The sequence below is a fragment of the Hypanus sabinus genome, chromosome 1 (genome assembly GCF_030144855.1).
Source record: "Hypanus sabinus isolate sHypSab1 chromosome 1, sHypSab1.hap1, whole genome shotgun sequence".
Taxonomy (NCBI): Eukaryota; Metazoa; Chordata; class Chondrichthyes; order Myliobatiformes; family Dasyatidae; genus Hypanus; species Hypanus sabinus.
The window spans coordinates 60,928,876-61,000,964 of record NC_082706.1 but is presented as its reverse complement, the minus strand read 5'-3'; the positions used below and the strand labels follow the sequence as shown (position 1 = coordinate 61,000,964).

General features: G+C 44.2%; 1 protein-coding gene across 5 annotated transcripts; it reads left to right on the top strand.

The window, feature by feature from the left end:
* The first annotated feature begins 40,770 nt into the window (after positions 1-40,770).
* LOC132394256 (zinc finger protein 229-like) lies at positions 40,771-68,703 on the top strand. 5 transcript variants are annotated; one of them, XM_059970170.1, is made up of 4 exons: positions 45,829-46,110; positions 52,702-52,869; positions 59,283-59,366; positions 64,514-68,703. In XM_059970170.1, exon 4 carries the CDS (start codon positions 65,213-65,215, stop codon positions 66,332-66,334), a length of 1,122 nt encoding a protein of 373 aa, XP_059826153.1. In that variant the 5' UTR covers positions 45,829-46,110; positions 52,702-52,869; positions 59,283-59,366; positions 64,514-65,212; the 3' UTR covers positions 66,335-68,703. The 5 variants fall into 5 exon arrangements, with proteins under 5 accessions (XP_059826144.1, XP_059826153.1, XP_059826134.1 ...); XM_059970151.1 differs by lacking the exon at positions 59,283-59,366 and adding an exon at positions 57,750-57,849; XM_059970161.1 differs by lacking the exons at positions 45,829-46,110; positions 59,283-59,366 and adding an exon at positions 40,771-40,919.
* Positions 68,704-72,089: the final 3,386 nt, after the last annotated feature.

Here is a 72,089-nt window from a genome sequence, read left to right as displayed (position 1 = left end):
TTATGAGCGGATTGTCCCAAGATTGCCGGAGGTCAGAGAGAGGACGCAGAGGTAACTGGGTCTGGTGTATCCTTGCTGTCTCTGACAGGTTTTACGTGAAGAAGTATCTTTGCACCCTGTCCTGATTTAGCCTTCAGGAGGATCTCAATGTGAAACATAAAATGTCTATTCCTCTCCAGTGATGCTGTCTGACCATCTGAGTCCAGCCAAGACTGCGTGTGTAGTATGATCCTGTCTGCGCGTTTAGTAAGCATATTTAAACATTTCTGGCATTCAATTCCGTTAACAATATTACAACTTGGGAATATATACTTAGGTTAATATTACATTAATTATATAAATGTATCAAACACTCAATCACATCCCCATGTGGAATTCAACCATTCGATTAACGCGAATTATATTTCGATTCGAAATTAACAGCGAAGTTTTCTTTTCATCATCTAATAACGGAAAATATGCACTAGACAGCATGGACACATTGGGCAGGATACAGTTAATCTACGAATCCTTGAGAGTAATACAAAGACATTACATTGCCTGGGCATCAGGATAATCTACGTTGCCCCGAGTGTAGCAAAAGGACATTACACTACCTGGAACACCTACTGCTGCTAGCAGCGGACAGTAAATTCTGACGATGTTGTAAATTGCCGAATATCCCATTTTCTACCTGAAGCAGCGAGCTGTTATACAAATTGTCCCAACTGTCTGCATGCACCGATTCAAGGAGTTCTTATACACGAGGCGGAGCAATGGTTCAAACAGTTTGTGCTCCCATTGGACACATTAGACACAATCCACGCAGTTGCAACTATTTTTACCCACTGTGCCATTGTCTGTCATAGTCAGCTGTTCAAAGAAATCAAAAGGACTTTCATTTGATGTTGCTTCTGTTCATTTTCAGTAGAGAGGGACGGTGCAATTCTGTTTCATAATGCTTAAGATGTGAAACGTAATTTTCATCTGTACACGATTTATTTTACTTGTGGGAAACAAACCTATCTCCATCAGTTACCGATCCATTATAACATTATTAATAACAAGTGGACCAACATTGAAGCGAGCTCAATGTAGGTGAAATATTCGATGTCCCTTTCTAGGAAGGGACAGTTTAGTCTTTGTCTTTCCTGCACCTTTACTGTTTCAGTCGACAACAACAGCGACTTGAATTTTCAAAGAGAAAATTGATTGTGTGCCCATGTGTCTCATGATTCCAACAAGTCCAACAAATCTGAGCATCGGCAGAAATGTTCCACATAAGCAACTGTATGACGATGAATATCACAGATTCACCATTCGCAGCCTCACGAAATTCTACCTCATCTCTGTTCTAAAGGGTTGTCCCTCTGTCCTGTGCCGTGAAGCCCAGGTGGTGAAGGAGATGCTGAGCACGTTTGCCTTCGTCAAAGAGGAATTGGTGGTGTTGGGATACCCTGTAATGTTTGTACAATTTATGACGTTGGTCGCATTTGGATCGTTGTGTGCGGTACTGTCACCACGCCGTAGGAACGATTTAATTAAACTGGAGACAGTGCACAACAGTTTCACTTGGATATTGTCCGGACTGGATGGCTTGGTTTACAAGAAAATAATGGATGGGAGAGGACTGTTTCCCTCGGTGATTAGTGAGCTGAAGGGAGGCCTGACAGGACTTTATAAAACATGAGCGACAAAGAGGAGGAAGACAGTCATATATTTTTCCTCGGAACGTGTGACGATAATAAAATAACTTGACAATGGCGCACAGGTCCCACATTCCGAAGTATCCTGGTAAAGCACTACTACAGTCTCCAGAGCTTCCACATGTGCTACAGTGGGACGAACGGAAACGAAAAGAGTATTTCAGATGCAATCTAACCAGAAATTTATAAGGATCCAGCTTTGCTTCCTGATTTGTATTTTGATTAATAAATTCCTTCATGACTTCTAAAGCAACACATCAACCTGGTCAGCCTGTACTTTTGAGGAAGTCACCGGCTTGGACCTAAGATTCCTCTTTATGTCAAATTGTTTAGAGTGTATCATTTGCAGTGTAGCATCCTTTATCATTTGTTCTCCAAAATGCAATAACACAGTCTTTTCCGTATGAAGCACCATCTGTTGATTCGAAACCCACACGTCCGAAGGAGATATATTCTGCTGTATCTTTTCAAAACTGTCCACAATGCCAGGAAACTTTGTATCATCCATAACGGCAAGCTTATTCAGAATCTCAGAAGGCATGGAATCCAGGGATGTTTGGCCAGGTGGATTCAGAAATGGCTTGCCTGCAGAAGGCAGAGGGTCGTGGTGGAGGGCGTACATTCAGATTTGAGGGTTGTGACTCGCGGTGTCCCACAAGGATCTGTTCTGGGACCTCTACTTTTCGTGAATTTTATTAATGACCTTGACGTGAGGGCAGAACGGTGGGTTGGCAAGTTTGCAGACGACACAAAGGTTGGTGGTGTTTTAGACAGTGTAGAGGATTCTCGAAGATTGCAGAGAGACATTAATAGGATGCAGAAGTGGACTGAGAAGTGGCAGATGGAGTTCAACCTGGAGAAGTGTGAGGTGGTACCCTTTTGAAGGACAAACTCCAGGGCAGAGTACAAAGTAAATGGCAAGATACTTAGTAGTGTGGAGGAGCAGAGAGATCTGGGGGTACACGTCCACAGATCCCTGAAAGTTGCCTCACAGGTAGATATGGTAGTTAAGAAAGCTTATGGGGTGTTAGCTTTCATAAGTCGAGGGATGGAGTTTAAGAGTCGCAATGCAATGATGCAGTTCTATAAAACTCTGGTTGGACCACACCTGGAGTAATGTGTCCATTTCTGGTCACCTCTCTGTAGGAAGGATGTGGAAGCATTGGAAAGGGTACAGAAGAAATTTAGCAGGATGCTGCCTGGTTTAGAGAGTATAGATTATGATCAGAGATTAAGGGAGCTAGGGCTTTACTTTTTGTAGAGAAGAAGGATGAGAGGAGATACGATAGAGGTGTACAAGATATTAAGAGGAATAGATAGAGTGGAAAGCCAGCGCCTCTTCTCCATGGGCATGGCTTTAAGGTAAGGGGAGGGAAGTTCAAGGGGGATATTAGGAGACGGATTATCACTCAGAGAATGGTTGGTGCGTGGAATGTACTGCGTGAGTCAGTGATAGAGACAGATACACTGTTGAAGTTTAAGAGACTACTAGACAGGTATATGGATGAATTTACAGTGGGGGGTTATATGGGAGGCGGGGCTTGAGGGTCGGCATAACATTGTAGGCCGAAGGGTCTGTAATGTGCTTTACTATTCTATGTAAATAAACTTGTTACTGCACACACACAGACACACAGTCACACACACACACACACACACACACACACACACACACACACACACACACACACACACACACGCACACACGCACACACACACACACACACGCACACACCTCTTATGATCATGGTGGCGCCTGCGTACAACGCTCCTTTGGTCCAAAAAATCCATAAAATGTAAAGACAGAAGTAAGCCTTTTGGCCCAATGAGTTTGTTAGGCCATTCCATTATGACTGATCCAGAGTTCCAGTCAGTCCCATGCAACTGCTCTCCTTTGATGGCTTGAACGATCAGGAAACTATCAACTTCCGCCGTGGCCTCCAACACATTCTGTGGCAGAGCATTCCAAAGATTTACCACTCTCCATGGTAAATTTTACCAAAGAAATCATCCTTACCACTGTCTAAGCCATCGTCTCTCAGGTCTGAGTCTATGCCCCTAATTTCGGATGTTCCCTCCATAGGAAACAACCTTTCCATATGCACCATATCCAGTCATTTCAACTTTGGGTAGATTTCATTATGATCCTCCCACATTCTCCTAAGTTCCAGTGACAATAGGCCCAAAAGCTGCCAAATGCTCCTCATATGTTAACTCCTTCATTCCCGGGATCATTGTCATGAACACTGTCTGGACTCTCCAATGTCAACATATCCTCTCTGTGATATGGGGCCTAAAACTGTTGACAACATTCCAATTGCGGCCTGACAAGTGTCTTATAAACGCTCAGCGTTATCTCCTTGCTTTTATATATTACTCCGCATTAAATAAATGCCAAATTGCATTTGCCTTCTTTACTACAGACTCAACCTGTAGATTAATCATCTCGGAGGGCTTGCATGAGGACTCCTATGTCCCCCTGCACCTCTGATGTTTTAATTTTCTCCCCATTTAGATAATAGTCTGCACTGTTTTTCCTTTTACCAAAATGTACTATCATATATTTCTCAACACCAGATTCCATCTGCCCATTTTTTTTACCCATTCTTCCAATTTGTACTGCTGCAACCGCATTGCTTCCTCAGCACTACCTACCCCTCCAGCTATCTCCGTAACGTCCGCAAACTTCGCACCGAAGCCATCGATTCCAATATCTAAATGGTTGACAAACAATGTGAAAAATAACGGTTCTAAGACTGACCCCTGAGGAAAACCACTCGCCACCCGCAGCCAACAGGAAAAAGGCGCCATTTATTTTCATCCGCTGCCTCCTGCCTGTCAGCCATTCCTTTATCCATGTCAGTACATTTCCTATAATGCCATAGAATTTTGTGTCGCTAAGCAGCCTCGCGTGTGGCACCTTATCAAAGGCTATATGAAAATCTATGTAAATTGCCTCTCCTTTGTCCACTCTGCTTAGAGCATAGAACATAGAATAGTACAGAACATTACAGGCCCTTCGTCCCACAATGTTGTGCCGACCCTCAAACCCTGCCTCCCATATAACCCCCCAACTTAAATTCATCCATATACCTGTCTGTAGTCTTTTAAACATTTCTAGTGTATCTGCCTCCACCACTGACTTAGGCAGTGCTTTCCACGCACCAACCACTCTCTGAGTAAAAAACCTTCCTCTAATATCCCTCTTGGACGTCCCTCCCCTTACCTTAAAGCCATGTCCTCTTGTACTGAGCAGTGGTGCCCTGGGTAGGAGGCGTCCGCTATCCACTCTATCTGTTCCACTTAATATCTTGTACACCTCTATCATTTCTCCACTCATCCTCCTTCTCTCCAAAGAGTAAAGCCCTAGCTCTCTTAATCCCTGAACATAATTCATACTCTCTAAACCAGGCAGCATCCTGGTAAATCTCCTCTGTACCCTTCCCAATGCTTCCAAATCCTTCCTATAGTGAAGCGACCAGAACTGGACACAGTACTCCAAGTGTGGCCTACACAGAGTTTTATAGAGCTGCATCATTACATCGCGAATCTTAAACTCTATCCCTCGACTTATGAAAACTAACACCCCATAAGTTTTCTTAACTACCCTCTTTGAGGCAACTTTCAGACTTGTACCTCCAGATCCCTCTGCTCCTCCACACTATCGAGTATCCTGCCATTTACTTTGTATTTTGCCTTGGAGTTTGTCCTTCCAAAGTGTACCACCTCATACTTCTCCGGGTTAAACTCCATCTGCCACTTCTCAGTCCACTTCTGCATCCTATCATTTTTTTTCTGCAATCTTCGACAATCCTCTACACTATCTACAACACCACAAACATTTGTGTCGCCTGCAAACTTGCCAACACACCGTTCTACACCCACATCCAGGTCGTTAATAAAAATCACGAAAAGCAGAGGTCCCAGAACAGAATCTTGTGGGACACCACTGGTCACAACCCTCCAATCCGAATGTACCCCCTCCACCACGACTGCCTGCCTTCTGCAGGCAAGCCAATTCTGAATCCACCTGGCCAAACTTCCCTGGATCCCATGCCTTCTGACATTCTGAATAAGACTACCGTGTGGAACCTTGTCAAATGCCTTTCCAAAATCCATGTAGATTACATCCACTGCACTACCCTCATCTATATGCCTGGTCACCTCCACAAAGAAGTCTATCAGGCTTGTTAGACACGATCTGCCCTTCACAAAGCCATGCTGACTGTCCCTGATCAGACTATGATTCTCTAAATGCCCATAGATCCTATCCCTAAGAATCTTTTCCAACAGCCTCCCATCACAGACGTAAGGCTCACTAGTCTGTAACTACCCGGGCTATATCTACTACCTGTTTTAACCAAGGGGACAACATTCACCTCCCTCCAATCCTCCGGTACCATTCCCGTGGACAACGAGGACATAAAGATCCTAGCCAGATGCTCAGCAATCTCTTCCCTCGCCTCGTGGAGCAGCCTGGGGAATATTCCGTCAGGCCCCGGGGACTTATCCGTCCTAATGTATTTTAACAACTCCAACACATCCTTTCCCTTAATATCAACATGCTCCAGAACATCAAACTCACTCATATTGTCCTCACCGTCATCAAGTTCCCTCTCATTGGTGAATACCGAACAGAAGTAGTCATTGAGGACCTCGCTCACTTCCACTGCTTGTTACTTCCGTAGAGAATGCTTACAGATTTTTCAGGCAATGGTTCCTTTTACAGCAACCCTGTAGACTTTGATATATGTTATGATTAGTTTCCAAGTACCCCGATTCCTCATCCTTAAGAATATTCGCCAACATTTCCCAAACATTGAGGTTAGGCTAACAGGCCTATAATTTCCATTTTCCCTTCCTCCCCTCTAAAAGACTGGAGTGACATTTTCTATGTCCCCGTCCCCCGGGATCATGCCAGAATGAAGTGATGCCGGAAAGACAATAACATCGTTATCGATTCAGCGACGTATATTCGGGATGCAGTCCTTCTCAAACAGGTGAGTTATCCACATTAAGACCTTTGAGTTTGTGTAGCACTTTTCCCCTTTGAAATGACAATGACCTCGCTCCTGCTCCCTGACACGCACGGATCTCTGGTATATTGATCGTATCTTCCACGGAGAAGGCTAATGCAAGGAATTCCTTAAGCTCCTCTGTCATCTATAACTACCTCCCAGCATCATTTTTAGTGGACCAATATCAAATCACATCAGAACCCCCGTTTACACTTAATGTAACTGGATAAAAAAATTCTACAGTCCTGTTGTATATTAATGGCTAGTTTACCCTCATACTTCATTTTCACCCTACTTGTAACATCTTAGTTGCCTTTTATTGAATTGTAAATGCTTCACAAACATCCAACTTCCCACGCCTTTTGCTTCCTTATATGCTGCCTCCTTTGCTATTTTATGCATTTCCCTTATCTTTCCCTGTCAGTCACAGTTGCCTGCACGTGCCATTTGAAATCTTCTTCTGTGGAACATAGCTATCCTGTCCCTTTTGAACTATTCCCAGACACTTCAGCCATGTGACATAACGTGTCGTTACAAAAATCCACATCATCCTCAATAGACGTTCATCACATAAAATCTTAAACCTCTTTAATACCTGTTAGAGCAAATATATTCTAAAGGTGCCTTATATGTTTTATACACATGCACAACGGTATACCCTGCACCTTTTTATTTGCACAACTGACAACACCACCTCTCTACCAACTAACCAACTAACAGCTGACAACAATATAATCCTCCAGGAAAAGTAGATGTGCGAATAAACAAAAATCCCTGAATACATGCAATATTGAGAGGATTTGACGCATCAGATATCAACTTCTCAAAATTTTGACCATTAGAAATTTGGTTTCCCGCATTCCACTACAATATTTTAATCTCATCATGTATCTTCACAGGTAGACTGGGATACAGGTACCCCGTCCATCAAAGCATCATTTACACCTTTAAACAGAACACCAGCTATACCTCGATTCTTCTCTGCAGCTTTCACAATAATTTTAATTTCCTCAGTCCGACGGGATGTCTTACCAGCATAACTCAACACATCCGTTATAAACATCACAAACTTCATTTTATATAGCAGTAGAAGTATCTTTAGGAAGAGATAAGGCATGCCGACGTATATCCATTGAATTCGCAGTCCGTTTTCTGACTGGGAACGCTCTAAATTTTTGCACTGCAGCATGACTGACGTCCATGCTAACTAATCGCCGTGTCAGTTCTCATTTGACCGACAGGCACATCAGCCACTGACAGCAGCGAATGGAGGTGAGTCTGAGCGACGATTGGCCGGGTGGAAATCTAGAAGTGATCAGCCGCTCCTCTTCTGCTGTTCATCGCTGTGGGAGATTTCAACGATTTGCGACTGTCAATGGTCGCGGGCCTCGGGGTCCACAACGATGGACGTGGTTCTCCTTCGGCGTCTCGATGATTCCGTCCGGCGCATGTTTGTGGTGGCTGAGGGACAGCGTTGAAGCTGAAAGCAAGTGAGGAGGCGAGACACTTGGACTACAATTCTCATATTGCCCGGGAGCCCCGCCAACTGAGCGCGGAGACTGACAAGAGTTGTAGTTCCCAGCAAAGCGGGGTGTCATCTTGCACGCTTACCGATGGGAGTAGTAGTTCCGTGCAAAGCCTGTGTTTGTGAGTTATGTACAACAGTTTCTCTAATGATCAATTTGTGTCATTGTTACCGTTTACACTATCCTACAGTTGTATCGTGATAGTGAGGTCGAGGTCAGAATCCATGTTGGATCACCCTCTGTTTTGAGATCAGTGCACAGTAATTATCCAGTTCCCTTGTAACACGAGTTGTTCAGTCCCGGCTACAAAAGCCCAGTGTGCCAATCCAGGTTAATCACGTGCTCCCTGAGGCGGCCGACCAGAGTTGCACACAGTACTTCAGATGTGGTCTCAGCAACATGGAGCAGTACAGTAGGGGAATAGGCCTTTCTGCTCACTGTGTTGTTCTGAACCAAGTGAACAAAACACCTCCTACCTTCCTAAATCAATCCCCTCCGCCTACACATGGTTCAAACTCTCCATTCCCCACACATTAATGGTCTCCAATAACCTCTATCGCATCTGCCTCCACCATCATCCATGGCATCATTCCAGGCACCCACGACCTTGAGTGTGAAAAAAAAAATGCAACGTGAGTCTCGTTTAAACATTCTGAGACAGGTCTAACATTGCTGTCTTATGTAAGTTTGCTTTTTTTACAGCAATGTCAGGAAAAAAAATACAAACTTAAAGGAAATCACAATATATATAACAGTGTAAAAAATGGACTAATGTGGTAGTGGTTCCCCTTTCAACTTGAATACATGCCCTCTGACATGAGACATTTCATCCTCAAGCTGTGTATTCTGTCTGTGCTTTTAACCCACTGACACTCCCCATGCACGTTGGATTATCCCAGAGAAAGAATCATTTCAAGCAGTTCACAAAATAACGGTTTTACAGTTAAATAATAGTAAGAACAATTTTCAACGCACACAGTTAAATTATTATTAAAGTTTCTATAAAGGAAACTTCCTTGAAATTTGTCGCTCCCCCGCCCCTCCCGTGCACTGCTCTAACAAACTCAAATCCGTCTGCATCCATATTCGTCAACGCATCCCTAAATCTGTGCACATTCACAAATCCACATGGGTCCAAAACCCTTCTGCAATCTAAATCCGTGTGCCTCCGTACTAGCCCGTAACCACATGCACCTCAGGTAATCTCTGAGCAAAATAATTTCCAAACAGATCACAAACTATCTCCCTCCACCTTAGAAAACAGAAAAAAAAAACAAACTTCAATTTTAAAGTGCATTTATTAATAAGGTATCAAAAATGAAACAATATTGATATTTGTCACAATTCTGCATCTATCGACACCTGCAAATCCCTCCGCATCTCCACTTGCCTGCGCACCGACATATTTGGCAACACGCACTAAATCTGGGGACATTTTCAAATCCGTGTGCAACCTACTACCCGTTGACACATCCATATGCACATTTGATTATTCCAGAGAAAGTATTATTTCAAACAGTTCACAAAATAGGTGTCTCCGCCTTAAAGATAGAGCTGGAACATTTTTCAAAATTGAAAGTACGTTTATTTAAAAAGGTATGGATTAAAAAAAAACAATTTTGAGATTTCTCACGACCCATCATCCACTGACATCCCCGAATCAGTGTTCACACCCAAGTCTGAGATCATTACAATACTCGACGACACACCCTTCCCTGTGCCCACATCCCCAAATCTGTGTACACCCGCATATACACTTTTCATTACCACAGAGAAAAATAATTTCAACACCTCACGAAAAAGCTGCCCACACTTTAAAGAAATAGTAGCAACAACGTTCAGTTTAAATGCATTTATAGATGTATTAATATTGAATATATAAATGAAGCAATCTTGAGATTCTTCACTCGTCCAAATGCACGGACACTCTGCTTTTATTATCAAAGGCTCTATAAATGAAAAAAAAAGATGAGATTCATTACAACCCCAAATCCACAGGCACCCCTGAAATGGCTGTGTGTACATACTCACAAACACCTAAATCCGTGCACAACACCAAATCCCGATGCACTCCTAAATCCGCTGACAGCCCCACAGATAATTCCAGAGCAGGAATTATTTCACACCGTTCACAAATTAGCTTGGTCATGTTTAAATTAGAAGAACAAAGACCAATATTCAAGTGCATTTATTATTCAAGTTTCTATAAATGCGACAGCATTGAGATTTGTTAACCACACACAACCACCCGCCAACCCCCACCCCCAAATCCACCGACAGCCCCAAATCCGGGTGCACCTAGAAATCTGCGCACATTCCCAAAACTGCACGCTCAACAAATTCTTGCGCAACCTCAAACCCGTGTGCGCCCTCAAATCTGCGTGCACCCTGAAACCGGCGGGCAATCCCACATGCACATTAGATTATCCTTTGGCAAAAATTATTTCAAACAGTTCACAAAATAGCAGCCTCCACCCTTTGAAAAACAGTAAGAACTAAGTGCATTTATTAATAGTGTGGATAATGAAACAATCCTGAGATTTGTAACAACCCTACATCCACTGACATCTCCAAATGCATGTGCAACCCCACATGCCTGTGCACCCTGATATTTGAAGACACCCCCTGAATCTACGCACATCATCAAATCCCTGTACATCTGCAAACGAGCTGACACCCATATTCACATTGCGTTATCTCGGAGAAAATATAATTTCAAACAATACCTTAAAGAAATAGCAGGAACAAAAATTAATTTAAAATGCACTTATACTTATTTATAAAGTATCTGCAAATGAAACAAACTGCAAGATAGTGCCTCCTCCAAATGCACCGCCGCCCTGCACGGATTTGCATTCACATATTCAAAGGCACACACCTACATCTACACATATCCCCAAATAAAAGTGCACCCCAAAATCCATGTACACCTCAAAACACCTGACAATTCCACATTAGATTATTGCAGACTCAGTATCATTTCCGGGTGTTCTCAATATAACCGATTATCCTGCAAAAACACGCAAAATTCGTGTGCAATTCCAAAATCGCCGACGCAACCAGGTCTGTGTGTAAACACAAATCCGTGTGCACCGTCATATCTGACAACAGACCAATAAATCTGCGCACGCCCCACATTTAGGAACATACCCCTATATCAGCGCGCATCTTCAAAGCAGTGCGCACCACAATCCTGCTGCCATCCCAACATGCACATGAGATTATCTCTAATCAACAATCATTTCAACCAGTTCAGAAAACGGCAGCATATATATGGCAAATCCACATGCAGCGCAAGATTAGTGTGCAGAGACACGCACATGCACACAGACACCGACACAAACACATAAATCGAGATGCACACCCTGACACGCAGACAGCCACACACATGTACACAACAGACAGAAGTGTGCACTGTGCTACACATTAACACACCATAATTAACTCACCGAGACCCACTTAGAAACAGATACGGACAACAGCAGAAATATACACACAAAAAGAGCAAACACAGACAGGAACAGACACGCAATAAAAACAGATACAGACATACAGAACAAAAAGACGCACAATCACTCACAGAGACACACACTTACTCACACAAAGGCAGACCTAGGCAGTTATACACTCGCACACACGGAGCACCACAGATAGACATAGATGCACACACAGGCGCACAGACACAGATACCATCACACAAACACACACAGACACGCACGCGTACAGAGACACACAAGCAGATGAGAACACACCCCTGACGCGCGCAGACAAACAAGTGCTCAGATACTTTTACACACCGACCCAGACACACAATCACACAGTCTCAGACACCAGAAGTTATATTCAGACACATACACCATCACACACATACTCACAAACACCACTGGCACACAAGGAGAAATACAAACGCACACAGTCCTACATGCACAAAGATGCAGGCATACACACGCACATTCAGCTAGACACCCACACTGACAAATAAAGACTGACATAGGTACACAAACGACTCATGAAACACAAAAACACACAGATACAGTCACACAAACAGACACACATACAGACAGATAGAAACATATAAAATGCTAAATAGACACACTATCACACGTATAAACATCAGACACGCACACACAAGCACCCACATCTATTATCTATTATAGTATCTAGACATACACATACAATCAAAGGTATAAACACGTAGACACACTTCCACGGACGTACACACGTCGACAACTAATCTTTCATTTCCTACTCTGCCGCACTCCACCGTGTTCCTTGGCACTTACGGGGTGTTATGATTACTACAACTAACCCCAGCTCATACAGTTGAGTTCGCATGCTATGGAGCAAAGTTAGAGGGGATTCTGGTGAGGTGGATGGGGAGTGTTTATTCATCACCGCAACAGACATTTTCACAATGACCCTCTCGGTCGAGTCCTCCAGACACAAACGACATCCAGAGTTTAAAACTGGAAGGATTTTGGTAACAGTAGGTAATTCAATACAATTTCACAAGCTAAAATGACAAAATTGACTTCAGTATTTTCTAACAAATGGTTGTTTTGAAGTATATATATATATATATATATATATATATATATATAGAGAGAGAGAGAGAGAGAGAGAGAGAGAGAGAGAGAGAGAGAGAGAGAGAGAGAGAGAGAGAGACTGGACATATATAATAGATACGACAGCTCAGCTGGTTCAGACACTTATTTTGGGGAAACTAATTAAAGCAAATTAAAAAAAAAATACATCTGAGAGGAGAGAAGCTCAAATGCCTACGGTTTCTGCAGTGATCGCTTAAAGATGGACAGACAAGGAATGTAGGGAAATGGATCATGTATGGGTGGTTAGGATCTTTTAATGTGGAGTCATTGTTAGCACAGACACTGTGGGCCGAAGTGTCTGTTTCTCTTTTCCATATAGAAGTAACTCCATTGCTGTGTAAATTGTGTAAACTGTCTACATTTGTCAGTTTATTTCACCGTCGGTGGGTTCGGGAATCGAAGGCAGTAACGTTTCTATTTCCCAGAACAAGCGTGTTTTTGAGCCAGGACAAATGTTGGTATACCTTTGTTAAGCGTGGGCGTGGTTAGAAAAGAGCGACGATGTTACATTCAGCACAACACGAACAAAACAGTGGAGGAACTCAACAGGCCAGGCACCTACTATGAAAGAGTATTGCCGAGGTTTCGAGTCAAAACCCTTGATCAAGACCTGAAAAAAGAAAATTCAGAGCAAGAAGGCGTGGGTGGCGGTGGCAGTGAATAAGGCGTACAATGTGGTAGTAGAGACGTGAAATCGGGAGTGTGGCGGTGGTTAAGAGTCGGGAATTCGTGAAAGAGATAAATGGCTGGAGAAAGAAAAATCTGATAGGACAGAGTAGAAGATCATGTTAGAAAGTTTTGGTCGAATTGTTGACACTTAGCAAGATAAGGCGAGAAAGGGACGCGGGAATGCGGGAATGTTGAAGGGGGCGGGGTGCGCATTAACAGAAGCTCGAGTAATCAATGCTTGTGCCAAGCCAGACAGAACATGTGTTGCCCCTCTAGCCTGACTGTGACCTCAACGCGGAGTAGAATAGGCCATGGACTGACGTTTCGGAATGGGAATAGGAAGTAGAAGTGAAAAATGCGCGTTTTGATTGATTCACAGCATCTGCAGATTTTCTCTTTTTTAAAGTTTCAGTCAGATGAGGTTCCATCGGAATTGGTGCAGAATTAGCGAGGAGCGTTCGTTTTAATCTCAGTGGATCTGCTTTACCAATTCCTCAACTGATGGACGGAAGTCACACTGACACAAACAAGAGATGATAAACTGGGTCTGATGATGTTTGAAACAATGCTCTCTGCTGAATGAATGCCGCACCCAATTTACAGCCCTTAGTACTATCACATTATCTATGCAGTTTCACAATTAATCCACTAAATTAATCGCAATCTGTCACCGTGGGGGTTGCATGTGTCTGATGTAATCGATTTCGAAATAATTGCAAAATCTTTATTTCGAAATCTGTTCAAGTCTGTCCCGGTGGAGTCACGAAATGGTATTAAAAACCCAAGGCTCACGCTGCCTTAACATTTCATTCCGACAGACAGCCTGTAGCACAGGGGGTCGAGTCAGTGAACAGAAAAAATGTCTTCAATGTTGGATAGATACGAGAGTGTGGAGAAACTATTGTACGTGTTCATTGCGGTCATTGGAATTCCTGGTGAGTGAGCAGAGAGATTCATGTTTGGTATTTCTGTGTGTTAACCAATGTGAACCTTTTTAAGACAATTTGACGACCTTCCAACGTGATGTTCATTGTACAAGTATCCATCACAGATATCGATTCTGTCAAGTCAACATGTTGATTTTTCATATTTAATGACAAACGAAACAAAACGTCTGTCTCTCTCCTGCCACGAGGGCTCGACCCAAACTTACTTCATGCATTGAATTACACTTTTTCCAGACCAGTGTCAGTGCAGCTCTCCGGGAAGGTGTGACTGGAAGGGCTTTACTGGGAATTCATCCAGATTTATGCCCGTGCTGGAGAAAGCACTTTCACCCGAATATCGACAGGGACGGTTTTCTATTGTGAAGTTCACTATTTCTGAGGTATTGATCAGTCTGAACGCCTGGTCCTGTGTTTTCCGTCACCCTCTGGATTCTGTCACAGTCGGATCCCACTGCCTGATGGGCAATAATTTGGTCAGATCACACGAACCAGTGTCCTCGAACATGCTGAAGTGTGTTATCACATTGCACTCTTGTAGAATTAATCCATTAATGGAGACATCCAGCTTCTGTTTACGTTGACCGGACTTTGCCTCTGAGACCCTAGGTGAAATGCAACGTTTGTCTATCTGGAAGAAGGGTGTCACTCCGCAGCTTTCAGGGTATGAATTGTGTAACTGCTTCTTGAGCTGCTGAGTCTGGCTAGTGCTTTGTGAGCGTTGCTTCCCTCCTCAGCCCCATTAGATACCGAGGTCCTAGTGGCCAGCTCAGTCGTGGCTAAATCAGTGAAAACGGACCCATCCGAGATGCAATCAAGATTAGTACGGATCTCTGTCGTTCATGCAGTTCCTTCTTAGCACCGACGCTTACCCACACTTCGCCTTATTCCTTATCCCCACACTGAAGAGAGTAGGTCAGATACAGTGTGACCAGTGTCTCATGTTAGATTACTTGTCGTTCACCGACTCTACCACTCCTGATCTTTAGCCAGAACCCGATCACCCGATCCTGTGTTAATTCCCGCAGAATATGTTTAGTAATCTCTCTCTCTCTCTCTCTCTCTCTCTCTCTCTCTCTCTCTCTCTATCTATATATTATATGTGTGTGTGTAGTGAATCTGTTGACGATTGTGATCCTGCCCAGGAGAAAGTGCGGCCTCTCTACCTGCACCACTCGCTACCTGGTGGCCATGGCAGCGGCGGATCTACTGATCATTTTCTTCGAGGTCATTTTGTTTCGAATGAAAAGACATTACACTCTGTTGAATTTTCTGAACATTACTCCCGTGTGCAGTGTCATCGAGGTATTGAGGTTCACTGTCACATACTGGTCTGTCTGGTTTACCGTCACGTTCACTTTTGATCGTTTTGTCGCCATTTGCTGCCAGAAGCTGAAAAGAAAATACTGCACCGGGAAGACTGCGACCGTGGTTTTAACAACAATCGGTGTACTGTCCTGTATGATAAACGTTCCCCGCTACTTCCTCTGGGAACCTAAAGTGATCATCGACGATATACCGTGGTTCTGTAAACTCATGGAGAAAAGTACCACTGACCCCGGGTGGGTAGGACGTGCTTGTCTAGATACTGCTTTAAATCCATTCCTCGCTTTCGCTGGGATCCTGCTGTTCAACGCTCTGACAGTCAGGCACATTGTAGTGGCCAGTCGGGTTCGTAAGGGGCTGAAGAGTCAGAGCAAGGGGGAGAACTGCAGTGACCCGGAGATGGAGAGCAGGAGGAGGTCTGTGGTTTTACTCTTCACTCTCTCCGGCAGCTTCATCCTTCTCTGGATTACAAACGCTGTAAATTTCATATATTTTCAGGTCTCTGGAAAGGGTTTCAATTTCAATGATTCGGAATGGATATTTCACCTCGTCGGGGTTTTGCTAAAGAATTTCAACTGCTGCACGAACACATTTATTTACGCGGTTACTCAGTCGAAATTCAGGGAGCAGGTAATCAGCGCGGTGAAATACCCGATCATTTCGGTGCTCCAGTTCATTAATAAAGACGCACCTTGAGCACAACGCAGATGCAGCTTCATTCTATCCAGTCGAAGCACCAGGTCTTCTCATTCACCCATCTAGTTCCCAAGCTATTATTCCGGAGAGGTTGCCCTACTGACCGGGATAGTGTGTGTGTGTCTGTGTGTGTGTGAGAGAGAGAGAGAGAGAGAGAGAGAGAGAGAGAGAGAGAGAGAGAGAGAGAGAGAGAGAGAGAGAGAGAGAGAGAGAGAGAGAGAGAGAGAGAGAGAGAGAGAGAGAGAGAGAGAGAGAGAGAGAGAGAGAGAGAGAGAGAGAGAGAGAGAGAGAGAGAGAGAGAGAGAGAGAGAGAGAGAGAGATTGAGAGAGAGAGAAGAGATAGAGAGTCCAGAAAATGCATACGAGGATGTCGCCAGGACAAGATGACCTGTGTTACACGGAAAGGTTGGACATGCATCGAGATTAGGAGAATTCGTCGAAAACAAACGTTAACAATTAAATTTACCATTGGTTCGCATAGGCAGCGTGCAAAATGCCGGAGCAACTCAGCATTTCACGCTTCATCTGTGGAAAATCTTAAAACGTCGATAATTCGGGCCAAGACACATTTTCAGTCCCCAGTCTCTAATCTGATATCTAACTCTTCATATTTCTGTCCCGAAATCCTAATCTGACCTCTAACCCGTAAATCACTGTGAATCATAACCTCAATTTTAGGTCCCCAAACCCAATTCTCCAACATAGCTGTCACTAAACCACTTTCTGACTTCTCACTCCATACAACCCTATCCCATTACCCTAATCCAATGTCTAACTCACCCATATGCTTACTTCTAAACCCAAACTGATCTCTAATTTACCCACGTGCATGTCCTTAAACCCAAACTGTTATCTAATACCTAGAGCCCTGTCCAAACCCTAAATATCTCTTTTCACAACATCGTATCCCAGCCACTGAATCCTATCTGCACTGTAACTGCCCACTGTAACATCACTGTAACTGAACCTATTCTATTTTCGAGTACCTCACAGCACAGTCCCTAAGACCTAATGTAATCTGATAACTCATACCCACATGCCTGTCCCCAAACCTACTCTAATCTGATCACTAACACCCCACCTCCGTGGCTCCAAAGCACATTTAACCTGCCTTCTTCACACGCATGTCCCTAAACCCTAATTTGACTTGACAAAATCGCATCCCTGCTCCATACCTTCATATGTCCCTAAAGGTCAACTTGACCGCAGACATCCGACATACCTAAATCTAAATTCTCATCTAATCTGAAGTCTAATACCCCACATACCTCAACCTAAATCCTGCCCTGTACTCAATACCACCACAACCACGTCCCAAAACGCTAGTCTGAACTCCAATTTCCTACATATTGACCATAAATGCAATGTAGACTCTAGATCTACACATTCTTGTCCCTAAATCCAAATGTGAGCCAACTGTAATGCATGGGCCAGACCAAAGCGACAGGACTGCTCGATACTATAACCATATAACCATATATAACCATATCACAATTCAAGCACGCAAACAGGCCATCTCAGTCCTTCTAGTCTGTGCCAAACGCTTACTCTCAGCTAGTCCCACCGACCTGCACTCATCCAATAACCCTCCATTCCTTTCCTGTCCATATACCTATCCAATTTTACTTTAAATGGCAATACCGAACCTGCCTCTACCACTTCTACTGGAAGCTCGTTCCACACAGCTACCACTCCCTGAGTTAAGAAATTTGCCCTCCTGTTAACCCTAAAGTTTTGTCCCCTAACTGTCAACTTATGTCCTCTTGTTTGAATCTTCCCTTCTCTCAATGGGAAAAGCCTCTCCACGTCAACTCTATCTATCCCCCTCATTATTTTAAATAGCTCTATCACGTCCCCCGTAAACCTTCTACGCTCCAAAGAATAAAGACCTAACTTGTTCGGCCTTTCCCTGCAACGTAGGTGCTTAAGCCCAGGTAACATTCTAGTAAATCTTCTCTGCACTCTCTCTATTTTGTTAACATCTTTCCTCTAACTCGTTGACCAGAACTGGACACAATACTCCAAATTCGGCCTTGTACAATTTCTACATTATATCCAAACTCTTATATTCAATGCTCTGATTTATAAAGCCCAGTATACCAAAAGCTTTCTTCACCAACCTATCCACATGAGATTCCACTTTCAGGAAACTATGCACCATTATTCCTAGATCACTCTGTTCTACTACATACTTCAATGCCCCAACGTTTACCATGAATGTCCTATTTTGATTATTCCTACCAAAATGTAGCACCTCACATTTATCAGCAGTAATCTCCATCTGCCATCTTTCAGCCCACTCTTCTAACTGCCCTAAATCTCTCTGCAAAATTTGAAAGCCTACTTCATTATTCACAAAGCCTCCTATCTTAGTATCATCTGCACACTTACGACTCCAATTTACCACCCCATCATACAGATCATTAATATTTATGGCAAACAACATTGTACCCAGTACAAATCACTCAGGCACACCACTAGTCACCGGTCTCTAACATGACAAACAGTTATCAACCACTACTCCCTGGCATCTTCCATCCAGCCACTGTTGAATCCATTTTACTACTTCAATATTAATACCTAACGATTGAACCTTCCTAACTAACCATCCGTGCGGAACCTTGTCAAAGGCCTTACTGAAGTCCATATAGACAACATCCACTGCTTTACCCTCGCCAACTTTCCAAGTAACTTCTTCAAAAAATTCAATAAGATTTGTCAAACATGACCTACGACGCACAAATCCATGTTGACTGTTCCTATTCAGACTCTCACTAATCAGATAATTGTATATAACATCTCTAAGAATATTTTCCATTAATTTACCCACCACTGACACCAAACTTACAGGCCTATAATTGCTAGGTTTACTCATAGAATCTTTTTTAAGTAATGGAATAACATGAGCAATACGCCAATCCTCCGGCACCATCCCCTTTTCTAATGACATTTGAACTATTTCTGTCAGAGCCGCTGTTATTTCTACACTAACTTCCCGGAAGCTCCTAGTGAATATCCTTGCAGGACCTGGAGACTTATCCACTTTTATATTCCTTAAGCGCGCCAGAACTTCCTCTTCTTTAATCGTCAGAGTTTCCATAACTTCCCTACTTGTTTCCCCGACCTTACACAGTTCAACATTCTTCTCCTTAGTGAATACCGAAGAAAAGAAATTGTTCAAAATCTCCCCATCTCTTTTGGCTCCACACATAGCTGTCCACTCTGATTCTCTAAGAGACCAATTTTATCCCTCACTATCCTTTTGCTATTAATATAACTGCAGAAACCCTCTGGATTTATTTTCACCTTACTTGCCAATGCAACCTCGTATCTTCTTTTAGCTTTTTTAATTTGTTTTGTTACGTACCCATTGGTATCGTGTACCTGTCACGTGACCATGATGTAATTGAAGCAATGCTTGAGAGCAGGTAACGGTCTTCTGATGGTGGAGGACGTAATTTTCCCGCCAGTGAGAGGTCATGTGATAGTTTTTCAACTGGGTATAAAATGAGAACCCCACACTTTGACATGGGCAGTTCGTGGCTGAATTCGCCACTGGCTCCATGCTGCTGCGTATTCGGATATTATGAAGCAGTTTTGTTTCAAAGTGGAATTTTACTTTCTGTTTTAAGTCTCAAACGTTATTGCCGGCAGTTTCGCTATAATACTGCCAATTTAGTTTGTGAAGAGTGAAGATTTTAAAGGAGTTCGGAAATCCCGAAGGATTGGGAAAGTTAATGTCGACGGTGAAACAGATTCGAACTTTGTTTAATCTTCGCACGAGGAATTAGTAACGAGTATCCATGATAACACCTGTTCTGCCAGAAGAGTAGAGGGTTGGATACAAAGTTTCGTCAAAGAAAGGTCAGTGCCCTTAAGCCGTTTTACTTCCTTCGATCGTAAATCCTCTGGGGAATAACGTACTTCGGCTGGGGTCAGCAGTAACTCCATGAAAGAGAATTTAAACCTTTTCAAGTCTCTCCTTTAACGGATTGTGTAAGCATTTGGACTTTCACATTACTACTTCTAGGAACTGTTTTCTCATTATCGCTTTAAGAGCTGTTTTCAAATTCTCGCTTTAAGAACTGTTCGAGCTGCCGTATTGCAACTGACTTCCGGTTAAGTTAATCGTTTGTTTACTTTTGGTTTTTTTTACAGTATTTAATAAATGTTTTATTTGTTATAAAAAAAACCCTGTCTCGTCATATATTCATTGTTGCTGATTTGTAACAAATGGGTGTGCATGGGATGAACCATTTTTTTTGCGTTTAAATACTTGTTTGATATTTAATCGGTGCTTTGGAAAAAGGGTCTACTCGATTCTTTTGTTTGATTGGCTTGTGAGTGGTGTTCAGCAACAATGAGTATTGAAGAATTCCTGGCTTCGTCAGACGTGGAATTATCAGCGAAGGCGAAAAAACTGATGTACTGGAGATTGCTAGCAGGTTGCAACTTAAAGGTATTTTGAAGGATACAACAAAGCCTGTAATTCAGAGGAAAATCTCGGAACACTATATAGATTCGGGTGTGTTAGATGTATCGGTTTTAGATCGGTTTCCTGTGAGTAAAGCAGCGATTCAGTTACAGTCGGAACAATTAGCGTTAGAAAAGTTAGAAACAGAAGCTGAATTAAAACAGAAGGAATTGCAAGCTAAGTTGGAACTAAGTCGGTTAGAAGCTGAAAATAAAAAGAAGCAGTTGAAAGCTAACTTGGAATTACGTATGTTAGAAGCTAATGATAAACAGAGGGAATTTGATCTTAAGATAGCGGAGTTAAAGTCTGAGAATCTGTCTCCTGGTTCTAGGAAAACATTTGTTGTTAGTCAGGAAATCAAATTAGTCCCACGATTTAGCGAAACAGAAGTAGAGAAATATTTTTCAACATTTTGAAACGATTGCTCTGATTTCAGAGTGGCTGAAAGAGAAATGGTCAGTGTTGTTGCAGAGTGTAATTAAAGGCAAAGCACAACAGGTTTATACAGCTTTAACAACTGAGCAAGCACTTGATCATGATGTTGTGATGCAGCAGATATTGAAGGCGTATGAGTTGCCCCAGAAACTTATACAGAAAGATTCAGGAATTTGAAGAAATTTGTGGAGAGAATGTATGTGGAATTTTCCTATGATAAAGCTGCATGTTTTGAGAGATGTTTCCTCTTAAAATGTAAATGGGGACTGTAATAAATTGAAAGAGCTGATTTTAATGGAGGAGTTTAAAAGGAGCATTACTGATGAGATAAGGACATACTTAAATGAGAGAGACACTGCTACATTGCAGGACTATGCTAAATGAGATGATAAGTATGCTTTAATATATAAGAATAAATTTTCCCAGGGTAGAACTTTTAAAAGGAAAAATAACATAGTGAATCAAGATAAATCAGAAATTAAATCAGAAGTTAGTGAGAAAGGTAAAGGGGAAGGAAAACCTGTGAAGGAAAGACATCTTGGTCCCATTTGTATTTATTGTAAGAAACCTGGTCATGTAATTGCTAACTCTTTCTGATTGAAAAGGAAAGAGAAGGAAGTAGTCACAGATGCTTGTGTGCAACATACTGAAACACCTGTAAAATCACAGGGTTTGATAAACACAAATGAGGTTTTGTTAGAGTCTGACCAAGTTAAAAGGGGATATGATCATTTTATAACTGAAGGATTTGTATCCTTGAAAGAAGGGTCTACTCTGGTGCCAATAAAAATCCTTAGGGATATTGGAGCTATTCAATCACTGATGATAGACTGTGTGTTAAAGTTTAATGAAGAGACTGATACTGGTGATGTAAATTATATCCAAGGTTTAGGGAGTGCCCTTATGCCTGTACATCTGCATAAAGTGAAATTAAAGTCAGGGTTAGTTACAGAACTTGTTAAATAGGATTACAGCCCAGCTGCACTGTGAAGGATATTTCTTTATTGTTAAGTAATGACTTGGCAGGTGGACAAGTTTTTCCTGAAGAGCATTTGACAATAAATTTAGAGGAACCAGGGATGGATGATAATACAGATTCTTCCTGTGTGATAGGTCGAGCTATGGCTAAAACGATTGATGTGCAGAAAGATGTTGTTACTCATGACTGTTCAACTCAGGATTCGAGTCAGAATCTTTCTTACCCTCATTGTTTGAACAAGATTCTGGGAGTAAGACTGACCATTTAGATTTGACTCTGTCTCGGAAGGAAATGGCAGCAGAGCAGAGTAGAGACCCTGAAACCTAAAATTAAAAGAACAAGCTCTACCAGATAATGAAATTTCAGAGAGTGCCAGTAGGATATTATTTTGAAAAAGGGGTGTTAATGAGGAAGTGGAGATCGTCTACTATTCCTGCAAGTGATAAATGGAATATTGTTTACCAGGTAGTTATTCCTAAAGTTTATCGAAATGAGATTTTAACCTTTGCCCATAGTGTGCGCTTGAGTGTACATCAAGGGGTAAGGAAAACTCTGGATAAGATTTTAAAACATTTTTAATGGCCTGGTTTAAGAAAAGATGTGGCGAAGTTTTTTTAGAACGTGCCATACTTGTCAAATTGTGGGTAAACCAAATCAAATTACACCAGTGGCTCCATTACAACCTATTCCAGCAATCGGTGAACAGTTTTCTAAAATTATTATAGATTGTGTAGGTCCATTGCCAAAAGCAAAAACTGGTTATCTGCACTTGTTGACCATCATGTACACTGCGTCTAGGTGTCCAGAGGCTGTATCACTTGGGAATATAACGACTAAAACTGTAACAAAGGCCCTTATAAAATCCTTCACTTATTTTGGGTTGCCTAAGGAAATACAATTTGATCAAGGCAGTAACTTTATGTCTGGATTGCTTCAACAGATAGTTTATAAGTTGGGTGCTAAGCAAATCACTTCATCTGCATACCATCCAGAATCTCAAGGTGCCTTAGAGAGGTCTCATTCTACCCTCAAGGCCATGATTAGGACATATTGTGTGGAAAATGGAAAAGATTGGGATGAGGGGATGTATATTTTTCTATTTGCAGTGAGGGAATCGGTACAGGTTTCATTGGATTTCAGTCCATTTGAACTTGTACTTGGGCATAGTGTTAGAGGACCTTTGGCTTAATTAAAAGAACAATAGATTAATAAAGAGGTACACACTATTTTTTTGGACTATGTTTTAAAATTTTAGGACTGATTACTTAAAGCTTGTAGCTTAGCCAAGGAAAATTTAAAATTGGCTCAGGAGAAAATGAAAACCTGGTACGATAAAGTAGCTTGGATGAGGAGGTTTAAACCTGAAGATAAGGTACTGGTTCTTTTACCAGTGCAAACGAATCCTTTACAAGCCAGATTTCATGGTCCTCATGAAATTGTGTCTAAAATCAATGATGTGGATTACGTGATGAAAACTCCAGATCGTAGAAGGACAACACAGATTTGCTATATAAATATGATAAACCAATATTATGAGAAACAGTCTGCTGCTGCGACTGTTGTGGTTAATGATAACGAGTCTGATCTAACTAAGAACACAACAGGTGATTCATCTGAAACTCATTCTAAACCTAACGTTGTTTCTGTCAGATTACCAAATTCAACGATTCTGGAAAATAGTGATGAAAAATTAGCACATTTACAGCCAGAGCAGAAGCAGCAAATGAAACAATGAATTTTTAAATATAAGGATTTGTTTCCAGACGTTCCTAGAAGACCGAGAGTAGCTTCACATGATGTAGATGTTTGAGATGCCAAACCCATTAAACAACATCCATATAGGATGAACATGGAGAAATGTGAACTTGCTGAGAAATAAATTAAATATATGCTATAGAATAATATTATTCGACCTTCTAACTCGAATTGGAGTTCACCTTGTGTTATGGTGCCAAAACCTGACGGTAGTATTAGGTTTTGTACGGACTATGGGAAAGTGAATGCTGTAACGAAAACAGATGCATATCCAATTCCTAGCGTATATGATTGTGTAGATAAAGTTGGAAAAGCAAATTTCCTTACAAAGATTGATTTATTTAAAGGGTATTGGTGTGTTCCATTAACGGATAATGGTAGAGAGATTTCTGCAATTTGTAACTCCATCTGAGTTATATGAATATGATGTTCTTCCATTTGGGATGAAGAATGCCCAAGTTACTTTCCAGAGGATAATTAACTCTGTGATTCAAGGATTGAAAGATACTGATGCTTGTATTGATGATTTAGTGACAGGAAATGATACTTGGGAAGCACATATTATTGCGGTGGAGAAATTGTTTGAAGGGTTTTCAAAAGCTAACTTAACTATTAATTTAGCAAAGAATGAGTTCGGACATGCCACTGTGACTTTCCTTGGTTATGTTGTGGGTCAAGGTAAGGTAGCTCCTGTTCAGGCAAAATTTCGGGCAATTTTAGAGGTTCCCACTCCAACGGGGGAAAAAAAACTCTCAGAAGATTCTTGGGAATGGTAGGATATTATCGAAAATTTTGTAAGAATTTTCCTAATGTTGCCCTTCCATTAACTAACTTTTTGCAGAAGAATGTGAAGAGTGTGCGGACAGTGCCGTCTTAAGAAGCATTTGAAAAATTGAAAACTATATTATGTCAACAGCCTGTGCTTAAGGCACCGGACTTTGAAAAACCTTTTTCATTAGCTGTAGATGCTAGCGATGAGACTGCAGAAGCAGTATTAATGCAAAGGATGAAGATAATGAGGTTGATCATCCAGTAGCTCACTTTTATAAGAAATTTAATGAGCATCAAGGAAACTATTCGACAATTGAAAAGGAATTGTTATCTCTTGTTTTAGCCTTAGAACATTTCGACGTATATGTTGATACAACTGAAAAACCACTTATCGTCTACATTGACCATATTGCGTTACTGTTTCTGCGTGAGGTGAAAAACAAAAACAGAAGGCTATTAAATTGGAATTTAATGTTACAAGAGTACAATATTTTGAGAACTCATATTAAAGGTAAAAATAATGTGATTGCTGATTGTCTATCTCGATGTTGAATGTACAATGTAATTTTTTATTGAGTGATAGTTTACCATTTGTAAAACTCCTGTGTAATAATTTGTAAGTTGATGTATGATAATACTTTGTATACTGTGTATGTGGTAAATTTTATACATTTGTATTTTGTTTGTAAATAGATAATTGTTAAAATTTTGTTCTTGACAGATCAAATTTTTATTTTGGAGGGAAGTGTTACGTACCCGTGGGTATCTTGTACCTGTCAAATGACCATGATGAAATTGAAACTATGCTGGAGGTGGTGGTGGAGTGACGTCATTTTCCCGCCAGTGAGAGATCATGTGATAGTTTTTTTCAACAGGGTATAAAAGGAGAACCCTACCCTGTGACGGGTGCATTTTATGGCTAAATTCGCCACTGACTCCATGCTGCAGTGTATTCCGATATTATGACACAGTTTCGTGTAAAAATGGAGTTTTACTTTCTGTTTTAAGTCTCAAACGTTATTGCCGGCAGTTTCGCTATAATACTGCCAGTTTAATCCGTGGAGAATGAAGATTTTAAAGGAGTTCGGAAATCCCGAACGATTGGGAAAGTTAATGTCGATAGTGAAACAGATTCGACCTTTGTTAAATCTTTGCACGAGGAAGTAGTAACGAGTATCCATGATAACACCTGTTCTGCTAGAAGAGTAGAGGGTTGGATACAATGTTTCGTCAAAGAAAGGTCAGTGCCTTTAATCCATTTTATTTCCTTCGATCGTAAATCCTCCGGGGAATAACATACTTCGGCTGGGATCATCAGTGACTACAGAAAGAGAATTTAATCTTTTTCAAGTCTCTCCTTTAACGGACTGTGTAAGCATTTGGACTTTCCCATTACTACTTCTAGGAACTGTTTTTGCATTATCACTTTAAGAACTGTTCGAGCTACCATATCGCAGTTGACTTCCAGTTAAGTTAATCATTTGTTTCCTTTTGTTTTTTTTAATATTTAATATATGTTTTATTTGTTATAAAAGAAAAACATCTCTCAAATCATATATTGATTGTTGCTGGTTTGGACCACTTTCCTAAGATTATTTTTACATTCTTTATTTAACTCGAGCACCTCATTTATTCCATGCTACCCAGATTTACTGTAGATCTCTCCCTTTTTTTTCGAACCAAGTTTCGAATATCCCTTGAAAACCATGGCTTTCTCAAACTTTTAACCAGTCCTTTCAAACGAACAAGAACATAAAGATTCTGTACCCTCAAAATTTCACCATTAAGTAATCTTCATTTCTCTATTACATCCTTCCCATGAAACAAATTGTACCAATCCATTCCTTCTAAATCCTTTTGCATCTCCTCAAGTTTAGCCTTTCTCCAATCAAAAATCTGAACCCTGGGTCCAGTCCTATCATCCTCCATATTTATATTGAAACTAATGCCATTGTGATCACTGGACCCGAACAGCTCCCCAGCACATACCTCTACTAGACGACCTCTCTCATTTCCTAACAGGAGATCCAACACTGCTCTTTTCTCTAGTAGGTGCCTGTATATATTGCTGCAAAAAACTATCCTCATGTTTCAAACTCGAAATCACCCAGCTCTTTTACAGTATAAGCTTCCCAGTCTATGTGTGGACAATAAAAAATTCCCACAATCGCAACCCTGTGCTTACGACAATTATCTGCTATTTCATTACAAAATTGCTTCTCCAATTCTCGCTCCCCATTAGGAGGTCTATAGTACTCCCTTAGAAGTGTTACTGCACTTAGTAACATTACTAAGTTACTCATTACTCAGTTCCACCCAAATAGTCTGCCTCCTAGACGATCCCTCCAATCTATCCTTCCAGTGTACCGATGTAATATTTTCTCTGACGAGCAAGGCAACACATCCCCCTCTTGTCCCTACAATTCTATCACACCTGAAGCAACTAAATCCAGGAATATTTAGTTTCCAATTACAACCCTCCAGTAATTATCTTTCACTAATAGCTACAATATCATATTTCCGTCCTCTAAGTTCTTCCACTTTTCTTACAATGCTTCTAGCATTCAAATAAATGGATTTAATAAATTCTCCACCTCTTCCTCTCTGTTAATCTTAAGCAGTGCAAACAACTTTACTATCTTCTTTTTCATCCTTCTCCCATACATCATACATCTGCTCCTACACTCTGGTACCCCCCACCCCACCTCGTATCTAGTTTAAATCCGCTGGAGCCTCTCTAGCAATACTTCCTGCAAGAATATTTGATCCCCTCCAGTTCAGATGTAAACCGTCCCGCCGAAACAGTTCCCACCTTCCCTGGAAGCTACCGAATTATCTATAAATCTGAAGCCCTGCTTCCTGCACCATGACTTCAGCCACGTGTTGATCTGCACTATCTTGCTATTTCTAAAACCACCTCCACGTGACACTGGTAGCAATCCTGAGATTGCTATCCTTGAGGTTCTGTCTTGGTGCCTAACTCCCTAACTCCCTAACCTCACCTTTCAGGACCTCCTCACTCTTCCTACCCACGTCATTGGTCCCGACATGGACCATGACATCCGGCTGCTCACCCTCCCTCCTGAGAATACCGAGAACTCGATCCGAGATATCGTGGAACCTGGCACCATCCGGGATTCTCGATCTCTTCCACTGAACCTCCTATCTGTCCCCCTAACTATCGAATCCCCTATCACTATTGCTCTTCTCTTTTCCCTCCTTCCCTTCTGAGCTGAGGGTTCAGTCTCGGTGCCAGAGACGTGACCACTGCAACTCGTCCCGTAGGCCATCCCCACCAACAGTATCCAAAACGGTATTCTTATTGTTGATGGGAACAGCCACAGGGATGCTCTGCTCTTCCTGTCTATTTCCCTTCCCTCTCCTGACAGTCACTCAGCTACTTGTCTCCTGACACTTAGGGGTGACTACCTCCCTGTAACTCCTGTTTATTTCTGCCTCTGCCTCCCGAATGATCCGAAGTTCATCCAGCTCCAGCTCCAGTTCCCTAACACGGTTTGTCAGGAGCTGCAGCTGGATGCACCTTTTGCAGGTGTAGTCATCAGGGACAATTGTGCTCGCCCTGACTTCCCACCTACCTCAAACGGAGCACTCAACTGGCCTAACTGTTCCCTCCATTATCTACACCTAAACTAATTAGATTATTTAAAGGAACTTACCTGGCCTTACCTCAGTTGGAGTGAAGCTAGTCCTCAGCCTCTGCTCACTTTTTAAAATTCTCTCGCTGATCTCAGACGCCAGCTTTCATGCGCTTGTGCAGTCGTGCCCCGTTCAAACCTCGCCTCTGCCTGTTCCCGCCGAACACTGACTGAGACAAAGCCGTCCCACTCTGCCTCAGTCCACTCCGACGATGGCCACTAGGATGATGACGCTACTGAATCTCGAGTGAAGAGATCAAGAAGCACAAGACGGATGATTTACCCACTGCCAGCATAATCGCAACCTGACCTATCAGTAACACACCTTTCATTTTCCCAGTTTACGAAATGTCAATGAAAAAGATGTGACATCAAGAAAGACAGGAAACCAGTTAGTTAAACGCAAGCTGGGAGCACAGAAAACAGGTCACCACAAAACCCAAAGTGATAAGGTGGAGTGACACTGAATCTCCAGTAAACTCTGTTAACTTAACCCATGCAATTCTCTGCACCCAGATGTAGAATAAAGATCAGTATAAATCAAAAGCAGGGAAGTTGCATCTCACTTACTTTGAGAAGAAGCCTCATAACTTCTACTCTTTGTCACAACAAAGCTAAATAAAGAGATCTAAACCACCTGAACCCTCGGAATGACATGGCGTTTATGATCTTGGTACATGGGTGTGTAGGCAGGCTGAGTCTGATTAACCTTGGCTGAGTTATCTGGGAAAGGGTGTCTGGTAATTAAAGACACGAAAACACAAATATTTCCATTTACATTATTAATAATAGGCCCCAGTACACAGACGATTAATTAAGCCAAGTTGTGTTATACCAGGTTCATGAAAGGCATGGGCTAGATCCAAGTAGCAGGGTTGTGTTCCACTAAATTGTGTGATGAGGTCAAGATGCACAAGAGAGATGTTTTTACCAGAGCCTGCATAAGCTCAACCATACCAACACTGACCCACACCACACCACCAGAAACACTTAGCTGAACACCTCACAGAGCAACACTCATTCCCTACAATGCAACATCACTCGACTTCAATCATAAGCAGTAATCCCATCATAAAGGCATTTTCATAATAGTAAATTTTAAGATTTGTGTCAGAAGGAGGAAGGTCCCAATAAAGGCAATTGTGGGGGCTGTTTAATGAAGGCGTGTGCCAGAGTAAAGCAGCAGGGCTGCGTGATACTGTATCTCCAGCGACCAGTTCAACTAGCACAAGAGTGATGATTTTCCCACTCTGCATAATGTTAACCTAACCAAACAATAACACTAAAGACAAAGTGATATGGTGGAGTGGCATTGAATCTCCAGTAAATCCTATTAATATAACCCAATCTATTCCAGGTTCCCAGATGCAAAATAATAACCAGTCTAAATTTAAAGTAGGGAAATTATATCTTATTTTGAGATGAAGCTTCATAAATAGGCCTCAAAAATTCTATTCCCCATGTAGCTAACTAAAACCAAATAAAGAGGTCTAAGATACCAAAGCTGTCAAACTAACATGGATTTCACTGGCGTGGTTCATTGCAATAACACAAGCCGGAACTGATCAACACTGCCTTTGTCACCTGGCTGAAGGTATCTAATGATTAAATGCCTGAAAAACCAAATGACCACAAGTTGCATTACTGATGAGGTGTAATAGAGTATACCTGGCTCATTAAGCCAAGTAGTGTTGGACAGCCTTAATCAAAGGCATGGGCCTGGTTAAAGTGGCTCCACAACATTATCTGCCGCAGCCTAACATACCTTACCACACTGAATCGCACAACCGTGTCTCCCAGCCCCACATATACATCCACCAACCCTACACTCATACCTAATCCTATGGTCCTATGGTCTAAGGGGGCACACTTCACCACTAAACGTTGACACACGTCGATTAGCCATGTAAGGAGGAGGAAGAACCAATAAAGACAAATAAAGACAAATGAAGGCCTGGACCATATCAAAGTGGCATGGCTCAACATAACCTGGGCCACAGCCCCTTGAATAAGCTGATTGATCGCGAGGACACTTTTACTCCCCTCTCTCTCGGCTGAATGGCTGCATCTCCATATCCATCCCTACCCCTAAACTAACACTTATGCTAACTCCTACACACTTCCTTAAACTTTATCTCACACCTCAGCACTCATTCCCTATAATCCAGCATGACGCCCACATCAATCACAAGCAGTAGCCCCATAAATGTGCATATTCATAATCATTAATGTTAACATTTGTGTGAGGAGGCGGAAGATCCCAATAATGGCAAATGCTGAACTAATTTAATAAAGGCATCGACCAGTCAAATTGGCAGGGTTGATTGACACTGAATCTCTTGTGGCGAAATCAAAGAAGCACAAGAGGGATTATTTTCCAGTTGCCTGCATAATTAAAACATAACTATTACTTTGTGGTGAGTAGGCGGGAATAGACAAAAGCTTTATGCTTTACTGGCCTTATGGAACATGGAGGAGCAGACTGTTTGGGCTATAAATTCCTTCCGAATCTCCTAAAAAGCAAATTACACCCCCCCCCATATTAATCCTACCCGCACCGTGTCCCTCCAACTTCCTGACAGCCCTGCGCCTATTCAAAACGTGTCTGCAAATACTCTAATGTATTTGACTCCACGACTATACCTGGCAGGACATTGCAGTCACCCACAAGTCTCTGAGTAAAATAACCTACCCTCACATGCTTCTTGAATCTATCCCCTCTCGCTTTCAATGCATAACCACTGTCATTAGACATTTCAACCCTGGAAAACAGATACACACTGTCCATGCTGTCTCTCTTATAAATCCCTAACATTTCTGTAAGCAAAGGGGTGGGAAGTTCAAGGGAGATATAAGAGGAAGGTTTTTTACTCAGAGAATGGTTGGTGCGTGGAATGCACTGCCTGAGTCAGTGGCGGAGGTAGATACACTGGCGAAATTTAATAGACTACTAGACAGGTATATGGAGGAATTTTAAGGTGGGGGTTTATCTGGGAGGCAAGGTTTAAGGGTGGGCACAACTTTGTGGCTGAAGGGCCTGTACTGTGCTGTACTATTCTATGTTCTATATTCTAGTTCTCTCAATGCGTATCCTGTTAATTAAGCCAGGTGATGCTGGACTGGGTTATTGAAAGGCATGGGCCAGATCAACGTAGCAGGGCTGTGTCACAGTGAAACTCCCCTCAGCCACCAACACTCCAGAAGAAGCAATCAGAATGTCATGGTAGCAAATGCCCTTGAAACGAGGCAACATCCCGGTAAATCTTTTCGGCACCCTCCCCAGGACCTCTGCATTTTTCCTATACTGTCGTGAGCAGAACTGTATGCAATATTGGAGATGTGACCTAACCAGTGTTTAATAAATATACAGCATAATTTCCTGGCTTTTGAACGCAATATCTCGACTACATCAGCATTCCATAAGCCTTCTTAACCACCTTATCGACCTGTGTGGCACTTTCAAAGAGATTTGAGTTTAATAATAGATGCTGCCTTTCTGAGACACCGCTTCTTGAAGATGTTGTTGGTACTTTGTAGGCTGGCACCCTAGATGGATCCAGATATAGAAGTATTAAGAAAGCCAGGGACTGATTAGTGATAGTCAGCGTGGTTTTCTGCGTGGTACGAGTTGTCCAAATTATCTTATGTAGTTTTTCGAGGGAGCTACCCTCTGAAGTCAGAAAGGCAGTGGACGTGTTCTACGTGCTATTTAGCAAGGCCATTAACAAGGTTCCGCATGGGAGGTTGGTTCAGCAGGTTCAGTCGCTTGGCATTCAGAAAGAGGTAGAAAATTGGGGAATCCAGAGAGTGGGAATAGATTGTTGCCGCTCCGACTGAAGGCCGGTGACTAATAGTATACCACATGGATCAGTGCTGGGTTGTTTGTCATCAATATCAACGATCGGGATGATAATGTGATAAACCGGATCAGCAATCTTGTGGATAACACATGATTGGGTGTTTAGTAGACAGAAAGTAATGCTATCAACTTTATCCAGAGGTTCTGGATCTGAGTTTGATTGCATTGAATAAAAGTTTAGATAAGTGCATGGATGAGAGGGTGACTGAGGGCTAACATGAAGGTGCGGACTCGGCGGAATAATATTTCGGAATGGACTGAATGGGGAAAATGATCTGTTTCTCTGTTTTAGTGCTTCATGTCTCTAAGAAAAGTGTAGTGGGAAGGGCACTGGTTTGGTCTGTTGCCGGGAAGGAAGCAAAAAGATTTAAGGCCTTCTTCATTGTGGATTGAAATCTATTGGTGCGGGACATCTATGGTCAAAATAAGGCAATCATGGTCATGGATTTTAAAGTTGCTGAAGAGATCAAGAGCATGTGGATGTAGATGTAATGTACGAAACCAAGGTGGTAAAATGTATCTGTGCTTAATGGATACGAATTAAGTTGGGCTGGAGCAGCCAGAGACGATGCGTGTACCCACACAGAAACAAACACGCATTCACGCATGTTAACACACATAGAGAGGCACAAGACAGAGGCAGACAAAAACCAACGGACATAGAGATACAAGCAAACACAACAACACACACACACAAACATTCCTAACAACATACAGACAGAACCCACATGCGTATTGATGGAAACACACATGCACACAAATGCAACGACACTTTCACATCTGGCTGTCTGTTTCACACATAAAACCAAACACATACAGACGCACAACAAGCATATACAAACACACATACACACGCGCGTGTGCGCTCACACACACGCACACACACACTTTTTCACACACACGCACATACACACACAAGCGCACACAGATACTAGTCTACAGAGAAACATGCAAACGCTCAAACACAGATACACGCACTAAGTAGGACACGCACGAAATATTACACACATAAACACACACACAATCTCACATACACAAAATTTCACTCGCTTTGAAAAGCTCACAGAATCGCGCAAACATATACACAAAAACATATAAATAGTCAGACATACCCACACAAGTGTAAAAACAAAGAAAATGGAAACGCGCTGACACAAACGCTTAAGCACACAACCCCTCATACTCACAAACAATCAAGCGCACAGAATCACAAACAGACACACACAAACACACCACACAAAAACGCGCATGTTCACTCGCAAAAAGAAACAGATATATGCACACAAAACAAACAAATGTTCGAATATTGACACACATAAATACACAGAAACAGTGACACCAGCAGCGCGCGCGCACGCACGCGCAGACACTGAAGCACCATCAATAAACTCGGAGACGTGAGGCGAGATATTGGCTTTTATTGGCTGGAAGAAAGAACAAGCAGCAAATGACCACCATACTACATCCTGGAGACTGAGGCCGGGGCTGTGTCTCCAATAGCCTTTATACCCGGGTCCGTGGGAGGGGCCACAGGAGCAGTCAGCGGGGGGGGGGGGGCGGGCGGTATGTCCAGACAGGTATATGTAGTTCATCACACACACACAGTAAAGTATTTTCAGTAATAGAAATATGATGCCGGCGTATCTCCACTGACGTTAGCGCTTGTTACCTGATTGTGACCCTTTAATTTTTTGCAAGTTCACTCTCCATGACTGACGTTCATATTAACTAATCATCGTATGATCTCTCATTTGACCAACCAGCACCTCAGCCAGTCACAGCAAGGAAAAGATGTGAATCTCAGCTACGATAGTCCGGTTGGAAATATACGTTCATGATCAAACCCCCCTCTTTTGCCTTCAGCTTCCATCCCCATGGTGGAGTTCAGCGAGTTGCTGCAGTCAATCGTCGCCGACCAATGCGTCCACAAGTACGGCCGAGTTTCTCCTTCGGCGATTGTCCTCTGGCTGTGCGTCGTCTAAGGAAGAATGCTGAAGCTGGGAGTGAGGAAGCGAGATTTAGACTACAAATCCCATGTGACCCCTCGGCCCCGATTGAGCGGCAGGTTCCGCTGACTGAGCGCAGTACGGACAGGAGCTGAAGTTCAAAATAAAGCGGCGGGCCATCTTGCCCGGTGAGCGACGGGATTTGTAGTTCCGAGACAAAGCACGAGCTTGTGAGTTATGCACAACAGTTTCTGTTGCGATCAACTTGTGTCCTTTGTCACCCTTTGAATTACTTTACAATTGCATCATGTCAGTGAGGCCTATGGAGGAGGAGGGTAATAGGTGAAGACAGGTTAGCGAAGAGTGCAGGTGCGTTGGGGATTTGGATCTAGTTAAAAGCTGGGAGGTAATAGGTGTAAAAGGAAAGGGCTGAAGAAAAAGAAATCCGATAGGAGAGAGCAGTGGACAATGGGAGGAAGGGAAGGTGGAGAAGACTAAAGAGTCGATAGGCAGTGGACGAGAAGGAGTGGGGCGGGGCAAGAGTAAAATGAACAAAGAGATTGAAGAAGGAGGAAAGGGAGATTCCAAGACCAAAGCACATAGCCTCAGAATAGAGGGGGTTCTTTTAGAACAAAAATGAGGAAGGATGTCCTAAGGCGCAGAGTGGTGAATTCGTGGAATTCATTGCCACAGGTGGCTGGGAAAGCCAAGACTTCCTGTATATTTCAGGCAGAGGTTATGAGTTTCTTGGTTGATCAGGGCATGAAGGGATACAGGAAGTAGGCTGTAAATTGGGATTGAGAGGAAAATTGAATCAGCCATGATGAAATAGCAGAGCAGACTCGGTGGACCAAATTGTGTAATTTTGACCCCAAAATCTTATGGTCCTCTGGATAATTTCGCAAAATAACATAGTTCTAGCTTTTATTATAAAAATATAACAGAGGAGAGTAGCTTGTGTTAATTAACATCAAAGCCGTTAGCAGCACCTAAGTGGAATGAGAAAGGCCCAGCTAATCACCTCACATTCGTGAATGGTAATGATAATGGAACCTTTGTAACTCCGTTACTGACGGCCATTCAGGCACTGGGGGAAAGGACAAGCAAGTAACTCGGAGATAATAAAATAAAATAACAAATTTGTAATGAGGCAAGTAATTTGATAACTTAATAATTTTCACATTAAACAGGGATTTATATTTTTATATATTAGGTATGTGTTTAAAATCATGTTGAGATTTTCAACGGTGTGTTTACTGAACCAATCATATTAATTCCTTTTCATAATTTAGATATCTTGTAATCAACAACAGTACACTGAAACTTCATGATATCTTAGTCAACAATGCTTCCGTAAAGATAATAAATTAATCCTTGTTGATTAATCTGATAAATAACTTCCCCCGATTAAAACTAATCAGTTGAGCAGTGAGATCCCAAAAGAGTGGTCGCTTGAAGCTCAAATCAAATACATTTCCAAATAATTGCTCTGAAGTTGCAAGAAAGAATAATTGTATTCACGTTTTATTGCAATTTCCCCCCGTAGCAACAGACAGGTACTTTTCTGCATTCTTCAGATCCTCCCTGAATTTCCTCTGTGTCAGTCCATAGATAGACGTGTTGTTGCAGGTACTGAGGAAAGACACATAAACCCGCATTGCTGCAGGATATAGGTCGGGTTGCTGAAATATCTGTCTGTGTAGAAATAGATCTGAAGTTGGCATTTCATAGAATGTAAGACATAGGACATCCAAAGTAATATAAAAAGGGCCGAAATAGCGAACTACAGAACCGGTGACTTTCTCCGGTTTGCCACTTCGGTATCATTCCGATTTTCACTGCCTTTCCGAATTACCCGACAAACTGTAATTGTCGCTATAATCTGTTTGACGGTTGAAACATTAAAGGTTAGGATTAAACAAATTGGCAATAACTGTATTGTGATGCTGTCTCGTAGGCTTTCCAAAGGGGTGACGTGAAGTATTCAGCTACGACGTTACATTGCCGTCGATCCACTTCAAAGTATAATGAAATGGCCTTGGCACAACACGCTGCACTCTTGGCAGCGTGGAAGATCAGAGGGATCTTGGGGTCCGTGTCAACAGGAAACTCAAAGCTTCTGCGCAGGTTGACTCTGTGGTTCCGAATGCATACGGTGCAATGACCTTCATCAACCGTGGGACTGAGTTTCGGAGCCGATAGGATTTGTTGCAGCTATATAGGATTTTGTCAGACCCCTCTTAGAGTATGGTGCTCAGTTCTGATCGCCACACTACAGGAAAGACGTGGAATCTATATAAAAATAAGGTGCAGAGTAGATTTACGAGTATTTGCCTAGATTGAGGGGCATGCCTTATGAGAATAGGTTGAGTGAAAAAAAACATTTCTCCTTGCAATGACGTAGGATGAAAGGTGGGCTAATAGTGGCAAATAAGATAATGAAAGGCACTGATTGTGTGGATAATCAGAAGCTTTTCTCCTAGGGTTGAACGAGAGGCAGAGTTTTAAGGTGCTGAGAAGTAGTTACAGAGGAGATGTCAGGAGTAAGTTTGTTACACAGAGAGTGGTGAATGCATGGAATAGCCTGCCAGCGACGGTTTTGGAGCTGATACTAAAAGGGTATTTTAAAGAGACACCTGGATAGGTGTATGGATCATAAAGGATTAGAGGTTTATGGGCAACCCTAGGTAGTTTCTCAAGTAAGTACATATTCTGCACAGCATTGTGGTCCGAAGGGATTGTTTTGTGTTGTAGGTTTTCTATGTTTCCAGGTCTTGAACGACCTGGAAACGGTCAAATTCCGCCGTAAATATACACAAGCTCGTGGTCTCCCCTGCAGTCTGTGCCAATGTATTCCAGAGATTTACTACGCTTTATCTGAATAATCTCATTTTTACCTCTGTTCTAATGCGTCACCACTCAAATTTGAGTCTATGTCCTCTAATTATGGATAATTCTACCACAGGAAACACCTTCTCCACATCTACAGTATCCAGTCAATTCAACTTTCGGTAGGTTTCATTCTTCTAAATCCCACTGAGGATAGGCCCAACGCTGTCAAACGTTCCCCGTACGTTAACCCTTTCAATCGCGGAATCAGCTTCATGAACCTCCTCTGTTCTCTCTCAACTGACAACACATCCTTTCTGAAATATGGTGCCAAAATCTATTGACAACACTCCAAGGGATGCCTGACTAGTCTCTGATAGAGGCTCAGCGTTACCTCCTTGTTTTCATATACTACTTCATGGTTTCACGAACGAAGATTTAGGAAGGGGGCTACCCACGTCTGCTGCAGGCTTGCTGATGGCTGACGAGGCCAATAAGGGACAGGCAGGTCCGGCTACAACGGCTTCAAGGGAAAATCTGTTCTGGGTTTGGTGCTGCTACGCCACGGTTCTTCCTCCTTCTCTTTTTGTCCTCAATGCCAGCCCTGTGTGCGTTCTCGAAGGAGGAGACAGACTGTTGAAAGGTGTGTCACTAGGCCTCGCGATCAGAAGCTACATTAGACCACTGGCGATGGTCAATGTGACAGGCAGAAAGGGATTTTTTCAGAGAGTCCTTGTACCTCTTCTTCGGTGTCACAGTGGCCAGTGGAGAGTTCACCCCACAGCACAATCTTTTGCAGGCGATGATCCTCTATCCTGGAGACGTGCCCGGCCCAACGCAGCTGCGTCTTCATCAGCCTGGCCTCGATGCTGGTGACCTCCGCCTGTTCGAGGACTTTTACGTTGGTGACCAAGTTACTACAGTGGATGTTGAGGATGGTGCGGAGGCAGCACTGGTGAAAACACTCAAGGAATCGTATGTGGTACCGGTAGGTGACCCACGACTGGAGCCGTACAGGAGGGTGGTCAGTACAACGGCTCAGCACTCGCTGATCTTTGTGCCTTTCTTCAGATGCTTGTTGTTCCAGACTCTCTTGTCCAGCCTGCCGAATGCGCGGTTTGCCTTTGCCAGTCCGTTTTCAATCTCTTTTTCGATCTTGACATCTGACGAGATGGTGCACCCCAGGTAGCTGAACTGGTGGACTGTCTTCAGCTCTGACTTGATGATGTTCATGCGGGGAGGGTGGTAACCTTCCTGATGTGCAGGCTGATGGAGAACTTTTGTCTTCTTCAAGCTGACTTCCAGTCCAAAGAGCTCGGCAGCCTCTGCAAAGCAGGATGTTATACGCTGCAGGGCAACAAGGGCAGCACCGTCGTCGGAGAGTAGTTCTCGGATGAGTTGCTCGAATGACTTGGTGTGGGACTGAACAGGTTGAACAGGCTGCCATCGGCGCGGTATCCGGTGTACATACCGTAGTCGTCCTCAAGGTCTTCTGTGGCCCTTTCGAGCATCATGTTGAAAAAGATGGTGAAGAGAGTCGGCACGAGGACGCAGCCTTGCTTTACACCGTTGCCTATTGGGAAGAGCCCTGAGAAGTCCTTCTTGTTTCTGACTTGGCCACGCTGATCTTCATGCTGAGGGACTTTGGGGGGCTTTGGTAAGGTCGACAAACGTCAGGTAAAATCCCTTGTTCTGATTCCTCCATTTCTCTTGGAGCTGCCTGATAACCAATACCATGTCAGTAGTGCTCTTGTTGACTCTGAAGCCACACTGGCTCTCTGAGAGGTGTTCCTCTGCGATGATGGGCACCAATATGTTCAGGAGTACTCTTGCGAGGAATTTCCTGCGATGGAGAGCAGGGTTATCCCCCGGTAGTTGGAGCAGTCAGACTTTCCTCCCTTGTTCTTATACAGGGTGATGATGACTGCATCGTGGAGGTCTTGTGGTAGTTCGCCATGTTCCCAACAGCAAAAAACTCGTGGAGTTCGGTGTGTAACGCTGGGCCCTCATGCTTCCAAATCTCTAGTGGGTTTCCATCAGCTCCTGCTGCCTTGCTACATTTCAGCTGCTCTATGGGCTTGACTGTCTCTTCCAGGGTTGGAATCTTGTCCAACCCTGTTTTCTCTGTCTGTTGTGGGATGCGATGAATTGCTGAGTCCTGGATCATGCGGTTGGTGCTGAAGAGAGTCCGGAAATGTTCCAACCTCTAGTTCAGGATTGACGCCTTGTCTGTAAAGAGCGCCTGGCCGTCTGACCTGCTCAAGGTAATCTGGAGCTGGTGCGAAGGGCCGTACACTGCTTTCAGGGCTTCATGAAACCCGCCCTAGCCACCGGTGTCTGTTCAAAGCTGAGTTCTCTTTGCTATGTTGGTCCACCTCATGTTCTGTATCTCTCGAAACTTGCGCTGGAGGTTGCTGCATACAAGGCGGAAGGCTGCCTATTTATCAGGACAAGAGGGCTGAGCAAGTTGCGCCTTGTGGGCGGATATCTACTTCGCCTGCAATTCTTGAATCTCCTTGTTGTTTTTATCGAACTAGTACTTGTTCTTCTTTGTGGAAAACCTAGGACTTCTTCAAGGGGGCGGGTGAGTTCTGGGCCTGATGTCCCGCTCACCCAGGGGAAGTGTATGCGCAATACATTGCCTCTCCTTTCCCGGTGTGGTGATCGCCGCGTGGTCACTGTCTGTCCTGCTAGGCAGGAGACCATTGCAGATGGCCTCTCCTACATTACTGCGTCCGCAGCAACACCTTCTCGTTGGTGTCCCCCGTTTCCACCGAGGTTTGCTACGTCATAGCGCGACCAAGTGTCCAGCGGAATAATTAGATGGGTAGGCTGGGCACGTTAGCCTTGCTTAGCACCCAGCCTATGAGAAGGACTGATCTGACTCCAAACCCGGGCTGGTAAGGCTCGTTAGCCTTGCTATTAGAAGGCGGGAGGGAAAACGGAGAGGTGTAACAGAAACATGAGAAAGTCTGCAGATGCTGGAAGTCCAGAGCAACACACACAAAATTCTGGCGGAAATCCACGGGTCATGTAGCATATCTTGATAAGTGTCAACAGTTGACCTCTCCAGTTGAGGCCCTTCTTCAGGCTGAGAAGGAAGGGGCAACGCATCTGAATAAAAGCGGACGGGTGAGGAAGGGGTAACTATTGTCCACACTGTTAGGGTGTTGCGTTTAACAGGAGGCAAAGACTGCAGGGTCGAGAGGGTTTCTGTTGACTAATACACTGTGTGTGGACCCCGCTTGCAATTCTGGTGTTGCGACCCAAGTCGAGACAAACATCACGCTTCCCACACCACCAACAACACGGCACAGCCGGATTCATAACAGGGGACTTTACATCTCACAATACTGGATTCAGTGATGAAACCCGTGATTAATGGTGTTGTCCCACTGAAATCATAAGAAGCGTCCATTAAGGTGCTTTTAACCACCAGCACTCCCTCAAAGGTGACGTCACACAGGCGCACAGCGCGCCTGACTTCACACATTGGCTCCCCACACCGGAATTACCATTGGTGCGCAGTGATGTCAAACACTGGTTACAACCAATAGTGAAGCCGGAAAAGCCGAGAGGACGTTACCCCCGCGAGGTCAACTCCCTCATCGGGACTGAATTGCTCGTGAACAAGTCACAAAGTAAATGTCCCATCTTTTGATTTATTTCCATTTCTCTCCGATGGAAGTTGAGGGTAATTGGTGAAGCGTCTCCTTGGGCCGGAGTCTGATGTATCGCTGAGAGGTAGGAGGAGGCCGCTGGGCACGTCGGTTTGATGTCGTCTCCCCAAGGAGGGAGAGGGGGATTTTATAGAAAGGATGACGATGGTATGGGGGGGGGGGGGCAGGATGTTTGTCCTGGTTGGGACTGAAGGGGCTCATCTGTGGAAATGTCTGAGCCCACGGTGGTGGCGAACGGAGGGATTCAACACACAGGCGGGAGGGGCAAACACCGGCAGACTATTGAGCTGCAAGCGAGGCCAATGGTCCGGGCCAAATGACAATTATTTGGGCTTTGTTGAGATTGTACCTGGAATATGGTGTGAAATCCCGCACCCCATACTAACATGGGTTATATAGACAAAGAACAAACTGCCATAGGAACTCAGTGCGTCGGGCAGCATCTATAGAGGGAAAGGGACTGTCAACATTTCGGGCCGTGACCCTCCCTCTGAGAGTGGACGGGAAGTAGTCAGAGAAAAGAAGTGCGGGGTGGGGATGGGGCATGAGCTGGGTAGTGAGAGGTGGATCCAGATGAGGGGGGAGGTGGGAAGTTGGAAATAGAGAGGGGTGGGAAGTGAGTAGTTGGGGAAACAGGGGGCTGCAGAAGATGGAAATTAATTCCACAGAGGATTAACAAAGTGGTTAGAGAGTATTTGTTATCGAGAGTGCCATGAAGAATCGCCAGACTGATCAACTGGAGTGGTGGGGTCATCATATGAAGAAAGACCAAATGCGATTACCCTTTCATTTAGAGAATCGAGGACTGAGAGGTGAACACATTGAATTGCATAGCATCATTACCGGTTGAACCAGGGATCCCAGTCTCTAAAAAAGCGGGGTGGACTGTCCAGGACTGAGATGAGGGGAAATGTCTCCACTCCGAGGGTGATGATTATCTGTAAATCCCCACCACAGAGGGTGGTGAAGACTCGGTGATCGTCCTTACATAACAGTGTGAAAGCTGCCAAGGAGTGAATGGGCCAGTGAAGGAGTAGAGCTTTGAGGCTTTAACTTGAGGGATTCTGGCAGTTTTGGCAGTTGGACTCTGGAATCTAATTAATTAAGATTTGAATAGCTCAGTAGAAAGCAGTTAATTAGACAATTCAAGATTTGAGTAGCTCAGATGCAGCAGAAAGCAGCGGATTGGGCAATCGAGATCAGGTGGCCAAACAGATTGAAAAACTCAGAAAAATAAATAGAGGGGTAGCTCAAGAAGAGCGGCCAGAGAGTGATTGGGCCAGTAAAAGAGTGGAGCTTTGAGGCTTTGACAAGTGGAGCGGCCTTGTCGAGGGAAGTGCCTTGTGAGGAAAGTGTGAGTCTTTGGCTCGAGAGTCTTCGGCGAGGAGGCTGAGGGAAGCGACTACGCCACAGTTGGAGAGGGTGAGAGTTGGTGAAGAGATGACATGTAAACTGATTTCGTGTGATGCTTGCATGATGTGGGAGGTCAGGGACACTGATGGTACCTCCGGCTGCTACACCTGTGAAAAGTGTGTCCAGGTTCAGCTCCTGAAGGACTGTGTTGGAGCACTGAAGAAGCAACTGGATGACCTCAGCTTCATCTGGGTAAATGAGAGTTTTCTGGTCAGGACCTACAGCGAGATCATTACACCAAAGATACCAGAAGAAAGAAGGGAGGGTCGACGATCAGGAAGGGATGGATGCTTGAAGTACGGGAGACCCCGGGGGGGATGTGCCTCTTGAAAACAGGTTCACCCTCCTGGAAGCAGTCGTGACAGAAAACACTGCAGGTCTGAGAGGTGGACAGGTCTGCAAGTCAACAATAGGCGCTGAGGCAAAGCCAAGGAGACAAAAGTCTGGCACAGCCATGATAGTAGGAGGCTCTAAACTGAGAGGTAAAGAAAAGGGTTTCTGTGGCAACAGGCGGGATTCAGAGATGGTGTTTTTCCTCCCTGGTGACAGGATCCAGGATGTCACGGACCGATTGCAGGGCATCCTCAAGGGTGAGGGTGAACAGCCGGAAGTGGTAGTGCATGTCGACACAAATGACTTCAGGAAGAAGAAGAAAAAAATTCTGGTGGTAGACTGGGAAAATCAGCTTGGTATTGGACCCCAAGAAAGGGAGTTTGTGGAGTGCCTCAGAGATGGATACTTAGAGCAGCTTGTACTGGAGCCCACCAGGGAGAAGGCAATTCTGGACTTAGTGCTGTATAATGAACCAGATTTGATAATGGATTTCGTGCTAAAGGAGCCATTAGGAGGTAGAGACCATAATATGATAAGTTTTAATCTACAATTTCAGAGGGAGAAGTGAAAATCAGCAGTGTCAGTTTTACGGTTGAACAAAGGGGACCATGGAGCCATGAGGGATGAGCTGGCCAAAGTTGACTGGAAAGATACTCTAGCAGGGATGGCAGTGGAACAAAAATGGCAGATATTTTTGGGAATAACACAGAAGGTGCAGGATCAGTTCCTTCCAAAGAGGAAGAAAGATTCTAAGGGAAGTAAGGGGCGACCGTGGCTGACAAGGGAATTCAAGGACAGTATAAAAGTAAAGAGAAGTATAACATAGCAAAGATGAACGGGAAGCCAAAGGATTGGGAAACTTTTAAAGAGCAACAGAAGGTAACTAAAAAAGCAATACAAGGAGAAAAGATGAAGTACAAAGGTAAGCTAGCTAAGAATATTAAGGAGGATAGTAAGATCTTCTTTAGGTATGCAAAGAGGAAAAAAATGATTAAGACCAAAGTTGGGTCCTTGAGGACAGAAACAAGTGAAATTATTATAGGGAACAATGAAATGGGAGATGAGTTGAACAGATACTTTGGATCTGTCTTCACTAAGGAACACACAAACAACCTTCCAGATGTAATAGTGGCCAAAGGAACTAGGGTAATGGAAGAACTGAAGGAAATTCTCATTAGGCAGAAAGTGGTGTTGGGTAGACTAATGGGTCAGAAAGCTGATAAATCCCCAGGGCCTGATGGTTCGTATCCCAGGGTACTTAAGCAGGTGGCTCTAGAAATCGTGGGAGCATTGGCAATCATTTTCCAATGTTCTACAGATTCAGGATCAGTTCCTGTGGATTGGAGGGTAGCTAATGTTATCCTACTTTCTAAGAAAGGAGGGAGAGAGAAAACAGCGATTATAGACCAGTAAGCCTGACATCAGTGGTGGGGAAGATGTTGGAGTCAATTATAAAAGTTGAAATAACGGCACATTTGGACAGCAGTAACAGGATCAGTCTGAGTCGGCATGGATTTATGAAGGAGAAATAATGCTTGACTAATCTTCTGGAGTTTTTTGAGGATGTAACTATGAAAATGGACAAGGGAGAGCCAATGACTGTAGTGTACCTGGACTTTCAGAAAGCCTTTGATAAGGTTCTACATAGGAGATTAGTGGGCAAAGTTAGAACACATGGTATTGGGGGCAGGGTACTGACATGGATAAAAAAATTGGTTGGCAGATAGAAACAAAGTGCAGGGATTAACGAGTCCCTTTCAGAATGGCAGGCAGTAACTAGTCGGTTACCCTAAGGCTCGGTGCTGGGACCGCAGCTATTTACAATATACATCAATGATTTAGATGAAGGGATTAAAAGTAACATTAGCAAATTGCAGATGACACAAAGCTGGGTGGCAATGTGAAATGTGAGGAGATGCTATGAGAATGCAGAGTGACTTGGACAGGTTGGGTGAGTGGGTAGATACATAGCAGATGTGTTTTAATGTGCTGAATGTGAGGTTATCCACTTTGGTGGCAAGAACAGGAAGACAGATTACTATCTGAATGAAGTCCAGTTAGTAAAAAGATCTAACATGATCAACATGATCTAAGTGTCCTTGTTCATCAGTTACTGAAAGTAAGCATGCAGGTACAGCAGAGAGTGAAGAAAGCTAATGGCATGTTGGCCTTCATAACAAGGAGAGTTGAGTATAGGTACAAAGTGGTCCTTCTTCAGTTGTACAGAGCCCTAGTGAGACCACACCTAGAGTATTGTGTGCAGTTTTGGTCTCCAAATTTGAGGAAGGACATTCTTGCTATTGAGGGAGTGCAGCGTAGGTTCACGAGGTTATTTCCCGGGATGGCGGGACTGTCATATGTTGAAAGATTGGAGCAAGTGGGCTTGTATACACTGAAATTTAGAAGGATGAGAGAGGATCTGATTGGAAAATATAAGTTTATTAAGGGATTGGACTCGCTAGAGGCATGAAACATGTTTTTGATGTTGGGGGTGTTCAGAACCAGAGGCCACAGTTTAAGAATAAAGGGTAGGCCATTTAGAATGGAGTTGGGGAAAAAAAAATTCACCCAGGGAGTTGTGGATCTGTGGAATGCTCTGCCTCAGAGGCCATTGGAGGCCAATGCTCTGGTTGCTTTCAAGAAAGAGTTAGATAGAGCTCTTAAAGATGGCGGAGTCAAGAAATATGGGGAGGTCAGAAACAGGGTACTGATTGTGGATGATCAGCCATGATCACAGTGAAAGGCGGTGCTGGTTTGAAGGGACGAATGACCCACTGCTGCACCTATTATCTACTGTCTATAAAACAGGGATTGGCAATGTGTGGAGACCGAAGTGATCGAAGAAATGGGGATCAGGCAGAAACTTACAGCTGAAATGGGACAATAGCCGCCATCTTGTTGATGTTTAGAGGTGCTGAATGGGCTCCTCCTGCTGTTTCTCACTTGATGTTACAGTGCTCCTGTCCAGTGAGGCCAGAGGAATGTGAATAGAAATGAGTGTCTAAAAACATAGACTGATTTAAACGAAACCTGTGCATTTCCTTTTTGGGTCTGAATTGTGTGTTGGACCGGGATGGGAATCGAACTATGACTCTGAGAACTCTGTGACCTGGGGTTGGACGGAAAGGGACAGGGAAGATATGGAGGGGAAAATTTAAGATGTTGCTGAAATAATACGGGAAATAATGAAATAAAGTGGGGAAACTCAGCGGTGGGTCGGGCAGAGTGTGAGGGGCGAGGAACAGTCATTGAGGTACGTGGGAGACCCGCCACTCGTCACGTGATCCAGTTTCTCCGCGGATCGGCAGGTCTGTTTACGACGCCCCGCCCATTGCACTGATGACGCGTGACGACTTTGCGCATGCTTAGTATGGGAATGGCGGATGTGTTTTTCGTATTTTGTGGAAGCCGGACATCGGTGATCAGTGGGATCGGGATCGGAAGGGAGGGAGGTCTCACCCCATGGGACGGGTAATTCTCTGCGGGGTGACACCAACAATTTCCCTTCGGTGAGTATTGAAGCCGGTCCCGAGCGGGAGGTCTGATGTTAGGCAGTGAGTCCCATTAACTTTCGAGAGTTCAAACAAGAGAAAATCTGCAGATGCTGGAAATCCCAGCAACACGTCCAAAATGCTGAAGGAACTCAGCAGGCCGGGCAGCATGTAGGAAAACAGTACAGTCGACTTTACGGGCCGGAATCCTTCGCCAGGCCTGGAGTATAAATGGTGGGGGTTGGGGAAGGGAGAGAGAAACACAGGTTGATCGGTGAAACCTCAAGGGGGAGGGGATGAACTTTTTCGAACTGGCGGCCTCACCTCGCTTTCAGTTCTTTCAGGTGAGGCGACACTTCACCTGTGAGTGGGCTTGTGTGCTACACTGCGTCCGCTGCTCCAGGTGTGGCCTTTTATATATTGGTGAGCACCAGAGGGAGATGGAGAAGAGACAGAGTGATGGGCAGAGAGAGAGAGAAATAAAAGGGAGGGGGAAAAATTAAATATAGCAGGGATGGGGTAAGAAAGGGAGGAGGTGCATTAATGGAAGTTAGAGAAGTCAATGTTCAAGCCATCAGGTTGGAGGCTACCCAGAGGGTATATAAGGTGTAGTTCCTCCAACCTGAGTGTGGCTTCATCTTGACAGTAGTGGAGGCCATGGATAGACATATCAGAATGGAATGGAATTAAAATGTGTGGCCACTGGGAGATCCTGCTTTCTCTGGCGGACCGAGCGTAGGTGTTCAGCGAAACGGTCTCCCAGTCTGCGTCGTGTCTCACTAATATATAAAAGGCCACACTGGGAGCACCGGACACAGTATACCACACCAGCCGACTCACAGGTGAAGTGTCGCCTCACCTGGAAGAACTGAAAGCGAGGTGAGGCCACCAGTTCGAGAGAGTTCATCCCCTCACTCTTCAGGTTTCACCGATCACCTTGCGTTTCTCTCTCTCTTCCCCAACCCCCATCATTTATACTCCAGTCCCGGTGAAGGATTCCGGCCCATAAAGTCGACTGTACTGTTTTCCTACATGCTGCCCGGCCTGCTGAGTTCCTTCAGCATTTTGGTGTTCCCTTCCCCCTTTCTTTCTCCCTAGGCCTCCCGACCCATGATCGTTTCCCTTCAGCAGCTCTGTATCCCTTTTGCCAATCACTTTTCCAGCTCTCAGCTTCACCCCTCCCCCTTCAGTCTTCTATCATTTCACATTTCCCCCTCCCCCTCCTACTTTCAAATCTCTTACTATCTTTTCTTTCAGTTAGTCCTGACGACGGTTCTCGGCCCGAAACGTCGTCAGTGCTTCTTCCTATAGATGCTGCCTGGCCTGCTGTGTTCAACCAGCATTTTGTGTGTGTTGATTGAATTTCCAGCATCTGCAGATTTCCTCGTGTTTGCTTTTCCTTCACACCGAATCGTCTGAGATCAGCTGCCGCGCAGACCCTGTTGTTCTGGTCCTATTAGCAGGATGAAGTAAAACATATTTCTGTATTGTTACTGACAGAGAATTGTACAATTTGTGTTCCGTGTGTTATCTGAATGTACTTGCCTGTGATGCTGCTACAAGTCAGTGTTTCTCTGTACCTGTACCTTCCCGTAATTATGCACTTGGCAATAAGTTCAAAGGGATCTGCGAAAACTGCAAAAACAGTGAGATTTGATTTGTGATGATCATCTTGGCAGCTCAATAGGTCAAATGTAAAGATACAGTACACTGTTAAATGCAAGACCCTGAATAATGTTGATGATCAGAGGGATCTTAGAGTCCAAGTTCATCGTTCACTGAAAGAGACTGTACAGATTGATAGAGCAAACATTAGGAAATCTGCAGAACCTGGAAATTCAAACAACACCACACACAAAAGGCAAATGGTGTGGTTGCCTTTATCAGCTGATGCATCTGTTGCAGCAATATAAAGCTAGTTAGACCACATCTGGAGTGTTTCATACAGTTCTTGTTGTCCGCATTCTCGGAAGGACGTACGGGAGTTGGGAAGGGTGCAGAACAGGTTGACCAGCCTGGATTAGAGGGCGTGAGGTATAACAAGAGGTTGGACAAACCTGTTCTGTTTTCTCTGGAGCAGTGCCGGTTGGGGTGAGACTGGATAGACGTTTATAAGATATCCAGAGGATTAGAAGCATTGTCTCAGAAAGGCAGTGTCCATTATTAAGGACCTCCAGCACCCAGGGCATGCCCTTTTCTCAATGTTACCATCAGATAGGGAGGTACAGAAGCCTCAAGGCACACACTCCGTGATTCAGGAACTGCTTCTTCCTCTCTGCCATCTGATTGCTAAATGGACATTGAACGCTTGAACACAACCTCACTTTTTAAGTATATAGTACAGTATTCCTGTTCTTTGCACGATTTTTAATCTATTCATAGAAACATAGAAAACCTACAGCACAATACAGGCCCCTTGGCCCACAAAGTTGTGCCAAACATGTTTCTACCTTAGAAATTACTAAGGTTACACATGGGCCTCTATTTTTCTAAGCTAGTTTTTCTCTAGTTTTCTCTAGTGTCTCCAGGTACCTATCCAAAAGTCTCTAAAAAGACTCTATCGTATCCGCCTCCATCACCGTTGCTGGCAGCCCATTCCATGCACTCACCACTCGCTGATAGAAAAAACTTACCCGTGACATCTCCTCTGTACCTAGTCCCCAGCACCTTAAACCTGTGCCCTCTTGTGGGAACAATTTCAGCCCTGGGAAAAAGCATCTGACTATACACATGATCAATACCACTCATTATCTTGTGCACCTCTGTCTGGTCACCTCTCTTCCTCTGTCATTCCAAGGAGAAATGGCTGAGTTCACTCAACCTATTCTCATAAGTTATGCTCCCAAATCCAGGCAGCATCCTTGTAATTCTCCTCTGCACCCGTTCTATGGTTTCCACATCCTTCCTGGAGTGAGGTGAAAAGAATTGGACACAGTGAGGTGTGGCCGGCATCCTATATAGCTGCAACATTACCTCTCGGATTCTGAACTCAATCCCACAATTGATGAAGGTCAATCCACCGTACACCGCCTTAACCACAGAGTCAACCTGTATAGCAGCTTTGAGTGTCCTATGGACTCGGACCCCAAGATCCCTCTGATCCGCCACACTGCCAAGCGTCTTACCATTAATGCTATATTTTGACATCATGTTTGACTTAACAAAATGAATACCTTCACACTTATCTGGGTTGAACTCCATTTGCCGTTTCTCAGCCCAATTTTGCATCCTATCAATGACACGTTGTAACCTCTGACAGCCCCCCACACTATCCACAACAACTCCAACCTTTGTGTTATCAGAAAATTTACTAACTCATCCCTTCACTCCCACAACCAGGTCATTTGTTAAAGTCACCATGAGCAAGTGTCCCAGATATATGTATGCTGTAATTGATTTAGTTATTTATTTTTATTATTTTACTTTGTGTTTTATTTTCTTCTATATTATGCATTGCATTGAACTGCTGCAGCAAAGTTAACAAATTTCATGACAGATGCCAGTGATAATAAACCTGATTCTGAATGTACAGATGATATATTTTTCCTGGGGGTTGAAATGTCTAATACATTGAACGAGAGAGGAGATGGGAGGGGCAAGTTCATCCCTCCCATTTAACTGTAAATGGGCAGCATTTGTGCGTCTGTTTCCGATGCCCCACCCTCCAGATGATGCAACAAACTCTTCGTGCATGCTCACAGTCTCCGGATGGGCGATGTTTTTCTTTCTGCTCGGATTGTCTATGGGATCGGGTAAACGTCCTCGTCTCCTGGGTCGGGGAGCTGGGGGTGGGGATCACTGTCTGCGGGATGAAGATATCCCTTTCCCATCAGTGATTATTGAGACCATTCCCAAGCGGGGAGGTCCGATGTTGGCCGTGAGCCCCGAACTGAGGGCCAATTACTCATTTATTTTCCAATTATCTGAGCTCATCGTTAAAAATGTGTAGACTTCACTTAATATGAATTGGGTGATTCAAACCAGGAGCCCATTCTGTCTATTTCCGCAGAGTTGAAGTGGGAGGTCTGCCAACTTGTCACGTGAGGCTGTTTACCGCAGATCTGCCCCTGCCCTCCGCTTTGTGACGCAAGATCACGTGGCGTGTGCGTACAGTCCCAGATGGGTGGTGATGCTTCCTCCATGTTGTGTTGGGGAATCTGATGTTGGCCCCTGAGTCCTGTTAACTTCTCCCAACTTGCCTCGCTTTCTATGACTCCTTGCATTTGTCCTTGAGCTTTATGGCTGTTGTCTTCTGGATTGGTGTGGGTGAGAAAGGAGAATGTCCCAGGTTGTGGAGATCTTTGATTTCACTGCCTGCCTTACCAAGGGGCTGGGAAGTCTGGGGAGTGGTGGGGAGAATGGTTTCTGTGATGTGCTGATCTGTATCCAAAGGTCTCTGCAGTTCCTCACAGTCTCAGGCAGAGAGTTACCATGCAAAGCGTGAAGTGTCCGGATGGGAAACTTTCTATGGTGTGTTGATAAGAATGTGGTAAGATTCAAAGTATACATGGCAAAGTTCTTATTGTTTGTTCTGACTTTGTGATTTTAAGTTTTTTTATACAGTAGCATGTATTGTTAATTCAGTATCTGTGTATTGCAGGAGAATCATCAGTGATTGTCCTTGATCTCTTCTCCAGCTGGTTCCATCTGCTGATCCCTGCCCATCTTGTTCAACCTCTGTCCAGTCTCCTAACCTTCCCCACCCCCACCCCCCCGCACCGCTTCAGTGATATACATAACCATCTGGGTCAACCTCAGTCCACCCTGCATCTCACCACCTCAGTGTTATCTATCAGCAATCTTTCTTCTAACCTTTGTCTTCATTGTGAAGTGTTCTTTTGCACCTGTGGCCTTGCTGAGTTATATCCAGAATTGGATTTTGTTAGCTGGAATGCCGGAGGATCATCAGGTACCAGTTCTGTTTTGCATTGGTTTGGAGGTGCTAGTTTTTGAACAGTGACTGGCTGACAGCATATCACTGTCCACAAAGAGTACTGGGAGAATTGCTGCTTGGGCTATAATCCTGTGATCTACATTCCAGGCATATGGAACTGTTGGTGTCTTGGCTTTGACTTTAGTTAGTGCTTCTACAGATGGGGCTGGATGGTTGTCGTTCTGAAATGAAGCAGAGATTTTGAGCAGCTGGACATTGGTTGTGGGGAAATCCCAGATTGCACTACCCAGTGTGAGGTGCAGGGACGATGTGTGAGACTCTCAGGGTTGGTGAGTGGCAGATTCTGCTGTGTGACTCTGTGAGGTTGGGTCCTGGGGTATCTCAGTATTTGATCCAGGTAAAATGGACCCGGGGATCAAGCTGCTTGGGCTTATGAGGTGTTGAGCGAGTATTGCCGGTCTGCAATCAGATGTTTGTTTCTGGAGTTCCTTTGGAAGCAATGACTGATAATCTGTGGAGAGGATGAGTTCCCATTCCATCCTCACAGGGACAGGCTATGAGTAAATGGGCTGTATCGCATTTACAACAGTAGAAGTAGACCCTTGAGTTTGGTGTTTGAACTGTGTCTGGAAATTCCCCCCCCCCCCCCCCCCCCCCCACCACTGTCACCAGTCTGTCACTCGGTGGAAATCAAGCAGAATCTCAAGTTGCTGGAGATCTGCACTAAAAACTGAAAATGTTTGAAGTCATTCTGATGAAACATTATTAATCTGAATTGTAAAGTTTGTTCCTCTCCTCGTAGCTGTTCCTTACCTGCAGAGCGTTTCTGGTAATTCCAGTTTGTTTTTATTACATTTACCATGGACTGGTTTATATTTCCTGAAATGGAGCTGTTTTAACCTGGAAATGGAAATGGCTCGTTCCGTGGTTGTAGAACAGTAAAGAAACCACAACCATCCCTTGTAAATTGTCCTGGCACCAATTTGTCTGTTATTCCTGGAAATGTGTTCAGTACAGTTGTTGTTAATGAGGTTTACAAGAATAATCTCAGGAATGATTGGCTTTATGTACAAGGAGCATCTGATGGTTCTGGACCTGTGCTCAATGGAGTTCAGAGGGACGATGGGGTTGTGGGGAGATGTATGGTTAAGTAAACCTACCAAATGCTGAAAAGCCTGGATACAGTGGACATGGAGAGGATGTTTCCATTAGACAGGGAGTCTGTGATCTGACAGCACTGACTCAGAATAAAGATGCTTCCCTTTAAAACTGAGATGAGAAAACTTTTTTGGCCAAAAGATGTCGGATCTGTGGAATTCGTTGCTGCAGAGGTTGGTTGAGGCTGCCATTTGGGTATGTTTATGACAGAGATTAATATATTCATTATTGCTAAGTAGTTTCAGAGTTACAGGAGGAAGGCAGGAATATGGTGTTGGAATAAAAATCAGCCATGGTTGAGTGGTGGGGCAGACCAGATGAATCGAATCACCTAATTCTGTTCCTGTGTCTTATGTCATATTATGACTGAATGATGGCTTCTTCTTTTCCCATATCGTTTTGTGATATGTGAGGGACAATAAAAGATTGTTCACTGAGATCATTATATTTGCCTTCAATGTTTACATTTCAGTGAGTTTTGTTTTTAGTAACATTAAGCAGAAATGTTTGGTTCTCCTTTTTATTGTTAATGTGCTTCACTATCTTTCCTGCTAAAGTCAGACCTGCTGTGAGAGATTTACTGGAAGAAAAATCCCAACTGGAAGCAAACCACGACTGAAGACGAGGGAACAGCAACAGGTGAACCAGCCTGAGGATTGAGAACATCAACTGGAGAGAACCCTTCTAACTCGGAGGTTTCAGTGATTCAGTCGGGAGAAAGTTTGGTGAGTCTTATTTACTCAAACACTGGTCCTTTAGACATTTCAAACCTCTATAAGGGAAGGTAGGAAATAGTTGGAGTGAGACTGAATGTGCCCAGAAGAACCAGTTATGCCTCTGTCAGACTCAGATGCAATCACTCCATGTCTGGTAATGTGCTTCCAGCAGCCCAGCCCTTTAAAACAATTCCCATTCCCTCACAGTGTTTACTCATTTCAAGATCTTGCATCTTCTGAAGTAGCTTTTGGTCAGTTCTGAGTGGGGAGAGGGCAAGGGAGGGGAGTGTTTATACTGACTATCTTTCAAAAAAAAGTAATTGTTTGAACTTGCTGCAAACTCTCTACCCATACCCTGTACTTTCTCAACCAAATTATTGATGTAGATGACAGGTACCAATGGGTGTAACCCCAGGGAATGTCACTGAGCACAGGACTAGAGTCCAAGAAATGGGCTCTTTCCATAACCCTCTGCTTCCTACCAATCATCTGTTTGCAGACTCTGGGGCTCTGTAACAAACTTGATGTTAACAGGAAGATTAGGCAGTAATTAAGATGAAGAGAGAACTGTGACCTCCTGAAAAGACACAGGAGCTGATCTGTCTGATCCAGTGAGCCAGATCCTTCCTCTTTGAGAACTTGATTTGCCCCATGCCCATCTACCCAGGTCATGTTACGTCCGATAACCCACTGTACCCCAAACACCCTCCATCCTGCCAGTAGTCCCACACACTTCTTACCATTCACCCCACACTGACACATGGACAGGTCCCCTTCACCCACATCCACCCTCCCAGCTTGGGGAATCACAACAAACTGATCCTGCAATCCCAACTCAGGCCCAAAACTAAAACCAGGGATGCAAGACTGGAGAGCCCGGAGCCTCCAGCTGTCCGGCTTGGTCCCGGCCCTTTCCCACTGCAACCTGCCCCCAATTTACACAAACCTGAAATCAGCCCCTTCCTCACCACTAGCTGAACAGGACAAACACCAGCATCAGCTGGGGTTGACATTGTAGGGTGATTTGCTGTAGGTCCCTGTTTGCGTTAAAACTCCCCACTGTCAGATATGGAGACCGGGACCGTATGCAGTAAAACTCCCGGCATGGAACCGTAATCCCACGGTGGATTTTTTCGTGACTTGTGAACATATGTGACTAATGAACCTGCAACTGGGGGACTGAATAAAATAGTTAGTCTAACAATTCTAATCAGACGCACCATCTCCCTGCCTTTCTCCCTCACCCCTGGCTACTTACCCCATCTCCCTCACAGTCCCTCTTTATCAAAGGGCCCTGTACTTCAGGCTTCCCTTCTTGCGCTCTCTCTCTCTTTCCCTCACTGTCTCGCCTCTCCCTCATCCCTTCCTTATGATCGCCCCTCTCAATCATTCTTGCTTCCTCACCGTCTCGCTCCCTCCCCTTCCCTCTACTCTATCCCTCTCAGTTCCACCCCTACGCGACCAGTGTCGTTCTCTCTTTCACCCCTTTCCTCGCTCTCTCCTTCTCTTTCACCCTCTATAAACAAATCGTACTCTTTTTCATCTCCTCACTCTCTTATGCCTCTCTTAATTTCTCTCACACTCTCCACTTCAGTCCCCTCTGTTCCTCTTACTCTTCCATTCTCTCTCCCATCCCACAATCCCTGTCCCTACCCCCATCACCCGCTATCTCACTGTCAATCCGAGTCACCCTCTGCCTTCCTCTCTGCATCTCCCCCTATCTTGTGCTCTCTCTCTCCTCCCTCTAACTTTTCTCTCTCACCGACTTACCTCGGCCTCTCTGTAACCTCCTCCATTCTCTATCTCCAAATCTCTCCCTATGTCCCACCCTCTCCCCCTCACTCCCCCTTCTGGCTCCTGTATCCCTCACTGTCTTGCCCTCCCTCCCACCCTCTAAATGCACCACTGACCTCACGCCTTTTCTTCCTTCACTCTTTCTCCCTATCTCTCAATCCACCACTCCCCTTCCCATCCTCTATCACATCCTGCGCTCTCCACCTCATCCCATACAGTGGCATGCAAAAATTTGGGCACCCTGCTCAAACTGACTGTTACAGTGAATAGTTCAGTGAGTAGAAGATCAACTGATCTCCATTTTCTGTGGTGGGGGAGGGAAGGTGAAGTGAGAAGCTAGGAGGTGATAGGTGGAAAGGCAAAGTGAGGAAGAAGAAGGGTTCTGATAGGTGAGGATTAGAGAGTCACCATGGGAGAAAGAGAAGAAAGAGGGCCTTCAGCTAGGCAGGTGAGCAGAAATGAAAGGGTAAGGGGGATCCCAAGGGGAAACAGAAAAAGGAGACAAGTGGGAGTGAGCAGAAATTCCTAGACGCTGGAGAAATCGATGCAATTGCTGTCAGGTTAGAAGCACCCACAAAGAATGTGAGGGGTTGCTTCTCCAACCTGATGTTGGTAGGACAGATGACCGTGGACCAGCATGTCTGATTGGAAATAGGAAATTGAATTAAAAAGGTTGGCCACGGAGAGAGTCTCCCTGTTGTGGATGGAGCCAACATCCTCGACAAAGCGACTCGCGATATATGTCTGGCCTCAGCAGTGTTAAAGAGTTGTCACCACATTTTGGGGGGGGGGGTCTGTGTGTGTGTGTGTGTTTGTTGGGAGAGGGTAGGGACTGAGACAATTGCACAACACTTTATATACTGTATGAGTCTCTGCTTGAACCCCACCCTCACATCCACAATCGGGGTTCTGTTGTTTTAAAGGTGACAAAGCCGCAGGGTTTAAAGGAAAATGGGTGGTGTTAGTATTCAGGGAAATTGCCTCTACAGTGCTCAGTGAGGACAGACTGGAGAAATTGTCAAGGGAGACATTATGGGTTGAACGGAGACATACAGAAGGTATGGCCACACTAATTGGGCTACATTACAGACACCGAATAATCAGAGGGACTTAGAGGAACAGATTTACAGAGAAGTCGCAGACTGTTGCAAGAAACATGAGGCAGTTATTATAGTAGGATATAAGTCCACTTCCAGTTCAGGTGCAAATGGTCTCTCCTGTATAGATCCCACAATGTTACCTGCCACACACCTGTCACCCATTACCTGTCAGAAAAGGTGGGAATAAAGGGAGCCCTCTGTGGTTGACTCCCAGTGATTCATGCTGTTCCTCAGGAGTCTGTGTTGGCAACGTTTCTTTTCATGTTCTATGTGAAATGTATCGGATGACAGTATTGATGGTCATGTGGGCAAATTTACGAGTGATGTCAAATACTGAAAGTTCTGGATCGAGTGGCCGTGGAGGGCTACAGTATCTAGTTATCATGATGCAATAACTGCAACGTAAATATTCAAACAATAGGCTTGCTTCACAGCCTGAGTTGCTAAATTGGAAGGTGGCGCTTTATTCACAAAATCCAAATAGCCCACAGTGACTTTGCCCGGATGCCAGTACTGGGACCCCACCAGTGCAGCCCCACAGTGCACTATGAAGTGATTACAAAGCTAGGAAATTGTATGAGAATTGCTTCCCCTCCCCCCAAATCCACTGATACTGCATTATCAGCAGACTTGGACATGTCATGTTTGGCTGCCTGTGCCAGGACATTAAACTGTGAACTGCTGTGGTCAAGTCCAGCCACACTACCGACAGTCTATCAATCTCCAGTGAGAAAGCCTTTTCACCTACTCCTGAGATTCAGTAACATTGCGGAATCTGAGTTTAATGCCAGGATGGACATAATAATCAGAAAGTCTCCAGAAGCAGCCGCATAAATGAAAAGTGGGCGTGTGGCGCATGCTCAGAACGTGAAGGAGACAGACAAACTGAGCCAGGTCACAGACAGATGAAATGCTCCATCCTGATACAAAGAGGAAGGCAGAGAGTTCGATGTTTTGACTGAATGCCTGAACTGGAGGCGGAGATGCTGGAGAAGACAACACCCCACTCAATACAAGGAGAGCCCAATCACGTGTCCATGTCCGTGATCTGATTGGATACATTTCCATGACATTGATAGCAATGAGATGTCATTCACTGGCTCTCACTTTGGAAGGGATTCAGTTGGCCATCGCAGATACACCAACAGCTTCGCACTGGGACGTGGCCGTTCACCGGCTCCATGTGTGCGAAGAGTCTCATTCAGTCAACCCACCTTGTGATGCTCCAGTGAGTTCACAATAAATAGACGCCACATTTCTATCCGGAGTGAACAAAAAGTTTTACTCAATCGTCCCAGCTGCAGCAACACCAGCAACTTCACATCAGGGAGGACGTTCAAATCAGCTCTGTGTTAAATGTTTAACCATCATGGTGGCTGAAGGCAGCTTCAGGTTCATGAGGGACTGTTACTGTCAGAATCTGTGCAGTTCTCGTGGCTGCTTATCGAACCCCGGACTGAACCCTGGTCACTGAGCATTGGAGGAGTCTGTCTGCTGATGTTAGCCTTAAACTAGACTGATGTTTAATATTGTGGATCTATGAAAGATGAATCAGTTCTGTATGAAATCCCATGTCGCAGGTACTTAGTGTCTCTACTACACTTAATATGTACACTAGAGAGGCCACTCGGCCCATCTGGTTCCTGCCCATGTTTCTGTTCCATATCAGTATATCAAAGTCTATCCCTGCCATTCCCCTCTCACTTTCCTAGTGACGACAGATTGTAACATGTCACCAGTCCGTGGGAGAAGAGATCTCCTTGAATTTCTTAGAGTCTTTTAGGAAGCTCTTGGATAGATACATGGCATGTAGAAAAATAGAGGACTATGGGGATCTCTAGGTAGTTTCTAAAGTAAGTAATGTTCGGCATAGCAAAGTCGGCTGTATTGCTTTGTAGGGTTTTCAATGTTTTTTCTGTGTTTTTTTTCTATGTTGGAAATCCAAGAAACACACAAAATGCTGGAAGAACTCAATATTAATATTCTTTTCCATAGATGCTGCCTGGCCTGCTGAGTTCCTCCAGCATTTTGTGTGTGCTGCTTGTTCTACTTCCTCTTGTTTGGGACCAAAAAGGTTTAGACCCATTCTCTCTGGGTAGGTAATGATATCAAACACCTTTGTCCTGGGCAACAAGTGGCTTTTGCATCACAAATGAGACAGACTACTGCACTTCCCTTCATATTCATTGGCATTGCCATCACTGAGTTCACCACTGATTGTCACCTGTGGGAGGGTTCAGAGGAAATATTTATGTTCAATACAGAAACTGGTGTTACCTGTGTGTATTGTTGCAATGCAAAAGTTGCTGGAGAATTTGCAAGTGGGAAGAAGTGGAGTGATATTTGGAAATCTGACTTTTTTTAAAGTGCCATTTAGCAAGCAAATCAGATATGGATGGTGTGCAAAAGCTGGAGTGAGAAAATCCTTCATAACCCTCTGCAGGCCTGCGACATAGGCTGTGAGAGTGCAGATGAACTCGATCAAACCCAGAGGAGATAAAAGTTCTGTTTGACAGTGATTTGCTAGCTGTTGAAATGAATACCTCTCTATATAAAATTCACTGTGCACATTTTGTCACTGGGTAAAAAATGCACATTACAGGCTTTATGTGCACACTGGTCAATACAAATTAGAGTGGACATTGGTGGGAAGGTGGGGAAACATCCAGTGTCCCTGATGCCCTCACCTACAAGATGTGCATCCAGCTGCGGAGCTGGAAATGGATAAATTCTGGATCATCCGGGAGTTGGATGGGGTGCTGGATATGAAGAGACGTGAGTTGCACCCAAGATGCAGGACACAGGAAACTGGGTGAGAGTCAGGAAGGGAAATGAGGGTAAATAGCCATCACAGAGTGCTCTTGTGGCCATCCCACACAACAGGCAGACCACTTTAGAAACTGTTGTGGGGGGGGAAAATTACCTAGCAGAGGAATGTCAAAGGACTGTTAGCAGATTTGTTAGTTATGGAATTAAAACTAGCAGAGGTCTACTATCCTAGTGGTAAGGCTTGCTAGTGCTAGAGTGTGGTGGGGAGTGTGGTGGGGGCGGGGTGTGGTTAAACTAAAGTTGCAGGAGGGATTGGAGTCAGAATGCCAGAACAGATAGTGGAGAGGGTCTAAATATGCAATGTGTAATTTCTAGTGATTTATAATAAAATGTTAGTACAAAGGACAGTCATTATAACATGGAAATACAATTGTATCAGCATGAATTAATTTAGTCTGATGGCCTGGTGGAAGGAGCTGTCCTGGAGCCTGTAGGTCCTGGCTTTTATGCTGTGGTACCGTTACCCGGATGGTAGCACCTGGAACAGTTTGTGGTTGGCATGAGTCGGGACCCCAATGATCCTTCGGGCCTTTTAACGCACCTGTCTTTGTAAGTGACCTGAATAGTGGAAAGTTCACATCTGCAGAGCGTTGGGCTGTTCACACCACTCTCTGCAGAATCCTGCAATCGAGGGAAGTGCAGTTCCCATACCAGGCAGTGATGCAGCCAGTCAGGATGCTCTCAATTGTGCCCCTGTAGAAAGATCTCAGGATTTGGGACCCATGCCAAACTTCTTCAAGCATCTGAGGTGAAAGAGTCGCACGGCCACACACCACACAGCCGGTATGTACAGACCACGTGAGATCCATGGTGATGTTTATGCTGAGGAACGTAAATCTGTTCACCCTCTCAACCCCAGATCCATTGATGTCAATAGAGGTTGGCCTGTCTCCATTCCTTCTGTAGTACACAACCAGTTCCCTTGTTTTTGTGACATTGAGGGAGAGGTTGCTTTCTTGACACCCGGACAGATGTTGTTCAGACCTCAGACAAAGGTTGAACATGGTGCCATGACTGTCCTGCGCTGTGTATATCACAAAACAAGGTCACCGTAGGAAAGCCCAATGAGCCCAGGACATGGAATTATGAGACTGTGGCCATTACTGGGACTTGGTTGCATCCAAGACAACAACTTTCTCAGAGAACAACTTTGTAGAGATCGCAGAGTATGCTAAGAAGCAAAGGTTTCTTGTAAGTGATTTTAACTTTTCATATACTTGCTGGGACTCCCATACTGTAAAAGGACTAGGTGGGGTAGAGTTAGTCAAATGTGCCCTTAATCAGGACGTGGAATTCCCGATGTTGAAGTGTGCAATAAGCTATTGGGAAATGAACCAGCGTTAGTGACAGAAATTTGTGTATGGAAACACCGTGTATCTAGTGATCATACTGACAACAGATTCCAAGTAAGTATGGAAAAAGAGAGGGCTGGACCATGGATTGACATTCTAAACCCATGGAGAGCACGGAGCAACCACTGTCCGCTGAACATTGATAGCCCCTCTATAGTGATTGTTAAGAACACCAAATTTCTTGGTGTTTACCTGGCGGAGAATCTCACCTGGTCCCTCAGCACCAGCTCTGTAGCCAATAAAGCCCAGCAGCATCTCTGCTTTCTGCGAAGGCTGAGAAAGGTCCATCTCCCCACATCCCCCCATACTCACCACATTCCACAGAGGATGTATCGAGACCATCCTGAGCAGCTGCATCACTGCCTGGTTCAGAAATTGCACCGTCTTGGATTGCAGGATCCTGCAGCAGATATTGAGATCAGTTGAGGAGATGATCAGGGTCTCTCTTCCCACCATTACAGACATTTACACCTCACTCTGCATCTGCAAGCAGCATTGTGGAGGACCCCATCCACCCCTCATACAAACTCTTCTCCCTCCTGCCATCTGACAAAAGGTACCGAAGCATTCGGGCTCTCAAGAACAGACTGTGCAACAGATTCTTCCCCCAAGCCATCAGACTCAATACCCAGAGTCTAGTCTCCCTCTCCCTCTCCCACTCCCTTGCTTTTTGTTCCTCATTTTTTTCCTCAATTCCTGCTAAAACTTTGTTTATATTTACATCATTTATTATTATCTTGTAATTTCTCTACTGTGCATACTGTCTTGCACTGTTTTGTGTGCTTTATGAAGTCCTGCGTAGGTCGCAGTCTAGTGTAGTTTTGTGTTGTTTCGTGCAGCACCATGGTACTGGAGGAGTGTTTCATTTTTACTGTGTACTGTACCAGAAGTTTATGGTTCAAATGATAATAAAAGGGACTTGACTAAATTGGAGAAAGGTCAATTTTGATGGTATCAGAAAGGATCTGACAAGTGTGATTTGGGACAGGCTGTGTTCTGGCAAAGGAGGACTTGGTGAGTGGCAGGCCTTCAGAAGTGAAGTTTTGAAGGTGCAGAGTTTGTATGTGCCCGACAAAATAAAAGTTGAAATGTAACTAGTGCTGGGTACCTTGGTTTTCAAGAGATATTGAGGCCCCGGATATTTTTTTCCTCCAAATGCCTCAGACTTTAGGTTGCCACCAAGTTTACTCTATTATAATTCCATGCCCTGAGCTCAGCTGACTTTTCTTTTAGTTGTCTTCTTTTGGTCACTAAAAACTTCCCAATAGTTTTTGCTCTTTTGTTTGCCCTCTCTTTGGCTTTTATGTTGGCTTTGGCTTCTGATTTCGTCCACTGTTGTGTTCTCCTGCCTTTACAATGCTTCCACTTCTTTGGGATGTATCGATCACTCAGCTCCTGAATTGCTCCCAGAAACTCCAGCCATTGCTGGTCCGATTTCACTCCTACCTTTTCCCTTCCAAACAAGTTTGGCCAGCTTCTTTGTCACAGAAGAATTTGGCCCATCCAGTCAATGCCAAGAAACCATTTAAGCTGTCTAATGCAACTACCTGCACGGACCATCACCCTCCAAACCCCTACCATCCAGGCTCCCATCCAAACTTCATTTAAATGGTGAAACTGAGCTCATATTCACTACTTGTGCTGGCATCTCATTCCACATTCTCACGACCATTTCAGTAAAGAGCTTTTCCAAATGCTCCTGTGTTGGATAATTCGGGACGGATAATAATGAGATGGATAATTCCTGCAGCCAAGGCCTCCTGGATATACTTGTCCATCGCCTCCCTTTCAGGTAGAGACAGGGAATAGAGACGAGGTGGCGAGGTCCCCGGAAGGAGATCTGTAGCGGAAACATAGGGGCGATGTGGGGGTAAGGTAGTGGCCCGACTCTTGCTGAATACCAGCTTTAGGTCCCGATATTCTGGGGGTACAGAGGACAGGTCGGGAAACTCTTCTGTAGGCAGAGAAGCTGGACTTAGAGTAGCTTGAGCAACACGCAGACAATGATTTAGGCAGCAGGGACTCCAGCTTAACACTCTGTTATTAGACCAATCAATGTGTGGACCGTGCTGAGCTAGCCATGGGTGGCCTAACACAACTTCAGCTTTGGGGGAATCGATTACATGAAAAGCAGTGCTCTCCTGGTGATTGCCAGAAATGAGGAGACTCACCGGAGCTGTAGAGGGTTAATCATGGCAATTTTCACATCGGTTAAGCTGCTGGCTTCCATGGGTTGCTTCAGATGGGAGAGTAGAACCCGAGATTGACCACAAAACTGGAACTGATAACGTTTCCCTCAGCCCCGGAGTCGATGAAAATTGAAATGGTGTGTCTCCAGCCAATATAAAAGCAGGTAGCAGGGTTCGAGAGATGGGGGACCGGGAGAAGGAAGTACTGCTCGCCCAAAGTCCCCTCTTTACGAGTGAGCATTGGCTTTTACGGGACAGGTAGATACGTAGTGACCAGCCTGACCACATTACAGACAGGCGTTGGTACTGACTGTGCTCCTTCTTTCCGAAGGAGACAGATGGGCACGATCTATCTGCATGAGCTCCGTTGGGCTGGATGGGGGTGACTGAGGACTCGGTGAAGGAGATCTGGGTGTGGGCTGGGAAAATGTCAGACGTCCCCTGGTGGTTCTTTGTGAACCCCGGATATCACGCTCCTGCTGACAACTGTTCTATGCGGCTGTCAATGTTGATGGCCAAATCGACCGGCTCTTGAAAGCCAGCAGGCAGGTTGCGGGTGGCTAGTTCATCCTTAACCTCCTCGCTAAGCCCATAGAGGAACACGTCAGATTGGGCTGCTGAATGCCAGTGGGTAGTGGTGGCTTGTGTGCGGAACTCAATGGCGTAGTCCGAAACAGAGCGGTTACCCTGACGAATTCGCAACATTTCCCTTGCTACCTCTTGCCCCTGCTGGGAACGGTCAAAGACTCTTCTCATCTCCTCACAAAAGTCCTTAAACGTGGCAAAAAGGGGCTCTGCTGTCCCACACAGCCGTGTCCCACTCTCTTGCTCTTCCTGACAGCAGCATGATCACATAAGCAATACGGGATCGATCAGTGGGGAAGGTAGCGGGCTGCAGCCTAAAAACCAGCGAGCATTGAAACAGGAAGGATCTGCAGGTGCCTTGTTCACCATTGTAAAGTTCAGGTGGAGGTAAATGGGCTCTCGGTCTGGTTGGTGTCTGTGGGGCTGATGGCGTTGCAACAGAGGCGGGTTAGAGCTCAGCGCCAGCTGAATCTGCTGTAGCCGGGAGGCTATGCTGGTCAGAGAGGCGGAGAAGGCGAACTGCGCTTCATGTCTCCCTAACAACACGCCATGTCGGGTGAGGGCCTCACACACCTGGTTGAGGTCTGCTGAGTCCATAATGGCCAGTTTGTTCTGTCAGGTTGGGTTGGGTTACGGTGGGACTCAAGTGCAGACCAATGAATGCTCTTTTACCTGGATTTATTAGGGATCACAAGGGCAACAGTCTTTCAAAAACAGGAGGTATCCAGAGGTCTACCCAGTAAAGGCAGTCCGACAAGGGCAGACGATCCAGAGCGCACAAGCAAAAATCAGGTCCCAGAACAGGCAAAATCCGGAAACACAGAATCAGGCAAATTCAGTTGGCAGCAGTCGCAATGACAGGCCACGACGACACAGGTCAGAGCTGGGACGAACTGGCAGAGAATGCGAGTCAAGGCAGGGTTTAAATGGACCGAGTAATGAGTGAAAATAGAAACAGGTAGGTGCAAGTGAGGAGACAGGCAGGTAATTGGAGAAAGTCCAAAAAGGAAAGGGGCTGGTCCAATACCCACATGGCCAGGTGAAAGAAAGTAGAAATTAAAGGCTGTCGTGGTCCAGAGCTACTAGCAGAGGCCCTTTGACCCAGTGTTCGGGCCGGATCCTTAACATCCTGTTAAATTTTCTTCTTCCACACTTACCCATGACCTCTGGTTGTCATCCCACCCAACCTCAGTGGGTGCATTTACCCCATCTCTACCCTCATAATTGTGTATACTTCTAACAAATCCTCAAAGCAATGTTTGATTTCCTTGTTTATGTTTCGAGCCTTTTTTTTAGCTGTAAAGATGAGGAGGGGCATTGGTTATGTGGATAGCCAGAGGTTTTTTTCTCCCCAGGGTTGAAATGGCTAACACCAGGGGGCATAGTTTTAAGGTGCTTGGAAATAGATACCGAGGGGATGTCAGGGGTAAGTTTTTTTACGGAGAGTGGTGGGTGTGTGGAATGCACTGCGGGCTATTTGTCTGAGGGTGTTTCAGATACTGTGGGGCCAGGAACCCATGTAGCTCAGTGGGAACAGGGAATAATACTGGAGACAAACTGAGCCAGGTCACAGATTGAAGACAGCAGAAATGCCCCATTCTTATAGAGACAGGAAGAGCATCAGAGAGTTTAATGGTCATTCCAGATAGCAGCACTGTGCCCAGTTACAAGATGATTTCTCTCTCCAACTTAGTTTGAATTTCAATGTAACGGTATGATACCAGACCACACCTTGACAACTGAAATGATCTCATCTGAAATGTTGTCCTACACCTATGATGGATTTTGTTAATCTATTTTACAGGTTGAAAATGACAAGGACTTTGTCTACGGGAATCTCGAATACAACACGCCAGTTTTGCTGTCTCTGTCCAGATATTTCAGAAGTGGAGCAAGGGATTCACTCGATCATCCTTCCTGCTCAGACTGTGGGGAGGGATTCACTCGATCATCCTTCCTGCTCAGACTATGGGGCGGGATTCACTCGATCATCTGACCGACTGGCACACTCGTAATTTTTCACAGGCGGGAACACATTCATCTGCTCAGACAGAGGGAGTGGATTCACTCAGTCATTTCAACTGAAGGTGCATCTGCAAGTTCATACTGGGCAAGGCCTTTCACCTGTTCTGTGTATGAGAAGGGATTCAGGTGATCTTCCCACCTGTGGACACACCAGTCAGTTCACACTGGGCAGAGGTTGGTCATTTGCTGAAATTGTGGGGAAGGATTCACTCGGTCATCTGACCTAATGGCTCACCAGTGAGTTCAAACCGGGGAGTGGCCGTTCACCTGCTCAGACTGTGGGAAGGGATTCACTTGCTCATTATCACTGAAGGTTCATCAGTCAGTTTACACTGGGAAAAAGCCGTTCACCTACTCAGTCTGTGGCAACGGATTCAATCGGTCATCTCACCTACTGAGACACCAGTTAGTGCATACCAGGGAGTGGCCATTCACCTGCTTGGACTGTGGGAAGGTATTAACTCAGTCATCTGTCCTAATGGCACACCAGCAAGTTCACACCAGGGAGAGGCCGTTCACCTGCTCGGACTGTGGGAAGGGATTCACTCGGTCATCTAAACTGAAGGTACATCAGAGAGTTCACACTGGAGAGAGGCCGTTCACCTGCTCAGACTGTGGGAAGGGATTCATTTCATCATCTAAACTGAAGGAACATCAGAGAGTTCACACTGGAGAGAGGCCGTTCACCTGCTCAGTCTGTGGGAAGGGATTCACTAACTCATCCCAACTAAAGGTACATCAGCGAGTTCACACCGGGGAGAGGCCGTTCACCTGCTCAGAGTGTGGGAAAGGATTCACTCAGTCATCCCACCTACTGAGACACCAGTCAGTTCACACCGGGGAGTGGCCATTCACCTGCTCAGTCTGTGGAATGGGATTCAATTTATCATCTTCTCTATTGAGACACCAGTCAGTTCACACCGGGGAGTGGCCATTCACCTGCTCAGTCTGTGGAAAGGGATTCACTTTGTCACCTCATCTACTGAGACATCAATCAATTCACACTGGGAAGTGGCCATTCACCTGCTCTCTCTGTGGGAAGGGTTTCACTTTATCATCCTCCCTACTGAGACACCAGTCAGTTCACACTGGGGAGTGGCCATTCACCTGCTCAGTCTGTGGGAAGGGATTCACTTTATCATCCTCCCTACTGAGACATGGGTCAGTTCACACTGGGAAAAATCCGTTCACCTGCCCAGTCTGTGGCAAGGGATTCAATCGGTCATCTCAGCTACTGACACACCAGTCAGTTCACACTGGGGAGCGGCCATTCAGCTGCTTGGACTGTGGGAAGGGATTCACCTCATCATCTCAACTGAAGGTACATCAGCGTGTTCACACTGGGGAGAGGCCGTTCACCTGCTCAGACTGTGGGAAGGGATTCACTCAGTCATCGCAACTGAAGGTACATCAGCGAGTTCACACTGGGGAGAGGCCATTCACCTGCTCAGTCTGTGGGAAGGGATGCATTTCATCGTCTCAACTAAAGATACATCAGAGAATTCACACTGGGGAGAGGCCATTCACCTGCTCAGTGTGTGGAAAGGGATTCACCCAGACTTCCAACCTACAGAGACACCAGCAAGTTCACACTGGCTAGAGGCCAATCACCTGTTCAAACTTTGGGAAGAGATTCTCTTAGCCAAATCAACCAGATGTGCATCTTTGAGTTCACACTGGGGAGAGGCTTTTCACCTGCTGTTAATGTACCAAGCCAATGTGGAAACCAATGTTACTCAGCCAACTAGCCTTATGCAACTCCCTTCAGCTAGCAGCTTAATATAGGGGGTGATAGACCCTCCAGCCCGGCCAAACTTAAGAAATCTCATTTGGGTCAATGCTGTGCAATTTGTCCCCTGTTACAAATCAGTACCCCGAAATAACAAACAATGCACAGTATGTGATTAAACAATTGAGCTTTATAATTCTTACTTTGACTATAGGGGTAGTGAAGTAAAGAAAAGAGAAAGGGCCCATTCTCTCTATTCACGTCTTCTCATCTCTCCCCGGCAAAAGACCACAAAACTCTCTCTTCCAAACTCATATGAAAGAACATTTCTGTCATTGGATAGCCCCACATGCCAAAACCCTGTTATCTCTAGTTGCAACCTAAACATTGCTGCTACGGACAAACCATTACCTCAGCATTACAGAGAGGCCTTTACATGAGCAGTGAAACCTTACAGCATGTTACACTTGTGACACACGACTGGGTTAGAGTTTCAGTAAGCTGCATGCTGGATGTTTGTCCACCACCGTTGCTGAATGCAATTTTGAGAGTGACTGTCAGTGCTGAACTCTGCAATTATTGCTGCTGCTCACCACACCCAGTTCTGCAGCCTGGTCACTGGGCATGGGAGGAGTTTCCTCTGCTGCATATTCACCTTTAATGGGACTGGAGTTTAATGTTATTGGTCTGAGACAAATAAATCAGTTCCATTTTAAAAGCTTTTGGTACCTAGTGAATTTATAACACAGCTCGTGTGCAGTAGAAAGTCAACTGAGGCCGGCTGAACCCTGCCAGTGATTCTGTTCCATGATAGTCCTTTTAAATCCTCCTCTGTTGTTCACCTCTCGCTCTCCATGTGGTGATGGGTTCCAAATAGTCACCACTCTGTGGGTGAAGAGGTTTCCTTTGCATTTTCTGCAGACTGAAGAAGTTGAGCTGATTACAGTTCTGTCTGAGATGTTCTTTGCTTCTCTAATCTCTGGGCTGAGGAAGAATGACATTGGGAGTTAACCTCCTTAATCATGACTCATTTTCACATTATGGGTCTTTTTCCCTGCTTCTAAAGGTTTGTTAGTAAAAACCACTGTACTCTAAAGACTGGGAGCAGAATTGGAAACCATCAATTCAATGTTCAATGAAGCAGGGTCTGAAACTGGAGGCAGGTCTGCACAGGGCAGAGTTTGGGGCTCTGGGTGATGGTCGGGGTAAGAACGTATGATGAGAAGGGAATAAGCAGCGGGGTGTGGCAACGAATGACAGAGTAGCAACATTTGGAAGCTGATTGACAGAGAAAATCTTTCTGTTGTCTGACTGATGACACAGACAATACCAGTGGTGAGGTGCTTCACTGGTCGAGGAACATCTATGTGTTGAGAATGGTTTACCTATTGAAGGAGTTGTTCCTGCTTGTTTATCCTGTAATATTATATCTGGATGGTTATGATGGATTGTCCTATCTGAAATGATGGATTGAGTATCATATTATTTGTAAGATTTTGACTCTGAAACTGCATCAGGCTTGAATTTTTGGTGCCTTTATGAAGTAGTGGAGGGCATTCATGAGTTTAATTTTAAAACAAGATTTTGGTGAAGAATATTTGCCACTTGATTGTACCTTTGTAAGTAATCAGGTTGAGTTAAACTGGAATGTGTTGGATTGTGTCTAGTTTCCCTTGGAAACTTCTGCACTTACTGGCCTGTTTGTTTGTATTTCATGCAAATTGGATCTTTTTTCCCTCTTAACCACTTTGTCCTGTATTTTCTGCAAGGAACACCTCTGTTTCTGGGAAGAGGTCTCCAACTCTGTCTGGTGCTTGATGCTTCCTTGTCACCATCTCGTCTGCTCAGATCGATGGGATGTCTCCCATGGAGGGTCATACTCATTCCACTGGTTGACATTTTCTTCCATATTGATGACTCATTTTTCTGAGTTGGCTTCTCATTTAAGTTTTCTGCTGTGTATCTCTTATCACAATTGCATATACACACATGGAGTGTTGAATCCTGTTCAGTTTTGATGAAAATATATACTTCGTTTTTTCTGACTGTTGAGTGATTATTTTTTTCAGGTGTGTTATTCTGCTTCCTCTTTCTGTCCAAGGTAGCATTAATCTAGGTGGGTTTGTGTGTAAATAGTCTTTTCTAAAGTTGTAATTTCAGTTCTTATTTATCTTTGTAAATTTTACTGATTGAAATGGGACTAAAATATTTTCATAAAATAAAGTCAATGTCGGTATTGATGGAAGAGTTTATTGCCTTTGTTATATTTATTTACTATTGAGCTCTGTTTGGCAGGTTTCTTTTTTAAAGCAAACTAAATTTTGTCAAATGGTTTTCCTGATTTTGCACTACTTTCTATTGTCATTGCTTGATATTCCAGATACGTGGGTATCAAGAGTCCCGATGAAGGGTCTTGGCCTGAAATGTTGATTTCCATTCATAGATGCTGCCTGACATGCTGAGCTCCTCCTGCACTTTGTGTGTAGTTCTCTAGATTTGTAGCACCTGTCGGTCCTCTTGTTTCCCAGATAGCAAGCCGGTAGTGGGGTTGTGTGGCTCTATTGGTAAAATATTATATAAAATCATTAGAAAGGTGGCATAGGGTTAGAAGGGGTAGAAGCTCGATGGGTAGAATTAAGGAACAGCAAATGTAAAAAAAAAATCTTGGTGGGAATTCTATAGAGTCCTCCGAACAGTGGTAAGTAAGTGGTCCACAAATTACAACGTGAGATAGAAAATGCGTGCCAAAAGGCCAATGTTACAATGGTCATGGAGGATTGTTATACAGGTGATTAGGAATATTAGGATGGTGTTGGTCTCAAGAGGAGGAATTCCTAGAATGCCTACAAGATGCTTTTTTAGAGCAGCTCGTGGTTGAGTCCATGTGGAGATCAGCTATTCTGTATTGGGTGTTGTAATGAACTGGAATTAATTAGGTCACTTAAGTTCCAAGAACCCTTAGGGGCAAGTGATCTTAATATGACTATTAGAGAAGGAGAAGCTAAAGTCAGATGTGGAATAAAGTGAATTAGAGAGGCATGAGAGAAAAATTGGTCAAAATTGATTTGAAAAGAACATGGGCAGGGATGGAAACAGAGCAGCCCTGGCTGGAATTTCTGGAAGCAATTTGGAAGGCAAAGGATACACATAGATCACAAAGAGGAAGTAGTATTCTAAAGGTAAGGTGACAAAACTGTGGCCGATAAGAGAAACCAAAGACAACTTTAAAACCAAGGATAGGACACAGAGCAAAAATTACTAGGAAGTCAGAGGGTTGAGAAGCTTTTAAAAACCAACAGAATGCAACTAAAATAATTAAGATGGAAAAGATGGAACACATAAGTGAGCTAGGCAGTGATATTAAAGAGGATACCGAATTTTTCTTCAGGAACATATAGTGTTAAAGAGGCAGAAGTGCATATCGGACCACTGAGAAATTTCGGTGGTGAGGTAGTAATGGGGTGGGGTGCAAGGTGATGGCTGATGAGTGAATAAGTATTGTACATCGCTATTACCTGTCGAACACCCTGTCAGGAATATGGAAGTCCCAGATGTCAGCGGTCAGAATGTGTAAAGTTACGATATTTGGGAGAAGGTTCTTGTGAAACACAAAGGTCTGAAGGTAAGTAGGTCACGTGGACCAGATAGTGTACACCACAGATATCTGAAAGAGGTGGCTGAAGAGATGTGGATGCAACAGCAATGATCTTTCGAGAGTCGTTATGGAAATTATGTTCTAAGAAGTTTTTTTCCCTGCACTATTCCCTCTCTCCCAATTTCACCTGTTACCTACCACTTCTTCCACCACTTTCACCCCCACACTTCTTCCTCTGATGTCTCATCTTTTTCCCAGTCCTGATGAAGGGTCTCGGACTGAAACGTCGACTGTTTACTATTTTCCATACATGCTGCCTGGCCTCCAGCATTTTGTATATGTGTTGCTTGGATTTCCAGCATCCAGAGAGTTTCTCCTGATTTTGATTAAAAACAAAAGCGGGGTCATATAATACAGCAAGAAAATAGTGGGAAGTTAAAGGATTGGAAAGCTTTTACATAATCAACAAGAGACAACTAAAGAAAAGAGATACAAGATGAAAAATTAATATAAGTGAGCCAATAATATCAAGTGTCAATAGTTGTTCAGATATATAAAGAGTAAAAGAGAGGCCAGAGTTGGAAGTTGATGCTGGCGAGTTAGAAATAGAGCACAGATAAAGCGGCTGAATGTAATACGTATTTTGTGTCAATCTTCACTGTGTAAGACCCCAGCAGTATAAGACCATAAGACAGAGGAGCAGAATTAGGCATTCAGCCCCATCAAGTCTGTTCCGCTTTCTATCATGGTAGATCCCGGTTCTCACTTAACCCCATGCACCTGCCTCCACGGCATATCCTGTAATGCCCTGACTGAACAGCAAACTATTAGCTTCTGCCCTAAATGTACCCACAAACTTTGCCCCCACCGCCGTCTGTGTCAGAGAATTCCACAGATTCACTGCTCCCTGACTAAATAAAATCCTCCTTAACTACACTAAAAGATCGCTCCTCAGTTTTGAGGCTGTGCCCTCTGTTATGGCTACTCCCACCATACGAAAAGTCCTCTCCTCATCCACCCTACCTAGACCTCTGCACATTCGGTGGGTTTCAGTGAGATTTAACGCTCTCCCCACCCACATTTATTAAACATAGGTCATTGCAGGAGTACTGACCCAAGGCTGGCAAACGCTCCTCATATCTTAACCCCTTCATTCCCGGAATAATCTTGTGAACATCCTATGCACTCTCTCTAATGGCGACACACATTTTCTGAGATATGGGTCCCAAATACGGAAAGTGTGGCCCAAGAAGTGTCTTTTAAATTGCCGACAATATCTCCTTGCTTATATATTATATATTCTTATATTCTACTTCACTTTAAGTAATGACAGCATTTTAATTGCCTTCTTTACCTCTGGTTCAACCTGTAAACTAACCTTCTGAGAGTCTTGCCCGAGGACTCATATATACTTCTGTACTTAAGTTGTTTGAAACTTCTCCCCAATCAGATAACAGTTCACTATTGTTCCTTTTGCCTAAATTCATTATCGTACATTTTCTAATATTGTGTTCCACCTGCCACCTTTTGGCCCGTTCTTCAAATTTGTCTGTGTTCTGCTGCAATCACATTGCTTCCTCAGCATTACCAACGCTTCCACCTATCTTTGTATTATCCGCAAACCTTGCCACAAAGCCATCAATTCCATTATCCAAATCACTGACAAACAATATGAAAAGTAGCGCATCGAACACTGACCCCTGAAGACCCCTAGTTACTGCTAGCCAACCCGAAAAGGTCCCTTTTATTCCCACTCGCTGCCTCTTGGCTGTCAGCCATTCCTCTATCCATGCCAGTATTTCTTCTCCTGTTAAGCAGTCTCATGTGTGACATTTTGTCAGGAGCCTTCTGAAAACCCAAGTAAATGATATCCACTGCCTGTCGTTTCTTCATCCCGCTTATTACTTCCTTGAAGAACTATCAGATTTGTCAGGTAAGATTTTCCTGCACAGAAGCTATGCTGGCTTTGAGTTACTTTATCATTAGTCTCCTAGTACCCCAAAACCTCATCTGATATAATAGACCCCAACA

What these genes read in the sequence shown, in the direction of transcription:
- LOC132394256 (XM_059970161.1), top strand. Translation starts at nt 65,213, where the DNA reads ATGGCACACCAGCAAGTTCACACCAGGGAGAGGCCGTTCACCTGCTCG.